This window comes from Hyla sarda, chromosome 1, assembly GCF_029499605.1.
Source record: "Hyla sarda isolate aHylSar1 chromosome 1, aHylSar1.hap1, whole genome shotgun sequence".
NCBI classification, from domain to species: Eukaryota; Metazoa; Chordata; class Amphibia; order Anura; family Hylidae; genus Hyla; species Hyla sarda.
The window spans coordinates 601,674,870-601,746,958 of record NC_079189.1 but is presented as its reverse complement, the minus strand read 5'-3'; the positions used below and the strand labels follow the sequence as shown (position 1 = coordinate 601,746,958).

General features: G+C 44.2%; 2 protein-coding genes across 3 annotated transcripts in view; both read left to right on the top strand.

Annotated features, from left to right (window-relative positions):
* The window catches only part of LOC130296426 (zinc finger protein 665-like), a 29,613-nt gene extending 29,501 nt beyond the window's left edge, over positions 1–112 (top strand). For both annotated transcript variants that reach the window (XM_056547929.1, XM_056547936.1), the window contains exon 7: positions 1–112. This exon is cut by the window's left edge and continues 2,216 nt beyond it. The gene's annotated coding sequence lies outside the window, so the exon portion shown is untranslated.
* A 29,472-nt stretch (positions 113–29,584) lies between these two features.
* LOC130294092 (zinc finger protein 84-like) lies at positions 29,585–71,393 on the top strand (the record flags this gene model as incomplete). The annotated part of the gene is made up of 5 exons (XM_056543559.1): positions 29,585–30,274; positions 56,524–56,689; positions 56,773–56,840; positions 60,727–61,141; positions 70,111–71,393. Coding segments are annotated over 5 exons (2,355 nt in total), but the record flags the coding sequence as incomplete, so codon positions are not given.
* Positions 71,394–72,089: the final 696 nt, after the last annotated feature.

Genomic DNA, 72,089 nt, shown 5'->3' with positions numbered 1-72,089 from the left:
AAGGTTTACAGATTATGGGCACCCTACAACACTATTAACCCCTTAAAGACCACAGGTTTTTCCGTTTTTGCACTTTCATTTTTTCCTCCTCACCTTTTAAAAATCATAACTCTTTCAATTTTGCACCTTAAAATCCATATGATGGCTTAATGTTTTGCGCCACCAATTCTACTTTGCAGTGACATTAGTCATTTTACCCAAAAGTCTACAGCAAAACGGAAAAAAAAAATCATTGTGCGACAAAATTGAAGAAAAAACGCCATTTTGTAACTTTTGGGGGCTTCCGTTTCTACACAGTAAATTTTTCGGTAAAAATGACACCTTCTCTTTATTCTGTAGGTCCATATGGTTAAAATGATTCCCTACTTATATAGGTTTGATTTTGTCGTGCTTCTGGAAAAAATCATAACTTGCAGAAAAATGTATGTTTAAAATTGTCATCTTCTGACCCCTATAACTTTTTTTAATTTTACCACGTATGGGGCGGTATGAGGACTCTAGAGGACTTTAGCGGTACCATTTTTGTATTGATCGGACTTTTTGATCGCTTTTTATAAATTTTTTCATGATATAAATTGACCAAAAATACGTTATTTTGGACTTTGGAATTTTTTTGCGTGTACGTCATTGACCGTGCGGTTTAATTAATTATATATTTTTAGAGTTCAGACATTTACGCACGCGGCGATACCACATATGTATATTTTTATTTACATGTTTTTTTTGTTTTTATCCGAAAAGGGGGGTGATTTGAACTTTTATTAGGGAAAGGGTTAAATCACATTTATTAACTTTTTTTTTTACACTTATTTTTTTGCAATGTTATAGTTCCCATAGGGACCTGTAATACTGCACACACTGATCTTATACCCTGTTCACTGTAAAAGCCATAGCTTTGCATTGATCAGTGTTATCGGCCGTCGATTGCTCAAGCCTGTATCTCAGGCCTGGAGCAATCAGTCACCGAAGGGACACACCGGAGGCAGGTAAGAGGACATCCGCTCGTGTCCCAGCTGATTGGACACCGCATTTTCACTGCGGTGGTCTCGATCAGCCCCACTGAGCAGCCGGGCAGCTTTGACTTTAGTTTTAGATGCGGCCTTCAACTTTGAACACCCCGTCTAAAGGGTTAATAGCACGCGGCACCGCTATTAGCCCCGGGTACCGGCTTCAGTTACATGCCGGGACCGACCCGATATGACACGGGGTCACCGCATGATCCCACGTTATATCGCGGGAGCCGGCCAAGGACTTAAATATACGTGCTTGGTCGTTAACCTCTTAAGGACTCAGGACGTACCTGTACGCCCTGAGCCCGGTCCCTGTGTTTAAAACATCACTCCGGGTCGGTCCAGCCTGCTATTCATAGCCGGGACCCTGGGCTAACAGCGTGCGGCACCGATCGTTGTGCCGCGCGCTATTAACCCTTCAGACGCGGCGATCAAAGTTGACTGCCGCGTGTGCAAGTAAACGCTTCCCGGCAGCTCAGTCGGGCTGATCGGGACATAGCAATAAAAAAATCGCGATATCCCGATCAGCTAGGACGCAAGCGGAAGTCTCCTTACCTGTCTCCGCGGCGTCCAATCTGGGTTTGATTGCTCCAAGCCTGAGCTACAGGCTTGAGCAATCGAGCCCCTATCTCGCTGATCCATGCAAAGCTATGGCTTTACAGGGATCAGGGTAAAAGATCAGTGTGTGCAGTGTTATAGGTCCCGTATTTTTGGTCACTTTTTATATCATGAAAAAATACATAAAAAGCGATCAAAGAGTCAGATCAATACAAAAATGGTACCGATAAAAATTTCAGAACACGGCGCAAAAAATTCGCTCTCATACCGCCCGTACATGGAAAAATAAAGTTATAGGGGTCAGAAGATGACATTTTTAACATATAAATTTTCCTGCATGTAGTTATGATTTTTTTCTGAAGTACGACAATATCCAACCTATATAAGTAGGGTAACATTTTAACCGTATGGACCTACAGAATAATGATAAGGTGTTATTTTTACCGAAAAATGCACTTCGTAGAAACGGAAGCCCCCAAAACTTACAAAATTACATTTTTTTTCTTCAATTTTGTCGCACAATGATTTTTTTTTTCCGTTTCGCTGTAGAATTTTGGGTAAAATGACTGATGTCACTGCAAAGTAGAATTGGTGGCACAAAAAATAAGCCATGATATGGAATTTTATGTGGAAAATTGAAAGCGTTAGGATTTTTAGAAGGTGATGAAGAAAAAATTAAAGTGGAAAAAACGCTGCGTCCTTAACCCCTTAACGACGAAGGATGTAAATGTACGTCCTGGTGAGGTGGTACTTAACGCACCAGGATGTACATTTACCTCCTAAGCATAACCGCGAGCATCGGAGCGATGCCCGGATCATGGGCGGCAGGTCCCGGCTGTTGATCGCAGCCAGGGACCTGTCGGTAACGGCGGACACCCGCGATCCCGCGGATGTCTGCCATTAACCCCTCAGATGCCGTTATCAATACAGATCACGGCATCTGCAGCATTGCGGTCACTTAAATGGATGATCGGATCGCCCACAGCGCTGCCGTGGCGATCCCATCATCCAGAACAGCAGACGGAGGTCCCCTCACCTGTCTCCACTGCCTTCCCGGCGTCTTCTGCTCTGATCTGCCTTCCCGCAGACCAGAGCAGATGATGACCGATAACCCTGATCAGTGCTATGTCCTATGCATAGCACTGAACAGTATTAGCAATCGAGTGATTGCTATAAATAGTCCCCTATGGGGACTATTAAAGTGTAAAAATAAAGTAAAAAAAATGTGAAGAACCCCCTCCCCCAATAAAAACGTAAATTTTCCCTATTTCACCCCCAAAAAGTGTTAAAAATATTTTACATATATATTTGGTATCGCCGCGTGCGTAAATATCTAAACTATCAAAATAAAATGTTAATGATACCGTACGGTGAACGGCGTGAACGTAAAAAAAATAAGTCAAATAGCTGCTTTTTTATAACATTCCAAAAAATAAATTATAAAAAATGTTAAAAGTTTTATATAAGCAAATATGGTATCAATAAAAAGTACAGATCACGGTGCAAAAAATGAGCCCTCATACCGCCGCTTATACGGAAAAATGAAAAAGTTATAGGTCTTCAAAATAGGGGGATCTTGAACGTACTAATTTGGTTAAAAAGTTTGCGTTTTGTTTTTAAGCGCAACAGTAATAGAAAAGTAGGTTATCATGGATATCATTTTAATCGTATTGACCCAAAGAATAAAGAACACACGTCATTTTTACCATAAATTGTACAGTGTGAAATCGAAACCTTCCAAAATTAGCAAAATTACTGTTTTCTTTTTAATTTCCCCACACAAATAGTATTTTTTTGTTGCGCCATACATTTTATGGTAAAGTGAGTGATGGGATTACAACGGACAACTGGTCGCGCAAAAACCAAGTCCTCATACTAGTCTGTGGCTGAAAATATAAAAGAGTCATGATATTTTGAATGCGAGGAGGAAAAAACTTAAAAACAAAATTGTCTGCTTCCTTAAGGCCCAAATGGACTGCATCCTTAAGGGGTTAAAGGGGTACTCTGGTGGAATTATTTTTTTTTTTGTCCATATGTTTATTTATCGGATTTTAAGAAGAACATCACAATAATGATAACAAGAACAAGGAACAACAAAAGGTGGGGGAGGGGGGGAAGCAAAAGGAAATAATATGGAGAAAAACAATAGGTTATAAGGTACACCACTATACACAATACCATAGTGCACAGCATAGAATGGTGGAAGGTAACAAGCATGCACCACAAGTTAAGAAGGGCATCTAGTGGAACACGGAGGAAAATCATAATGATGATCTACGCAGATGATCTACACCGCCCTAAGATGCCACTATACCATTAGATTCTTGGGAGTTCCTCCAATAGTCCCAGCTTAAAAGGAACTGTAGTTCACAACCTGTACGGTTGGCTATGAGGTTCTCCATAGAGCAAGAGTATTTCACTCTCGCCTTCACAACAGGGAAATCCGGAACCTCCCGGGATTTCCAGAGAGCTGCTATGGAAGTCCATGCAGCAGAGAAAATATGAAAAAGAATAGTTTGAGAGTCTGCAGGTAAGTCCTTCAAGTTGAGTGCGAGTAATGCCATGCCTGGATCTTTCACGGGAGGGTGGGGTAAGATTTTGGAGATAAGTGCGTATACTGAGTCCCAGAAAGGAGCAATCAAAGTACAGGTCCACCATACATGTAGGAACGAGCCTACCTGAGCACCATACCTCCAACATGTAGGATTAACAGTGCTGTGGATATGAGACAATCGTTCGGGGGTATAATACCACCTGTATAGCATCTTACGGGCAGACTCTAAGTGAGTGCTACATTTAGAGAGTTTTAATGGTACAATATAAACATTGTGCCACTGCTCTACACTAATAGAGAGACCCAGATCCCACTCCCAGGCAGATTGGAATGGGAACGACTCCGGCGCCAAAGAGGACTGTAAGGCTTTGTATGAGATCGAAATTCCACCCTTGGCGCCAGAGTGTTGGAGGAAAAAGGCATTATACGGTCTGAGAGCTAACTCAGACGGCCACTTATCATAGGAAATAAAGTGACGCAGCTGCAGGAATTTAAAAAAGTCCCCAGCTGGTATGTTGTACCTGGACCTAATGAACTCAAACGTGCCCAGGGAACCCTAGTCCGAGATATAACCCAGAAATGTAACCCCACTATCGATCCAATTTGAAAAGGAAATATGCGGGAGGAGAAGAGAGAGAACGGAGTAGACTGGAAGGAGATAAGGGAGAGCATCTTAGAGGGCAGAATGAAGAGCCACATATGCAGAGAAGCAGAGACTGTGGGGCTGAGAGTTGCCACAGTAGTGTTGGTATTCGCCACTGACCACAAGAGACACCGAAGAGAAGACACTCCCACAATCTCCTTTTCCATAGACATCCAGCGGGCATCCGAATCTCCCCTCCACCACTGTTGTAAACTGCTCTGTAATAGTTAAGTAGATCTGGACAACCTAAGCCCCCCATATGTGTAGGTAGAAACAGAAATCTAGCTGAAACTCTCGCCCTAGATCCCTGCCAAATAAACCTCATCAGTTGGGATTTGAGTCTCCTGATAGAGGAGAGGGGAAATTTGACAGGCAAGGTGCGAAACAGGTAGAGGACAGAAGGCAGTAGGAACATTTTGGCCACAGCAATGCGGCCACACCATGAAAGAGGAAAGAGAGAATAAGTTTTGGTGTCTTGAGCTAATTGGGTGGAAAGGGAGGAGAGGTTAGAAGAAACCAAATCAGAGGGGGAGGGAGTGAGAAAGATACCCAGATAGGTTATACCGGTAGAGGCCCAATGAAAAGAGAACCTTTGGGAGAGGGACCAAATAGATGATTTACTCAGCTGAAGAGGTAGAACAGTCGATTTCGAGACATTAAGTCTGTACATGCTAGCTGCACTGAAGTCAGCTATTAGAGACAGTACATGGGGTAAAGAGCTGAGAGGGTGAGTCAGTGCGATCAGGACGTCATCAGCGAAGAGACTTATTTTGTGAACACACGTGGCCTTCAGTTCCGGACAAATTTTCTCTTCAAAATCCCAATGGCATTCCTTCTCTTCTGAGCATTGTAGTTCGCCCGCAGAGCACTTTACATCCACTTATGGGGTATTTTCTTAATGGGGTTACAAATTTTGGGGGGCTTTTTTCCTATTTTTCCCTTGTGAAAATGAAAAATGTAGGGTAACACAAGCATTTTAGTGAAAAAATTTTTTTCTTTATTTTCCCATCCAAATTTAATGAAAATTCGTCAAACACCAGTGGGGTGTTAAGGCTCACTATACCACTTGTCACGTTCCGTGAGGGGTGTAGTTTCCAAAATGGGGTCACATGTCGGAATTTATTTTTTTGTGTTTATGTCAGAACCGCTGTAAAATCAGCCACCCCTGTGCAAATCTCCAATTTAGGCCTCAAATGTACATGGTGCGCTCTCACTCCTGAGCCTTCTTGTGCGCCCGCAGAGCATTTTACACCCACATATGGGGTATTTCCGTACTCAGGAGAAATTGTGTTACAAATTTTGGGGTCTTTTTTTCCTTTTAGCACTTGTGAAAATAAAAAGTATGGAGCAACACCAGCATGTTAGTGTAAAAATGTTTATTTTGTTTACACTAACAGGCTGGTGTAGCCCCCAACTTTTCCTTTTCATAAGGGGTAAAAGGAGAAAAAGACCCCAAAATTTGTAGTGCAATTTCTCCTGAGTACGGAAATACTCCATATGTGTCCCTAAACTGTTTCCCTGAAATACGACAGGGCTCCGAAATGAGAGTGCGCCATGCATATTTGGGGACTAAATTAGGGATTGCATAGGGGTGGACATAGGGGTATTCTACGCCAGTGATTCCCAAACAGGGTGCCTCCAGCTGTTGCTAAACTCCCAGCATGCCTGGACAGTCAGTGGCTGTCCAGAAATGCTGGGAGTTGTTGTTTTGCAACAGCTGGAGGCTCCATTTTGGAAACACTGCTGTACAATGTTTTTAATTTTTATCTTACTGTAAACCTGCCCGTGTGAATGTACCCTGTACGTCCTCATAGGGGCAAACCTCCAGCTGTTTCAAAACTACAACTCCCAGTATGTACTGACAGACCGTGCATGCTGGGAGTTGTACTTTTGCAACAGCTGGAGGCACACTGGTTGGAAAACCTTCAGTTAGGTTCTATTACCTAACTCAGTATTTTCCAACCAGTGTGTCTCCAGCTGTTGCAAAACTACAACTCCCAGCATGTACTGATTGCCGAAAAGCATGCTGGGAGAAGTAGTTATGCAACAGATGGAGGTACGCAATTACAACTCCCAGCATGATCAGACAGCTGTTTGGGCATGCTGGGATTTGCAGTTTTGCAACTTCTGGAGGGCTACAGTTTATAGACCACTGCACAGTGAACTCCAAACTGTGACCCTCCAGATGTTGCAAAACTACAAATCCCAGCATGCCCAGACAGCAAACAGCTGTTTGGGCATGCTAGGAGTTGTAGTTTTGCAAGATCTGGAGGGATACAGTTTAGAGACAACTGTATAGTGGTCTAAAACTGCAGCCCTCCAGCTGTTGCAAAATTACATATTCCAGCATGCCCAAACAGCTGTCTGGGCATGCTAGGAGTTGTAGTTTTGCAACATCTGGAGGGCTACAGGTTAGAGACCACTGTATAGTGGTCTCAGACTGTAGCCCTCCAGATGTTGCTAGGCAACTTACCGACTTCTGTAGGATCAAGGGAGCCGTCCTCTTCTTCCGCATGACATCGCCGCCAACCGATCTCCGTCGCCCGCAGTCTCCGGATCGGTAAATGGATCTTCGTCCCCGGTCCTCTGTCATTTCCCTGTCCTGCCCGGCCTATTGTGGGTGGGCAGTACGGGGAAAACGAAAGTTAACCCCACCGCCCCCGATCTGCTATTTGTTGTCGCTTCTGACGACCAATAGCAGGGATAGGAGGGGTGGCAACCCTGCCTCCTCACTCCTATCCCTTCAGGGGGATAGTAGGTGTCTTAGACAACCGCGATCCCCACTTATATTCCGGGTCACCATAGACCCGTAATGACCCGTAATCAGCGCAAATTGCAAGTGTGAATTCAATTGCGATTCGGGCCGACAGCCGACATTGGGGGGGGGGGGGGGGGGGGGACACCCCCCTGGGCATTTGCGTGGGGTGCCTGCTGATCAATATCAGCTGTCACCCCGTTCTGGTCCTGGACCGAAATTCCCACGGGCGTATGCATACGCCCTTCGTCCCCAACAGGTTAAATCTGCAAACCATGTTGCTGAATACTGACCTGTAGGTGGCGCACTTGCATAAGCAGATTAGATTCATACTAGTGTGACCAATGTTGGTTTCCAACATGTGTGATTGTTGGCTTCTTGTTCACCCTCAGTATAACCGCCATGATGCCTTACAGCAGTGTTTCCCAACCATGGTGTCTCCAGCTGTTGCAAAACTACAACTCCCAGCATGCCCAGACAGCTGAAGGCTGTCCGGGCATGCTGGGAATTGTAGTTTTGCAACAGCTGTAGGCACCCTGGTTGGGAAACACAGTCTTACATTATCCTCACCACACCTACCACCAGTAGTGCTCTGCTCGGCCACTGCATCCACCTCCACCATCTCAGCAACACAATCCAAAGGCTGACATGACACAAGTCCTTCTCTGGCTAATGTTATTCTTCTACTTAGCTCTAAGGGGGGAGCAAAGAGCGAGAACCAGGGATCACACACTGAAACAAACCTCCTCCTCATGTAATCTCCTTACTACTGGGATCACACACTGATAACACACTGTAACAAACCTCCTCATGTAATCTCCTTACTACTGGGATCACACACTGATAACACTGTAACAAACCTCCTCCTCATGTAATCTCCTTACTACTGGGATCACACATTGATAATACACTGTAACAAACCTCCTCCTCATGTAATCTCCTTACTACTGGGATCACACACTGTAACAAACCTCCTCCTCATGTAATATCCTTACTACTGGGATCACACACTGATAACACACTGTAACAAACCTCCTCCTCATGTAATCTCCTTACTACTGGGGTCACACACTGATAACACTGTAACAAACCTCCTCCTCATGTAATCTCCTTACTACTGGGATCACACACTGATAACACACTGTAACAAACCTCCTCCTCATGTAATCTCCTTACTACTGGGGTCACACACTGTAACAAACCTCCTCCTCATGTAATCTCTTTACTACTGGGATCACACACTGATAACACACTGTAACAAACCTCCTCCTCATGTAATCTCCTTACTACTGGGATCACACACTGATAACACACTGTAACAAACCTCCTCCTCATGTAATCTCCTTACTACTGGGATCACACACTGATAACACACTGTAACAAACCTCCTCCTCATGTAATCTCCTTACTACTGGGATCACACAATGATAACACACTGTAACAAGCCTCCTCCTCATGTAATCTCCTTACTACTGGGATCACACACTGATAACACACTGTAACAAACCTCCTCCTCATGTAATCTCCTTACTACTGGGATCACACAATGATAACACACTGTAACAAACCTTCTCCTCATGTAATCTCCTTACTACTGGGATCACACACTGATAACACTGTAACAAACCTCCTCCTCATGTAATCTCCTTACTACTGGGGTCACACACTGTAACAAACCTCCTCCTCATGTAATCTCTTTACTACTGGGATCACACACTGATAACACACTGTAACAAACCTCCTCCTCATGTAATCTCCTTACTACTGGGATCACACACTGATAACACACTGTAACAAACCTTCTCCTCATGTAATCTCCTTACTACTGGGGTCACACAATGATAACACACTGTAACAAGCCTCCTCCTCATGTAATCTCCTTACTACTGGGATCACACACTGATAACACACTGTAACAAACCTTCTCCTCATGTAATCTCCTTACTACTGGGATCACACACTGATAACACTGTAACAAACCTCCTCCTCATGTAATCTCCTTACTACTGGGGTCACACACTGATAACACACTGTAACAAACCTCCTCCTCATGTAATCTCCTTACTACTGGGATCACACACTGATAACACTGTAACAAACCTCCTCCTCATGTAATCTCCTTACTACTGGGGTCACACACTGTAACAAACCTCCTCCTCATGTAATCTCTTTACTACTGGGATCACACACTGATAACACACTGTAACAAACCTCCTCCTCATGTAATCTCCTTACTACTGGGATCACACACTGATAACACACTGTAACAAACCTCCTCCTCATGTAATCTCCTTACTACTGGGATCACACACTGATAACACACTGTAACAAACCTTCTCCTCATGTAATCTCCTTACTACTGGGATCACACACTGATAACACACTGTAACAAACCTTCTCCTCATGTAATCTCCTTACTACTGGGATCACACACTGATAACACTGTAACAAACCTCCTCCTCATGTAATCTCCTTACTACTGGGATCACACACTGATAACACACTGTAACAAACCTTCTCCTCATGTAATCTCCTTACTACTGGGATCACACACTGATCACACACTGCAACAAACCTCCTCCTCATGTAATCTCCTTACTACTGGGATCACACACTGATAACACACTGTAACAAACCTCCTCCTCATGTAATCTCCTTACTACTGGGATCACACACTGATAACACACTGTAACAAACCTCCTCCTCATGTAATCTCCTTACTACTGGGATCACACACTGATAACACACTGTAACAAACCTCCTCCTCATGTAATCTCCTTACTACTGGGATCACACACTGATAACACACTGTAACAAACCTCCTCCTCATGTAATCTCCTTACTACTGGGATCACACACTGATAACACACTGTAACAAACCTCCTCCTCATGTAATCTCCTTACTACTGGGATCACACACTGATAACACACTGTAACAAACCTCCTCCTCATGTAATCTCCTTACTACTGGGATCACACACTGATAACACACTGTAACAAACCTCCTCCTCATGTAATCTCCTTACTACTGGGGTCACACACTGATAACACACTGTAACAAACCTCCTCCTCATGTAATCTCCTTACTACTGGGATCACACACTGATAACACACTGTAACAAACCTCCTCCTCATGTAATCTCCTTACTACTGGGATCACACACTGATAACACACTGTAACAAACCTCCTCCTCGTGTAATCTCCTTACTACTGGGATCACACACTGATAACACACTGTAACAAACCTCCTCCCCATGTAATCTCCTTACTACTGGGATCACACACTGATAACACACTGTAACAAACCTCCTCCTCATGTAATCTCCTTACTACTGGGATCACACACTGATAACACACTGTAACAAACCTCCTCCTCATGTAATCTCCTTACTACTGGGATCACACACTGAGGAGCAGAGATCTCCACACACAACACAACAGCAGTGACTGCCCGACCAGGACCTGCTCTGTATCTGCTACATCCTGGAGGTGTAGGACCTGTGATGATGTCACAATCATGTGTTCAGTACATTGGGGGCGGAGCTGAGCAGGATAGAAGAGATTGAGGAAGAAGGACCTGTGAAGATGTCACAATCATGTGACCAGTACATTGGGGGCGGAGCTCAGTAGGATAGACTGGATTGTGGTTGAAGGACCTGAGATAGTGATCATGTGACAGGAGTAGGCGGAGCTCAGCAGTTTATCCTGGAGGTCACGTGTTTCCTGTGTAGATTTCAGCTCATGGCTCCTGCACTGTTCTGCCGGTAGAGGTTTGTGTATTATATATAGCTGTATGTGTGAATATATATATAGTAAATTTCAGTAGCCATATTAGTCCAGTGATGCAAATCAAAAATGTTTGCAGTATCTTGTAATACTTTTTTTTTATTGGACTAACTTTAGTCTCTGTTCCTATAACAGGACAATTTATGGCCCATCTTAGTGTGAATTCTCCACATCTATTGTCTTAACCCCTGAATATCTGTGAGATGTAACCTGTGTCTTCTGCTTGGGAGCTCAGATTTTGCTTTGGACTTGATAAAGGAAGAAATCCCGAAAGCTTCTCTACAAAATCCTGTTAGTCCATTAAAAAAGGTACAAGATACTGCAACATTTTATGATATGCATATGTATATATATATTTGTGTATGTATATATCGTATGTATGTATGTATGTGTGACTGTATATATTTGTGTGTGTGTGTGTGTGTATATATATATATATATATATATATATATATATATACTTTATTTATCGGCATATAACACGCACTTTTAAAACTTAAATTCAAGGCAAAAAGTCTGCCTGCGTGTTATACGCCGATAAATCTTTTTGTCACTGACTTAAATTGGCCGCAGCAGCGGCTGGGCTGCTTGTTAAGGATTAGCAGCCTGGCCGTACCCACTTTAAATCAGTGACCTGCGCGCGGCTCCTGCTTTGTTTTTTTTTTTAATTTTCCTCCCTTTCCCCCCTGCTTTTTATTGTATTGTTTTTTTTTTTTTTTATCTTCCTTACCTAGCCGCGCTCGGCAGGCCAGGTCCGGTGTCGGGTCTTGCGGGCTGCGGTCAGTGAAGCAGAATGAGTGACGTCCTCTGCTAGCTCCGCTGCACAGCATCAGGGACGTCACTCATTCATTGCTGCTGCCGCTGTGACTATTCTAAGGTGGCTGCGGTTGGGCTGCTGAAGTTAAACAAGCAGCCGGCGCTGCGACCACAGTGACCAGCGGCGGCTGCAGCGAATGATCAGTGACGTGTCTGATGCTGTGCAGCCGGCAGAGGACGTCACTCATCCTTCTTCTCTGCCCGCAAGACCCGACACCGGACCGGACCTGGCCTATATATATATATATATATATATATACACATACACATATACATATAACGGGGGGGGGAAAGGGGATGCTAGGGGGGGGTCATGATGAGAGGGGGGCATGATGAGACAGGGGTGGGGAATGATGAGAGGGTAAGGGGGGGGGGGGATGGGTGTAAATGTGGCACAGGGGCTGATAAAAGGGGAGGAATGATGTGGCACTGGTAGGGGGGACCAAACTGAAGTTTAGGCAAAATCAAAGTTAGAGGGATGATATGGCATTTAGTCTGTCATTTATCTGATATGTATTGTATTTATATTTTTTTTTACTTAAATTTCCCTATTAAAATGGGGGTGCGTGTTATACGCCTAAAAATACGGTATGTATAGTATATGTCTGTGGATATAGATATACAGTGACCCCCCCCCCCCCCGGACCTACGATGGCCCCGACATACAATAACTTCAGCATACGATGATCTCTCAGAGGTCATATTGAAGGCAGCATCAACATATGAGGCTTTTTTATGTCGGGGCCATCACATAAACGGCTATTAGGCAGCGCACACTGCTTCAGCTGCCACCGGATAGCTGTTTAAGGCGTCCTCTTTGGGCTCCGCTGCATGGCCGTCGCTCTCCTTTGTCGTCATCACGTCGCCACGCACGCTGTCCCGTCATCCATGCGTAGCGGCGTGATGACGGCGATGGTCCGGAGCGGCAGGGACACCCCGGGGACATGATGGCGGCGATGGAGAGTGACGATCCAGGGCAGCAGTGACGGTCTGGAGCGGCAGCGACACCCCGGGGACGTGATGACTGCAATGGAGTGCGACGGTCCGGAGCGACGGGGACTTCATGACGGCGATGGAGAGCAATGGTCCGGAGCGGCGGGGACACGTGAGTATAACTTTCTATATATTGCACGGATCCCTCATCACACATGATGGATTCAAGTCATCATTAAATTCCTCATACAGATCAATGGAGTTCACTGATCTGTGTGCTCTGCGATCATTTGGTTGAGGCTCAGGCAGGCTCAATCAAATGAAGAGCCACGGACCCCAGAGATGCAGAGGTAAGCCCACTGGCTACCTCCACAGTGGATCGAACCCTTCTCTCCCCCCGGACCACCAGGGAGCATTTACATGTTCCTTTAGACGCCACTTTCAGTTTTGACAGCAGCGATCTAAAGGGTTAACAGCCGGCTGCCTGTCCGCTGTTAACGGCGCCCTCCTGCTACATGAATCAGCAGGGGACCATGGGGTATGGCACGGGCTCGAGTCAGGAGCCCGCGCCATACACTGTGGCAACCAGTTAAATGACGGACATGTATGTTATGGGTCGGAAAAAGGTTAAGCCACGCCCCCGAAATTATCGGCAGAAAAATTCACTCAGCCAAAAATGGCGAAAGGTACACTTTCAGCCGATAATTTTTGGTGGCCAAAATTTTGGTGCATCTCTAAAAAAAATATATATATGTGTGTGTGTGTGTGTGTGTGTGTGTGTGTATATATGTATATTCTGTTGTTTTTTGCTATTTTTATCAGTCCTTAGGATGGTAAGAGAAGGTAGGTGACCTAGGACAGTGACCTCCGACCATGACAGGTCACATTTACTGGATGCTTAGATGGTGACTGTACAGGACTTACTGTTATGTGACCCCAGATTTATCAAACTACGTGACAGAAAATAGAGAGATTTTCCCGCATGAACCAATCACAGCTCAGCTTTCACTTTACCTCAGCTGTTACATGAGCTGTGATTGGTTGTTGGGGGAAAATCACTCAATTTTTTTCTCACACAGTTTGATAAATCTGGGTCAGTGATCCTATGGGCATCGCCCCTGTGCCCACACGATCAATGGCGGTAAGAGCCTCATATGATGTGCATGTGACCAAAACGTGATCAGGTGATGTTTTATGTACAATAACTATGGAGGAGGCCTTAGCATGAAGTCATTTAGGGAGTCCTTCCAGCCTTTGTCCTGTTACCTCAAAGATGGAGGAATAGACAAGATAGAGAGAAAACATGAATGATATTTTATCTCCTGATACATTTTTTTTTTCAAATTGTCTCCAATAATTGTGTCATTTACATTCTCATCGTTCAGGATACAGAGGTGATGATTTTCCTGACTAATTCATCAAGAATGGAGATAGACCGAGACAAGATGGCCGACAGGATAATAGACCTCACCCTACAGATACTCTTCCGGCTTACTGGAGAGGTGAGGGATTCTGGGAGTGATGTCACATGACCTCATTCTTATCTATGTAATAACAGATGGATATGACTGGAGAGGTGAGGGATTCTGGGAGTGATGTCACATGACCTCATTCTTATCTATGTAATAACAGATGGATATGACTGGAGAGGTGAGGGATTCTGGGAGTGATGTCACATGACCTCATTCTTATCTATGTAATAGATGGATATGACTGGAGAGGTGAGGGATTCTGGGAATGTATGTAGTGATATTAATGTGTCTCTCCATACACAGGATTACACAGTAGTGAAGAAGTCCTCTAGTGGGCGCTGTCGGGCCCCTGTGTGTGAAGGATGGGGAAGAACCCTGAGCCCAATCCCGGGGCCCCCACCTCACCCCCTGATACATGAGGAAATGGATGAACAGAAGATCCTAGAACTGATCAACAAGATGATGGAGCTGCTGACTGGAGAGGTGACCCTGCTGGGAATGCTGGGACATTATACAGTAATGGAGGGGTCTGGTGATGACTGGAGAGGTGACACTGCTGGGAATGCTGGGACATTATACAGTAATGGAGGGGTCTGGTGATGACTGGAGAGGTGACACTGCTGGGAATGCTGGGACATTATACAGTAATGGAGGGGTCTGGTGATGACTGGAGAGGTGACACTGCTGGGACATTATACAGTAATGGAGGGGTCTGGTGATGACTGGAGAGGTGACACTGCTAGGAATGCTGGGACATTATACAGTAATGGAGGGGTCTGGTGATGACTGGAGAGGTGACACTGCTGGGACATTATACAGTAATGGAGGGGTCTGGTGATGACTGGAGAGGTGACACTGCTGGGAATGCTGGGACATTATACAGTAATGGAGGGGTCTGGTGATGACTGGAGAGGTGACACTGCTGGGAATGCTGGGACATTATACAGTAATGGAGGGGTCTGGTGATGACTGGAGAGGTGACACTGCTAGGAATGCTGGGACATTATACAGTAATGGAGGGGTCTGGTGATGACTGGAGAGGTGACACTGCTGGGAATGCTGGGACATTATACAGTAATGGAGGGGTCTGGTGATGACTGGAGAGGTGACACTGCTGGGAATGCTGGGACATTATACAGTAATGGAGGGGTCTGGTGATGACTGGAGAGGTGACACTGCTGGGAATGCTGGGACATTATACAGTTATGGAGGGGTCTGGTGATGACTGGAGAGGTGACACTGCTGGGACATTATACAGTAATGGAGGGGTCTGGTGATGACTGGAGAGGTGACACTGCTGGGAATGCTGGGACATTATACAGTAATGGAGGGGTCTGGTGATGACTGGAGAGGTGACACTGCTGGGAATGCTGGGACATTATACAGTAATGGAGGGGTCTGGTGATGACTGGAGAGGTGACACTGCTGGGAATGCTGGGACATTATACAGTAATGGAGGGGTCTGGTGATGACTGGAGAGGTGACACTGCTGGGAATGCTGGGACATTATACAGTAACACCACTGGAGGGGTCGGGGTGATGACTGTATCATTGTGTGTCAGGTTCCTATAAGGTGTCAGGATGTGGCGGTCTATTTCTCCATGGAGGAGTGGGAGTATGTAGAAGGACACAAGGATCAGTACAAGGATCAGGTGATGATGGAGGATCAGCAGCCCCTCACATCAGCAGGTAATAGACATGACTATATACACACGTCCTCTCATTATTTGTATGTAAAGAATGAATTCAGTCTCTGTATGTGTTCCCTACAGTCAGATCCAGTAAGAGAACAGCAGCAGAGAGGTGTCCCCGTCCTCTTCTTCCACAGGATCAGGATCAGGTAGATGGAGATATTCCCTATGATCTGTAGAAGGGCTGTGAAGCTCTTGTGTTCAGTCTTGTTTTATCCTACAGTATTATATGCTTTATACTTGTGGAATGAGAAAGGTGGAGATGACAGGATAAAGCCGACCATAGACATTACATGTTGTCTGGATCTTCTCACAGTTTTCTGGCTATGGAGACTGCTGGTTGGAATAAGGAACCAACAGGTTGGATTTATACCCATCTGATCCTTTATTTCCCCCGAGACAAACCCCAGAGGTGTCTGGCAGGAGCTGATCTCCTCCACTGACACAACCTGAAGCCTGTCTAGCCATGGGGGATATACATGAGTATGAGGGTCCTGAGGTTATTGATCCATTATCTAATATCAATGTTCAGCTTCTAGGAGACCTGCAACTATGTGGCTCAGATTACTCCTCCTGTCATGTCATGTTTTGTCCTTATCATGATTAATGGTCATTCCAAACTGTAAATGTAACTTTACCTACTGTCTAATACTTTTTATAATATTCATGAATCAGGGTGAAGATCTGAACAATATTAATGGTATAAACATAACAGTAAAAGAAGAGACAGATGAAAGCAGATATGAGCAGTATAAAGAGGACATTCCTACAGAAAAAGACGTGATCTATATAAATGCTACAGACATAAAGAAAGAAGAGACATATGTGAGCGGTGATGAGCAGTATAAGGAGGACATTCCTACAGGAAAAGATCTGATCTATATTAATGCTACAGACATAAAGGAAGAAGTAGAAGAGACAGATGTGAGTGGTCGGGAGCAGTATAAGGAGGACATTCCTACAGGGAAAGATATGAACTATATTAATACTACAGATATAAAGGAAGAGACAGATGTGAGCAGTGATGAGCAGTATAAGGCGGACATTCCTACAGGGAAAGATCTGATCTATAGTAATGCTACAGACATAAAGGAAGAAGAAGAAGAGACAGATGTGAGCGGTGATGAGCAGTATATGGAGAACATTTCTACTGGTATCCGCCCAGGTGAGTAGTAACCACTAAATGTAGGATAGAGTCATACATTCTACTAAATTACCGGCTGACACAATTGTGTGTGGAATTTTTCCTCTGTCAGTTATTATGCCATAGATGTGACCCCATTAGTAATGTCAAAGTGACAGAAACTTATACGTTCCTGCCCCTGGAATTGTGAGGATATGAACTTAGAAAGTCTCCCCCACCGGCCTCCTAAGTAGTCCCCTGGGCAGGAAGCTATACTTGCCTAGTCCCACTACTCTTGCTGTAATGACGTCCCCTCAATGTGATTGACAGCCTGGGGAAGCCCACATCATCGCTCTGCTCCGTCTGCTTAGGGATCAGAGTGTTAACATGGTCTGTTAGTCACGCTGATGGGCTGTGATTGCAGCAGGACTAGAGGAGTCCATGGGACTGCTTACATGGGAGACTTCATTTTCTTCATCATCCCTGGGGCAGGAACGTCTACTGTGGATTGTAAGGAAGAAGCTTTTACCATCTATGACACGTTTCCATGCATTATATATAGTAAAATCTCATGAAAGGTTCACTTTAAATGCTGCTGTCCAAACTGACAGCAGCATTAAAACAGTTATATGTCACATCACTTGTGGTATAGTTAGACGGATCAGCATCCTGCGTCACAATCGCGGTAATCCGCGATATTGGTCCGTGCTGTGACAGATCTACTTCTATAGGCAGCCTGTACTTGTAGACCTAAGAAAAATCGAACAGGCAATAAAATTATAGCTTATAGACCCTGAGGTGTTAGAAAATTTTTTTTTTTTTTTTATCGGCTTCCGTTTCTACGCGATGCTATTTTTGGTAAAAATGACACTTATCTTTATTCTGTAGGTCCATACGGTTACAAGGATACCCAATGTATATAGGTTTTATTTTATTACTTTACTACTTTACTAAAAAAAAAAATTATAACAATATGCACCAAAATTTGTATATCTAAAATTGTCCTTTTCTGACCCCCATAACTTTTTTGTTTTTCCACATACAGGGCGGTATGAGGGCTAATTTTTTTTGCACCGTGGTCAGTAGTTTTTATCGTTACCATTTTTGTTATGATGGGACTTCTTGATCTCTTTTTTATTTTAATTTTTTTAATCCTTTTTTTAGGGTATACCAAATGACTAAAAATACGCACTGTTGAACTTTGGAATTTTTAAAAAAAAGTATACACCATTAAATGTGCAGTTTAATTAACTTCACATATTTATAGTTTGGACATTTACGCACGCAGCGATACCACATATGTTATTTTATTTTTCATATGGGAAAAGGAGGGGATTCACACTTTTATTAGGGAAGGGGTTAATTCACATTTGTTAACTTTTTTATTTATTTAACTTTTCTGCACCATTTTTTTGTCCCCATTGGGGACTATAACATGCAATCCTTAGATTGCATACACTGTTCAATGCTATGCCATAGCATATCATTGATCAGTGTTATATGTGCTCGATTGCTTCAGGCTGCCTGGAGCATTGCAGAAGAGATCGGATGATGATAATGAGGAGGCAGGTAAGGTCCCTCCGTCCTCTCAGCTGATCGGGACACCGTGGATTTTTACTGCGATGGTCCCGATCAGCTCCACTGAGCTGCTTGGAGTGGTTTTTTTTTATCTTTTTTTATTTTATTTTAGACGCAGCAATCAACTTATATCGTCATGTCTAAGGGGTTAATGCCGGGCATCACCGCAATCAGTGCTGTGCAGCATTAGACATGGGTTCTGATGGCTGGTAGCCTCCTGGACCACCCCGCTATGATGCGGGGTCAGCTCGTGAGCAGGGGGTGCAGGGCGTACAGGTACCTCCTGCTTTCTTAAGAGGTTAAGACATATCTGGGGTTCAGAAAATGATTAAATCAGATGGTGAGAATGTTCTATGATTGAGATTGTGGTATATTTCTGCACTAACTATACATGTGGCTAACTGTACATTTATGCACAATTTGTACGGTTTTAGAACTGATAAATAACAAACTGTCTTATCCTTGGCAGATTCTTGTACCGGGAGATCAGAGGAGAATCTTATATCTTCATATTATAAAGCAGATGATGATATCACACAAGATACATATGAAGAACATTCCATTATCCCAGATACACCCTCAGCCCTTCACAGCCAAGATCTGTCATCTCATCCTGTTATACCCGTCCTGTCTTCTGATCCATCAGAAACTATTAAACAGCAAAAAAGTCACAGAAGGAAAGAGAAACCTCAAATAAGTCGCACAGGGGAGAAGCCATTTTCATGCCCAGAATGTGAAGAACGTTTTACTTTGATATCATGTCTTGTAAAACATCAGGAAATTCACACAGATATGAAGCCATATTCATGTGCACAATGTGGGAAGTGCTTTACTTGGAAATCAAAACTTGTTAAACATGAAAGAGCACACACAGGAGAGAAGCCATTTTCATGCTCAGAATGTGGGAAATGTTTTACTATTAAATCACATTTTGTTAAACATCAGAGAATTCACACAGGAGAGAAGCCGCTTTCATGTTCAGAGTGTGGGAAATGTTATACTCGGAAATCAAGTTTTGTTAAACATCAGAAAATTCACACAAAATAGAAGCCATATTCATGCCTAGAATGTGGGAAATGTTTTACTCTGAAATCAGATCTTGTACATCAGAAAATTCACACAGTGGAAAGGTCATTTTCATGCTCAGAATGTGGAAAATGTTATATTTATAAAATGGATCTCGTTAAACATTAAAGAATCCACACAGGAGAGAAGCCATTTTCTGAATGTGGGAAATGTTTTACTCCTAATATCAATTCTTGTTGGACATCAAAGAATTCACACAGGGGAGAAGCCATTTTCTTGTTCAGTATTTGGAAAATGTTTTACTCGGAAATTTCATTTTTTTTTGAACATCAGAGAATTCATACAGGAGAGAAGCCATTTTTTATGTTCAATGTGTGGAAAATGTTTTACTCGGAAATCACATCTTCTTTACCATCAAAAACTCATACGGGAGAAACTATTTTCATGCTCAGAATGTGGGAAAGGTTTTACTAATAAATCAATGCTTGTTGAACATCAGAGCATTCACACATTAGTGAAGCCATTCTCATGTTTAGAATGTGGGAAATTCTAAAAGGTTTTAGTCAGAAAGCTGCTTTTTTTTGAACATCAGAGAATTCATACAGGATAGAAGCCATTTTCTTGTTCAGAATGTGGAAAATGTTTACTAGTAAATCACATCTTCTTTACCATCAACCTTCTCACACAGGGGAAAAGCCATTTTCATGCTCAGAATGTGGGAAATGTTTTACTCGGAACTCGCATCTTTTTGAACATCAAGCAACTCACACAGATGAGAAGCGATTTTCTTGTTCAGAATGTGGGAAAAGTTTCACCAAGAAAGCAAATTTTTTGAACCATCGAAAAAGTCACACAGAAGAGCCATTTTCATGAACTGTACATGCAAAGTCATTTTAACAAAGAATAAATTCCACACAAAAGAACTCACACAGGAAAAATATTTTCATGACCATGAATGTGGTACTTCTTTATACCGTATAAAAATTCTATAAATTTCCTGGATCTGGAAATCTCACATGAAAATGAGAAGTCACTGCAACCCACTTCAAACCCCGGACCTAAAATGGTGTACTAGTATTCCATTTACCCGTATCTAGATGCACTGCACCAACGATAAGTCATTCCAGACCCAAGCAGATGGATTTTACAAAAAAGGTTTACAGATAAGGGGCACCCCTACAACACTATTAAAGGGTTACTCCGGTGGAAAAAATTATTATTTTTTTAAATCACCTGTGCCAGAAAGGTAAACAGATTTGTAAATGGCTTCTATTAAAAAATCTTTGCCCTTACAGTACTTTTTAGCAGCTGTATGCTACAGAGGAAATTCTTTTCTTTTTGAATTTCTTTTTTTTTTTTCTTGTCCACAGTGCTCTCTGCTGACACCTCTGTCCATATCAAGAACTGTCCAGAGCAGGAGAGGTTTGCTATGGGGATTTTCTCCTGCTCTGGACAGTTCCTGATACGGGCATCAGGTGTCAGCAGTGAGCACTGTGTCTGTTTCACATCAAATTACACTTCCTCTGGCCTCCGAGATAGGCAAAGTAGGCAATGTCCGTTTCGCGTGATAGGCAAGGTAGGCAATGTTTATTTCACGTCAAATGACGCTTCTTCTGAAATCCAAGATAGGCAATGTCAGTTTTGTGTCAAATGGCCTCAAAGATAGGCAAGGTAGGCAATGTCCATTTCACGTGAACCTTTTTTGTAATAAACTTTTGCTTGGGAATGGAATGTCTTATCGCTGGCTGTTCAACCGGATACGTTTGTACGGGCAAATGGAATATTGGTACAGCACTGAAAAAGGATGAATAAATATTCGAATCTGTGAATTTGAGGTGGGTTGTGGTGACTATCTTCTCATTTTCTGTTTCAATGTTTTTATTAAGGTTTTCAGTAAAGAATAAAGTATACAATACATGTAACATAGTTAAGGCACTTTATGCCAACAGAGAAGGAATGTAAACTCCCATATGTAAGTTATCAATACAGTAAACATAAGTCCGATAAACTCGGATCGCCAAGTCACAAGCCAGTTGTGGCTTCCGAATAGGGATACTTTATAAAGGTTCCTCCGATTGAACAATAGTCACAAGATGAGCTATTTGGAGGAGACCCGACTATCTAAATCAATCAATATATGTCAAGACCGATTAGCCCGGTAACACCGGGTTGTGACCAATACAAAGACAGACACACAGGGAAAGACAACACGTATAGTGAAACAAGGGTGAGAAGATAGGTCCGGAAGGAGAAAGAGAAGAGAGAGAAAGAGAGGAAAAGGGCAGAAAGGCAGAAACTTCACGAAGGGTTACCCAGATAGTCCACCCAAGGTTGCCAGGTAGCATCAAAAGACTGTTGGGAATCATTTAGGAGGCTCGTCAGTTTGTCATTAGCCGTTATCCAGTTTAGCTTGGGGTGTATCAGCTGAAATTGCACAGAACCTGATTTCCAATTAGTCGCTATAGCTATCTTGGCGGCTAGAAAGATGTAGGAAATAAGTTTGCGAAGTCCCTTTGAGACATTCAGGATTGGGGCATTTAATAGAGCTTGCTCCGGGGATTTCACATGGTTCACACCTGTGATCGACAGGATAAAATAGTAGACCCGTATCCAAAAGCGTTTTACTCGTGGGCAAGTCCACCAAATGTGGAACATAGTTCCCTGCTGCTGGCAATTACGGAAGCATAATGGAGAGGCTGTGGGGTACATTTTAGCTATTCTAGTAGGGACCAAGTTCCATTGAAGTAGCACCTTCCAGCCCGCTTCCTGCAAGGATGTGTTAATGGAGAGTTAGGAGGTAATAGAGGTGCTAAGTGTCCAAACTTTCAGGTCAATTTCCTTCCCCAGGTCCTTCTCCCAGGCAATCATATACGGTAATTTGGTGGGGGTAGAAAATAGGGTGTTATAGATAGAAGAGATAGTGCCCCTACTGTCAAAAGCTCTCAGACACATTGATTCATAAGAGGTGCGGGAAGTAATGTCCGTCCCCGTCTTCTTAAGACCCGACAAAAAGTGAGAAATTTGACTGTAGCGGATTAATTCTGAGTCGGGTAGCTTATAGAAGGCGCGGAAGTATGCTATTGGTTTAATACTCAGTCTATCAATAAAGTCACCTTTGCGAAATAATCCCTTATTTGTCCACCATGAGAAAGCCAGCGAGACCATGCCAGGGGGAAATTTAGGATTACGTAGAAGTGGTGCTACCGGGGTGTGGGCTGATTGTAAGGGGAATCTATTACGAAGACTATCCCACAATTGTAACGATTGTGATAAAATAGGAGAGAGGATTGAGGGTCTTTCTTTAGCTAGGAGCCACTGTAAGAGGGATAGAGGTATGGGTAGGTGCAGCTAACTGTTCGATGGAGACCCATTGGGGGCTAGAGTGGAGTATGTGAAATTGGGTAAGCTGTCCTATTCTCGCTGCTTGGTAATATTTTTTAAGATTTGGGACCCCCAATCCCCCTTGAGAACGGAGAGCAAACAGTGTCCTGCGACCCACTCTGCTACCCCTGTAGCTCCAAATAAAAGTAAGAAAGTCCGATTGCAAGCGGTCTAAAGCTTGAGAGGGAACGGAGATTGGCAGGGCACGGAATGCATAAAGCACTCTAGGTAAGAGATTCATTTTGATCGAGGCAATTCTACCAAACCATGATAAGGGGAAGTTAGTCCAAGTACGTAAGTCACTCCTAATGTCTCGGAATGAGGGGGGAAAGTTGGCTGAGTACAAGGAGGAAACCGAGGGGGTCAAATTAATACCTAAGTAAGGAAGACTATGCGTGTTCCCTTGGAAATCAAAGTTCAGTTTCAGCAGTTTAACCGTCCTGTCTGGAAAATTTATATTCAGAGCTATTGATTTGGAAGAGTTTAGTTCCAAACCCGATATCTCCGCGAATTTAGATAATACGTGAAACAGATTAGGGAGGGAGGTCAAGGGGGAGGACAAAGTCAGCAGGAGGTCGTCTGCAAAGAGGGCCACTTTATGTTCCCCTATCCCCGCCCTGATGCCTAAAATAGAGGGAGAGTTGCGAATAACCGCTGCCAGTGGTTCCATAGCTAAGGCAAACAGGGGAGAGGGGACAACCTTGCCTCGTTCCTCTCCTGACCCGGAAGGCCTCCGAGGCATAACCTCGAACATTAACCGTAACCCAAGGATCCGCATATAATGTGCGTAGGAGTCTGATAAATTCCGGGCCAAAGCCCCTGCGTTCCAGAGCTAAAAACATATATTCCCAATGTAAAGAGTCGAAAGCCTTCCGTAGGTCTAGAGAGAGCAGAAACCCCATTTGGCAACTAGTATTGCCATCCCAAGGGGAATGTAAAAGAGTGATCAGATCAATTATTCTTCCGAGTCTGGTCCGGGGCCTGTCTACTTGGGATGAAGCCCACCTGGTCCATGTGGGACTATCTTCTCATTTTAATGTGAGATTTCCAGATCTCAGAAATCTATCTTTTCAGTTCAGACATTATAGGTTAAGATGATCCTCATTTATTGTCGGTGTGAAACAAAATCTGAAAAAGTTTAGTTGGCCCTTGTATCGTTTACAGCAGTGTTTCCCAACCAGGGTGCCTCTAGCTGTTGCAAAACTACAACTCCCAGCATGCTCGGGCAGCCGAAGGCTGTCCGGGCATGGTGGAAGTTGTAGTTTTGCAACAGCTGGAGGCACCCTGGTTGGGAAACACTGGTTTATACAGTCATGGCCGTAAATGTTGGCACCCCTGACATTTTTCAAGAAAAGGAAGTATTTATCTCAGAAAAGGATTGCAGTAACACCTGTTTTGCTATACACATGTTTATTCCCTTGTGTGTATTGGAACTAAACCAAAAAAAGGGAGAAAAAAAAGCAAATTGGACATAATGTCACCAAACTCCAAAAATGGGCTGGACAAAATTATTGGCACCCTTTCAAAATTGTGGATAAATAAGATTGTTTCATGCATGTGATGCTCCTTTAAAACTCCCCTGGGGAGTTTATGTTAAGGGTGCCAATAATTTTGTCCAGCCCGTTTTTGGTGTTTGGTGTGACATTATGTCTAGAGATGAGCAAGAATCGTCACGAACTTCTCCGCTCCGCGTTTGCTGACCTTAGCCTGCATAAATGAGTTCAGCTTTCAGGTGCTCCGGTGGGCTGAAAAAGGTGGATACAGTCCTAGTAGACTCTCTTCTAGGACTGTATCCACCTTTTCCAGCCCAACCGGGGCACCTGAAGGCTGAACTAATTTATGCAGGATAAAGTCAGTAGTCGCCAAGCCGAGAAGTTCGTGACAAATCGAATTACTGGAAGTTCGCTCATCTCTGATTATGTCCAATTTGCTTTTTTTCCTTACTTTTTTGGTTTAGTTCCAATATACACAAAGGGAATAAACATGTGTATAGCAAAACAGGTGTTACTGCAATCCTTTTCTGTGAGAAATACTTCATTTTATTGAAAAATTTCAGGGGTGCCAACATTTACGGCCATGAGTGTAGATACCAGTTATTCTCAAAACAGCCCATCACGAGGTAAGCATAGGACAGCGCCACCCTTGTACCCATTGCTGTTCCTCTCGTTTGAGTTCACAAGCTCATAAACACCTGCAGTCCTATTTTCATTATAAACACCTGCAGTCCTAGTTCAAAGATTTGTCGCTATTATCCCAGAATGACTGTCTTCCTTCCTGAACAAAAACCAGAACAGGCAAAGAATGAAGAGCGCTTCTCCAAATCAACATTTGTTACCACTTATAACAGTGAGCATCAACAGATTACGTCCTTCAGTCTGACCCTATATTGGGACCAGGTCTAACACAAGGGCAAAATGTTACATACAAAAGGGCCCTCACATCGAAGAACATTCTGGCCCCTAGCCTGCAACAGAGACACAATCCTAATAAGGATAATAGGAGTACCACTTTAGTTACGGGGGTTTACAAATATAGTAACTCCATATGCCTTTTCTGTCAACAATTATCAATAGTTTGGAAACTTATAAATATTCAGACACGTGAAGAGTTTGAAATAAAAACTTGTTGCCATTCGGATTCCGTGGTCTATGTTATAGAATGCATTTGCAAAATACAATACGTAGGCCGAACTACCGAGGAGTTGCACACAAGACTCAACAACCACTGGGCAAACGTCAGAAACAGCACGGTCTCGCTAAAAAACATTTTAGTGACGAGCACCTGCGAGTGCAGGATCCCATCAAGATCTATCTGATAGAATGAGGTTCCAGTACATACCCCAAATAGTTAAGATCAAACAACAAGGAAATGCACTGGCTATACAGGCTCGAGATGCTGCAGTTTGCCGCAAACTGGCAGTGAAAGGGTTAAGTCGGAAATAGGAGGAGTCGGCACTCGTGTCTCAGATGGTGCACGCAGACCAGAGATTAAATCAAACAATAAGAGCAAAGTCTCGGCACTCACAGGTATTCTTGCAAAATCTTGAAGTGTTTATTCACACAAATAGTATACAGGTGTACAGGACGCGTTTCGGCTTCATGCTGCTTTGTGGTTGATAACGACCTGAAGCCGAAACGCGTCCTGTACACCTGTATACTATTTGTGTGAATAAACACTTCAAGATTTTTCAAGATTACCCGTGAGTGCCGAGACTTCGTTCTTATTGTTTGAAAGGGTTAAGTCACGCTGCTCAGCAACACACCTTTACTCCTTTGTCCCAGTAAACCAGCAAATCCGCTGGTTTACCGTAACATGTTGCTGGTATGGGCAATATTCCCCAGCACACCAAAGAAGGATTTAAATAACACTGCTGAGCAGTGCTAGTCGAGATGCTGCAACCTAGTTAGCTGCAAACTGGCAGTGAAAGGGTTAAGTGGTGCTGCTCAGCAACACGCCTATACTCCTTTGTCCCAGTAAACCGGCAAATCCGCTAGTTTATTGTAACATGTTGCTGTTGTGAGTGCTATGCCCCAGCATAGGAAGGAAGGAGTTAAATAACACTGCTGAGCAGTGCTAGTTTACTGGGAGAAAGTTGGGTGTATACGTTATATAGCCATCTTTCATATAGACAGTGATACTTTTTGCTGGTTCAGCCCTCTTCTTGTGTAGCCCCACCTCTAGTGATGACTTTCTTCCATTTGGCCAGTGATTTGGTTGATTTTGCAAAAAAAATTTCCATTGTTTCAATTTTTCCCACTTCCACTTTTCCAGTGAACAACATTAGGCCCCTTTCACACTACAGGTATCATCCTGCTTTTTTACTGCTGTTATTTTACAAGAAGGGATGAAAAAAAAAAAACTGATGCAACAACTGGTAATAACGGATGATAACTGATGACCATCCTCCGTTATTTTTTATGTTTATTTTTTTCTTAAAAAACTTGATGTTGTTGATCAGTTATCATCCAGGATCCGTTATTACCAGTTACATCCGTTTTTTTTTTCCAGGTTTTTAACCCTTTTTTTTTGTAAAGCTGTACTGAGCATGCTCAGTACAAAAAACTGATGTTAAAAAACCTGACAATAACTGATAACGGATGTTTATTTTTTTTTGTTTTTTTTTGAACATCCGGTTCCCATAGACTTCAATGTTAAATTTTAACGTCCGGTTTTTCACCATTTTTTTTTTGCCGGACCAAAAATTAGTTCATGCGCCGGCAAAAATAACTGAAATTAGTAAAAAACGGACATGCCTGATGTAAAAGGATGTTCAAAAAATCCCATTTGACATGAATGAGATTTTTTGACGGACGTTGTCAGGACTTTTTGCCGGGAGTAATAACGGAGGTTTTTTTTTTTACAGGATGATACCTGTAGTGTGAAAGGGGCCTTAGCGATGTGCTCCCAACATAATAAACTAAGTCAGTAAGCTAGTTATGTAATAGCGCCATCTAGGTCATTCTGATGAATTACATCGGTATTAGGGAAAATAGAATACAGTGAGCCCTCAACTTACAATGGCCTCAATGTACAATAGTTTCAACATACAATGGTCTTTTCTGGACCATTGTAAGTTGAAACCAGACTCAACATACAATGTACAGACAGTCCAGGTCTGCAAAACATGTGTGTTAAACTTTTTTTAACCTTTTTTTTTTTGTACACTTTTAGTCCCCTTAGGGGACTTTTAGGAGGAATCATTAGATTCCTCATACAGATCACTATGGCTGTATAGAACCATAGTGATCTGTGTGCTCTGCGCTCGATTGATAAAGCCTGGTCCTGCCAGACTGTATCATTCAGAGAGCCGGAGCCGCCGCAGCAGGAGAGGTAAGCCCTCAGGCTACCTCAGTAGTGGATCGCTCCCCCGCGATCGCGCTGCGGGGGGGGGGGGCGATCCACCCCACTGGACCACCAGGGACTTAATACAGGCACCTTTAGACGCCGCTGTCAACTTTGACAGCGGCGATCTAAAGGGTTAATAGCTGTCGGCTATTAACGCCGGCCCCCAGCTACAAGAATCAGCTGGGGGCCGGGCGGTATGACGCGGGCTCTAGTCAGGAGCCCGCGTCATACCCGGTTAAGGGCCATTGGACGTGTATACACGTCCATGGTCCTTAAGAGGTTAAAGGGGTACTCCGGTAGAAAACTTTTTTTTTTAAGTCAACTGGTGTCAGAAAGTTAAACAGATTTGTAAATTACTTCTATTAAAAAATCTTAATCCTTCCAGTACTTATTAGCTGCTGAATACTACAGAGGAAATTCTTTTCCGTTTGAAACACAGAGCTCTCTGCTGACATCACGAGCACAGTGCTCTCTGCTGACATCTCTGTCCATTTTCGGAACTGTCCAGAGCAGCATATGTTTGCTATGGGGATTTTCTCCTACTCTGGACAGTTCTTAAAATGGACAGAGATGCCAGCAGAGAGCACTGTGCTCGTGATGTCAGCAGAGAGCTCTGTGTTCCAAAAAGAAAATATTTTCCTCTGTAGTACTCAGCAGCTAATAGGTACTGGAAGGATAAAGATTTTTTAAGAGAAGTAATTTACAAATCTGATAAATAAAATGTATGACACCTATAAACCAAGGTGTTAAATAAATGAACTGATAAATAAAATGTATGTTGGGGCTCAGGGTTTCGGACAAATAGGAAAGTGTATGGTATATAGAAATATATTTATTGAGGTGCTAAAAATGTAGATAATATAGTAGGATAATACCACTATCCTACTATACTATCTACATTTTTAGTACCGGGTTATTTTGGTGGTTTGATTGACAAGAGCCTCTCCAACTCTTTTTCTAATTTACAAATCTGTTTAACTTTCTGTCACCAGTTGATTTAAAAAAACAAAAAAAAATTAAAAAGTTTTCCACCAGAGTACCCCTTTAACCCCTTAAGGACCAGGCACGTATGAGTACGTCCCTGCGCCCTGGGTCTTAAGGACCAGGCATGTACTCATACGACCTGGCGAATTTCGCATCCCGCCGCGCGTTGCGAAACCGGACGCCTGCTGAAATCGTTCAGCAGGCGTCCGAGGCAAACGCCGAGGGGGGTCCCGGGACCCCCACATGTCGGCGATCGCGCGGGCGATCTGCGGTGATTCCGGTCATTCGGGTCAGTGGTGACCCGATGACCCGGAACTAGATGGTGATCGGCGGTGTACGATACACTAACAATCACCTGCCGTTGCTGGGGAGAGGTGACAATACTGTCACCTCCCCAGCAATGCTGCTATTGGCTGGCGAAGAAGCCATTTTCATGTTCAGAATGTGGAAAATGCTTTACAGTCAAATCAAGGCTGGTTGGTCATCTGAGAATTCACACAGGGGAGAGGCCATTTTCTTGTTCAGAATGCGTGAAATGTTTTAGTCATAAATCAATCCTTGTTAAACACAAAAGAATTCACACCAGGGAGAGGCCATTTTCTTGTTCAGAATGCGGGAAATCTTTTATTCAGAAATCAGTTCTTGTTGAACATCAAAGAATTCACACAGGGGAGAAGCCGTTTTCATGTTTAGAATGTGGAAAGTGTTTCACTATAAAATCAAGTCTTCTTGAACATCAAAAAACTCACACAGGGGAGAAGCCATTTTCTTGTTCAGAATGTGGGAAACTTTATAGCAGTAGATCAGCTATTCTTAGACATCAAAAAACTCACACAGGGGAAAAGCCATTTTCATGCCTAGAATGTGGGAAATGTTATATTTTCAAATCACAGCTTGATAGCCATGTGAGAACTCACACAGGAGAGAAGCCATTTTCTTGTTTAGAATGTGGGAAATCTTTCACTCAGAAATCAGTTCTTGTTGAACATCAAAGAATCCACACAGGGGAGAAGCCATTTTCCTGTTCAGAATGTGGAAAGTGTTTCACTATAAAATCAGGTCTTCTTGAAAATCAAAGAATCCACACAGGTGAGAAGCCATTTTCATGCACAGAATGTGGGAAATGTTTTATTCAGAGAATTCACACTGGGGAGAAGCCAATTTCGTGTCAAGAATGTGGGAAATATTTTACTTTTAAATCATATCTTGCTCACTATCAGAAAACTCACTCTTGAGTCATTGTCATCGTTCTCCTTTGCAGATTTGACAATATGCTCTCCCTGTTATGAATTCTACTATGTGCAAATTTAGTCCCTATTCAAGGACGAGAAGGACTGTTCAATATATAGCGAATAAGTAAAACCAATCCTTATACATTGACCTGTTTTCTGAAAATGTGAAAATAAAAAAATGATAAAAAAAAAAAAATCCTTATAGCACGTATCACACTCCGGACGTACTCCGCAGTCTCTAAGCTTTACTGGACATACCTACCTGAGAAAGGTACATTATTACTATGTATTACTTGTTTTGGGACTGCCCAAGGAACGGGGTTTTTGGTAGGGGTCTAGTCCTAGTTAAAAAAAAAAAGGTGTGGGAACTCACCTCAAGGGCTGGTCCTGTAGTACTCCTGCTAATGGGAACGGTGTTCCTGCTAGGGAAAAAGTGCAGGAACTCTGTTCCCATGCATTTCTGCAGGATTTCAGTCCTGATTTTGGGGACAAAGTTAGTTTACTTGTGGGAGAAGTCTCCCCTTACCCCGTATTTCTGCCTTCTAAATATCCATCCTCTCAATCTAAGTAACAGTGGTGGACATAGACGAGAGGGGGCCCAATATTAACCTCTTAAGGACCCATGACGTATGTGTACGTCATGAGTCCCGGTCCTGCGATATCACACGGTGACCCCGCATCATATCGCGGCGGGCCCGGCGTCAAAGTGAATAAAAAGTGATCAAAAAGTCTGATCAGAACAAAAATGGTACCGCTAAAAACTTCAGATGACGGCGCAAAAAATGAGTCCTCAAAGCGCCCTGAACACAGAAAAATAAAAAAGTTATAGGGGTCAAAAAATTACCATTTTAAACGTATAAATTTTCCTGCATGTATTCATGATTTTTTTCGGAAGTGATACAAATTCAAACCTATATAAGTAGGGTATCATTTTAACCGTATGGACCTACAGAATAAAGATAAGGTGTCATTTTTGACAAAAAATTTACTGCGTAAAAACAGAAGCCCCCAAAACTTACAAAATAGTGTTTTTTCACAAATTTTGTCGCACATTGATTTTTTTTCCCGTTTCACCGTAGATTTTTGGGTAAAATGACTAATGTCATTACAAAGTAGAATTAGTGACGCAAAAATTAAGCCATTATATATAATTTTAGGTGAAAATTTTTAAGAGTTATGATTTTTTAAAGTTAAGGAGGAAAAATTGAAAATGAAAAAACGGAAAAAGCCCGGGTCCTTAAGGGGTTAATAAAGGGGTACTCCACCCAGAGACATATTCTCCCATATTCAAAGGATAAGGGATAAGATGTCTGATTGCTGGGGTCCTGCCACTGAGAACCCCCGGGATCTCTACGCCACACATCCTCGTGACGTCACACAATGCCCCCTCCATTCATGTCTATAGGAGGGGGCATGTCTGTAGAATGTTGTGTCACGCGATACCCACTCCATTCATGTCTATAGGAGGGGGCATGTCTGTAGAATGTGGTGTCACGCGATACCCACTCCATTCATGTCTATAGGATGTGACTTCACATCTCTGCTCATGGAAACTACTATTTAGAATGTCGGGTGCGGCACGGTTGCTGCATGGAGATGGCGGGCTACCCCGCCTATGGGTTTTCTACAGGGTGGGCCATTTATATGGATACACTTTAGTAAAATGGGAATGGTTGGTGATATTAACTTCCTGTTTGTGGCACATTAGTATATGTGAGGGGGGAAACTTTTCAAGATGGGTGGTGACCATGGCGGCCATTTTGAAGTCGGCCATTTTGAATCCAACTTTTGTTTTTTCAATAGGAAGAGGGTCATGTGACACATCAAACTTATTGGGAGTTTCACAAGAAAAGCAATGATGTGCTTGGTTTTAATGTAACTTTATTCTTTCATGAGTTATTTACAAGTTTTTGACCACTTATAAAATGTGTTCAATGTGCTGCCCATTGTGTTGGATTGTCAATGCAACCCTCTTCTCCCACTCTTCACACACTGATAGCAACACCGCAGGAGAAATGCTAGCACAGGCTTCCAGTATCCGTATACACTGCTATATACTACTATATACACCGCAGGAGAAATGCTAGCACAGGCTTCCAGTATCCGTATACACTGCTATATACTACTATATACACCGCAGGAGAAATGCTAGCACAGGCTTCCAGTATCCGTATACACTGCTATATACTACTATATACACCGCAGGAGAAATGCTAGCACAGGCTTCCAGTATCCGTATACACTGCTATATACTACTATATACACCGCAGGAGAAATGCTAGCACAGGCTTCCAGTATCCGTATACACTGCTATATACTACTATATACACCGCAGGAGAAATGCTAGCACAGGCTTCCAGTATCCGTATACACTGCTATATACTACTATATACACCGCAGGAGAAATGCTAGCACAGGCTTCCAGTATCCATAGTTTCAGGTGCTTCACATCTCGTATCTACACAGCATAGACAATTGCCTTCAGATGACCCCAAAGATAAAAGTCTAAGGGGGTCAGATCGGGAGACCTTGGGGGCCATTCAACTGGCCCACGATGACCAATCCACTTTCCAGGAAACTGTTCATCTAGGAATGCTCGGACCTGACACCCATAATGTGGTGGTGCACCATCCGAGGTCCGAGCATTCCTAGATGAACAGTTTCCCGGAAAGTGGATCGGTAGTCGTGGGCCAGTTGAATGGCCCCCAAGGTCTCCCGATCTGACCCCCTTAGACTTTTATCTTTGGGGTCATCTGAAGGCAATTGTCTATGCTGTGAAGATACGAGATGTGCAGCACCTGAAACTACGGATACTGGAAGCCTGTGCTAGCATTTCTCCTGCGGTGTATATAGTAGTATATAGCAGTGTATACGGATACTGGAAGCCTGTGCTAGCATTTCTCCTGCGGTGTATATAGTAGTATATAGCAGTGTATACGGATACTGGAAGCCTGTGCTAGCATTTCTCCTGCGGTGTATATAGTAGTATATAGCAGTGTATACGGATACTGGAAGCCTGTGTTAGCATTTCTCCTGCGGTGTATATAGTAGTATATAGCAGTATATAGAGAAGAGGGTTGCATTGACAATCCAACACAATGGGCAGCACATTGAACACATTTTATAAGTGGTCAGAAACTTGTAAATAACTCATGAAAGAATAAAGTTACGTTTTAACCAAGCACATCATTGCTTTTCTTGTGAAATTCCCAATAAGTTTGATGCGCCACATGACCCTCTACCTATTGAAAAAACAAAAGTTGGATTAAAAATGTCCGACTTCAAAATGGCCGCCATGGTCACCACCTATCTTGAAAAGTCCCCCCCCCCCCCCACATATACTAATGTGCCACAAACAGGAAGTTAATATCACCAACCATTCCCATTTTATTAAGGTGTATCCATATAAATGGCCCACCCTGTATTATGGCATCTGATCCCCCCCCCCCCCCCCCAGGACAGAACAGTCGGGTGTTCCTCTTTGCTTTTTACCACCCATCGGTCAGAATCCCCCACTATGAATTTGCTGACAATGCAGTTCCCTGGAGAGAGGAGTTCTGCACAGTTTTTTACCAATAGCAATAAGGAATGGGACAAACAAGGATGGGACCCTCTTTAAGGGATTACACTTCTCCTGCATATTCTGGTTTAATACTTTTAGTTTTTTTTCAACTGTAAATTTTTATTTAGTTTTACATAAGAACAATATAAACAGGTGTGTCCAAGTGAAGATCAAAGCCCAGAGCAAAAGGAAAAACAAAGCAATAAAAATACTCGAGAACTAATACACAGTCAGATCAAGATCATGGCAAAATGAAAACACATAGAAAATCATATTAGTTCCAAAGAAGAGCAACATAGTGAGGGTATGGGGAGGGAGGAAGAGGGGGCATAGACAATCAACACCGGGGAAAGGCCACAAACCAAAGACACTACAGGAGGGAGAAATAAAAGAGAGAAAGAAAAGGAAGAAGGTCCAGAAAAAGTATGAGTCAGGGAGGTCGCCTATCCGAGAACTTGTCCCACAGCTCCGATATTGAAAGAAATTGCGGAATGGAGTTATTCAGGGAAGCGGTAATGGACTCTAAGGAGCGAATTTCCCTTATCCTAGATATGAGCTCATCCTCAGATGGGGGGGGGGGGGGAGGTATGTTTCCAGTGCGTAGCAATCAGGGTCTTGGCTGCTAAAACAACTTGCAAGAACAACTTGAACGGACGTTTGGCCAAGGGCCGGTACGACAGGTGTAGCAGATAGACCAGGGGATCCAAGGTCACTCCAACCCCCAGAATCTCTTGAATCGCACCATTCCCCAAAACTGTATAATCAATGGGCATGACCAAAATATATGATATGTATCACCTAACCCCACCCAGCATCTCCAACATTGAGGCGGAATATCAGGGTTTAATCTATTGAGCAAGACCGGAGTGTGATACCAGCCCATGAGCATCTTGTTCTGTTTCTCTTTGTAAGCCGTGCAAATGGAGGCCTTAGAGGCCCTATCCTATATCACCTGCCACTGGGGCAATGAAATGGTAGTGTGAAGGACTTCCTCCCAACGCCCCATATAGCGATGAGAAGGGGAGGCACCTTCCAGGGGAGAGAGCAAAAGGGAATAAATGCTCGAGAGGAGTCCCTTCCTCTGGGGCCCACTCCTACACAACCGCTCGAAGCTCGTGGGGAGCGACACAATCAGAGTACCCCATTGCGAAGACAGGTAGTGCCTCAGTTGTATATAGTGGGTCAATTCAGAAGCAGGGAGATCCGAGCGAGATTTCAAATCTTCAAAAGGTAGGAGGGTGCGGGTGACAAAATAGACCCAAAATAGACCCCTCGAACCCCATTCCCTCACCATACGAGAAGTGCTACCAGGGAGAAAGGCCGCGTGGTACAGGAAGGATTGCATCGGAGAGAAGCTTAAAGCGTTTAGCGCAATAAGTCCAAACATACCGGGTAAAGGACATAGGGCCCAAAAGAGGATGAGTAGGAGGGAGAAGAGGGAAAGACCATAAGAATGTATTAGGGTGTACCAGTGCCAGACAGAGTTTTTCAAGCTCCATCCACTTACTATATGCCCAGTGAGTAGACCAGTTGGCGCAGGTGGGCCGCCCAATAATAATTCAGGACGTCTGGCACCCCGAGACCCCCCATAGACCGACTAGCCATCATCACAGACCTAGGGAGTCTGTGCCTTCTAGCATCCCAAATAAACCGAAAAATAGCAGATTGCAAGGATCGCAGCGTCGCCAAGGGCACCCGCACCGGTAACGTTTAAAAAAAATAGAGCAGTTAAGGGAGTATAGTCATCTTGACCGCAGCAATTCGCCCGAAAAAGGAGATATATTGGGACCTCCAATTTTCCATTAGGGACTGTAGCTCTCGGAACAATGAGGGAAAATTGACAGAGTAAAGAGAAGGATAACTTGGAGAGAGACAGACCCCCAAATATTTCAGAGCAGAAGGAGACCAGCGAAAAGAGTAGCTAGAGCGCAGTTGCGATACCAGAGCGGGTGGAAGGTTGATAGGCATAGCCTCTGACTTGGAGAGGTTAACTTTGTAGCCCGAAACCCGCCCATAGTCATGTAAAAGTTTGTATAAGTTAGGCAAGGACAGAAGAGGGTTAGTGAGCGTAAGCAAGACATCATCTGCAAAAAGACATATTTTAAAGGACTTCTCATGGAGGGTAACTCCCGAGATGTCCGCGCTCCCCCGGATCAAGGCAGCCAGTGGCTCAATACACAAGGCAAAGATCAAGGGAGAGAGCGGACAACCCTGTCTAGTGCTGTTATAGAGAGTGAAGGATGAGGAAGAGGCAGACGGGAGCTTAAGAGAAGCACTAGGAGAGGAGTAGAGACCTCTCAGCGCAGTGAAAAAGTTACCTGTGATTCCAAACCTCTGTAAGGTAGCAAACATAAAGGGCCAGCTCAACTAATCAAAAGCCTTTTCGGCATCTAAACTAAGAATCAAGGCCTGGCCAGATCTCTTGTTGATTAGATCAATGAGATCGACTACTAGTCTTGTGTTATCACCCCCCTGATAACATGGGATAAAACCAACCTGGTCCTTGTGAATAAGGGTGGGGAGAAAACTACAGAGTCGGACTGCTAAAACCTTTGAGAACAATTTCAGGTCCGAGTTTAGCAGGGCCATAGGCCTGAAGCGAGAACAGTCATGAGGATCCGTATTAGGTTTGGCAATCAAGGTAATTAAGGAGTGGAGAAAAGATTGCGGAATCCCCTCCCCGTTCAGGAAGCTGTTAAACAAAGGGACTAGTTTAGGAAGAAGAAGTGCGGAGTAGGTTGTATAATATAAATAAGTAAACCTGTCAGGACCTGTCGGAAGGGACTTAAGGACCTCAGAAATCTCCTCAAGTGTGATGGGCGCATTCAGGGACTCCCTGTCAGCGGCAGAGAGGACCGGAAGGCTACACTGGGAAAGAAAGGAGTCTAAAGCAGCAGTTCGCTCACCCGGGTCCGAGGGGAGTTGCAAGGGAAGAGAGTAAAGTTTAGAGTAGTAGTTGTGAAGAAGGCGAGAGATAGAGTCTGGATGATACAAGAGAGTACCAGTGGAGTCCCTCAAAGCAGAAGGTGCCTGAGCTGCCGCACGGTCCCTCAAGCACCTAGCCAGCATCGTGTGTGCCTTATTGCCTTTTTCATAAAACCGCTGCTTAGCATAAAGCAACTGACGTTCCACTTTTTGAAGTGCCAAGTCCCCCAATTGTGACCATGCAGCAACCAGGCGTCTCAAAACCGTGAGGGAGGGGGTAGTGAGTAGGAGAGCTTCCAAAGCAGCAATTTGCGCTTTAAGTTCCCGGGAGCGAAGCAGGGCATTATGTTTTAGTCTAGAGCCCAAGGCAATACAATGACCTCTGACCACAGCTTTGGGAGCCTCCCACAGGATAGCCGGGGAGGATACAGAGCCCTCGTTGTCAGCAAAGTACTCATTAATGCTGTTCAGAATCGAGTCCCGGGAAGAAGGGGTTTTGAGCAAGGTATCATTAAGCCGCCAGTGACAGCAACGAGGGGAGGAGGAAGACAGAGAGAAGGAAACAAGGACAGGGCTATGATCGGACCAAGAGATAGGTTCCATAGAAGCAGCAGAGAGCATACGCACCAAGGGGAGGTTCCCAAAAAAATAATTAATTGGCGTATGGAGCTGGTGGGGGTGAGAATAAAAGGAAAATGAGCGATCGGACCGGTGGTTGATACGCCACAGGTCGTATAGCGCAGCCGATCGGACCAACTGCCGAAAAAGGGTAGAGAGCCGTATCTGGGAGGGGGAGGTTGAGAGCCCCTCAGGGAGTGTCGGTCGGCCGACGGAGAAAAAACTAAATTAAAGTCCCCTCCCAGCAGCCAGGCTGAGGGCGGGTAGGCATGTAAGCGTTGTAGTACCCAACAAAGGAAGGGGATCTGCGCAGAGTTAGGGGCGTAGACGTTACAGAGAAGTAAAGGGCTGCCCCCGAGGGAACCATGTATAATGAGAAACCTCCCTGTCTGGTCAGTATAAGAGGAGGAGACTTGCAGGGAACAGTGTCGGGATACTAATATAGCCACCCCAGCTACTTTCCTATCAGTGGAAGCTAGAAATGTCTGCGGATAGAGATGATTTAAGAACTGGAAGGTACCCAACCTGTCAGTGCGTCTCCTGAAGAAAGACTATATCAGCCTTGAGGGCCAGCAGCTCCCTCTGTAGCAGATGCCGCTTAGTAGGGGAGTTAAGACCCTTCACATTCAGAGACGCACTTAGCCATGTGGGAACTGGAAAATGTGGACAAGACTCAGACCATAAGGAGGGAAACAGCGGGGCCCACCAGATTCCATATAGCTCCACAATGTAGGACCGGACCTAAGAAAAAAGAGAGAAAGAAGAGAAGGAGACAAATAGTCCAGGAGACACACTGAACACGGAACAAGAGAAACACATGAAGGGGAGACAGACAGGCACACAGGGATAAAACACGTAAGGAAAACATAAGCACAATAAATGAAAATAACGAATGAACCACTGGCTCTAGAGCCAGAGATGAGACCTTAGAGAAACCAAACAGTAGCATCATGAAACAACACAATAACGCTTCATGGTTTGTCATGGCCTCGAAGGGGTTAATGGAAGAACACATCAGAGGGAATGCCAAGAAGAGACTAGGAATCCCACCCAGAGGCCAGGCCAAACCACTGCTCCACAAGTGTACCCACAAGAGGCACCACAGAATCAGAAAACATAAGGAGCGACCCTTAAGGGCAAAATCAAAGACAATTAGTCAACTCTAAAAGCAGCGGAGTCCTCAGCAAAGTAGACGAAGCTCAATGCCAGAAACTCCAGAGAAAATGCATAAGGCAAAATCAGGGAGGTCGGGACCGGGAGCCAGCAGCAACCGGGGTGCGCCGACCCCGGCCATCTCCAGGACGCCCCCCTCCAACAGGTTGCCAGAGCACAGGCAGGGGAGGAGGGGGAGTCAGGGCCCAATCCGGAAGCTTCGGAACCTGAAGATCCAATGAGGCACAGAATTCAGGGATGTCCGCATGAGAATGTAGTACAGCAGAGCGTCCATCTCGACATGCTTGTAAAGCAAATGGGAATGACCATCGATATGGTATTTGCGCAGAACGCAAGGCAGACAGGAGGGGTTGTAGCATCTTCCTCTTCCGGAGAGTAATCCAGGACAAGTCCTGGAACAGCTGGATAGGGGCCCTATGGAAATCAAAATTCCGGAGAGAGCGGGACTTCGACATGATCCGCTCCTTTAGTTGAAAATCAGTAACGCAGCAGATGACGTCACGGGGAGGACCATTGGTGGGTCTAGGGCAGAGCGCCCGATGGGCACAGTCCAATTTGATCCTATGAGAGGGTGGCTCACCCAAGATCATGTTAAAGATGGCTTCCAGAGTGGCGTAGAGATCCTCATCTCGGGTTGCCTCTGGGAGGCCCCTGACTCTAATGTTATTACGCCTGCCCCTTTTGTCCAAGTCCTCCACATGTGAGTGCAAGTCCCCCAGAAAGTCAGATTGAGCAGATACTGTGGCGTGCAGTTCCGCTATGTAGGATCTGGTAGAGTCATGCGCACTTTCCAGGTCATCAACCCTATCCGAGACATGTTGAAGGTCCTTACGCATGTCCGCTATCTCCGCTCTGCAGGCATCTCTCACCTCCGCAACAAGAGCTTTAAAGTCCTCCTTTGTGGGCATTTGAGAGAATAAAGAGAGGTCAGGTGTGGCTGGTATGGGAGCCGGGGCCCCTGAGCACATAAGGGCCGAATCCAAACCCACTTCCCATGGCGAGAGGGCAGGCGGAGAGGGTGCCACCACAGGCCTGAGGGTGGATGAAGGGACCGGAGGGGTCACCCCCCTGGGACTGTCTGCTGTGTTCTTGGAAGCAGCCATATTGCTTTGAGGGTTAGGTAGAGCCCCGCAGGGAGAAAAGGCACAGGAGGCAGCAGGGGCAACAGAGAGAAGCTGAGCAGGGCCCCCAGGTGGAGAGGAGACAGGTGTGGACTCCTGGGAGGGCAGTGGTGGGACCACAGGGGGGAGAGCGTCAGGGGAGCCCGCAGGATACAATGTGGGTGTGGCCCCAGTGGAAGTATCTGTCCCTGAGGGCACTTGAAAGTCCAGGGGAGGAGGGGGTTAATGGAGCCGCAGAGGGCACAATGGAGTCCCAGGAGGGCGATGTAGGCACCGCTGGGGAGCAGGTCACAGGGCAGGGGAGACACTTACTGCCTTAGGAGCGCTGAGGTCTGCTGGCGAGGACTCTGACATGGCAGCACACTGAGCAGCCTCCAGCACGGCAGCCACACAGGAACCAGAAGAGGGCAGGTGCACCCGTTGCGCCGGGATCCAGTGTGAAGCAGCTCCGGCGTGCAGCGCACGGCCTGGGGTTGCAGAGGTCTCCTTGGAGAAGCTGCAGTCTTTGATGCAGGTCCCACGGAGCGGGAATGGAGCGCGTGCTCCGGGCCCGGCGAGGCTGGCGGGGTGGATGGAGGTGAGGCTGGAGCTGACGAGGGCAACAGGAAGCGGGTGATGGCTCCCGGAGGCAGGTGAGAGCCAGTACAGGTGGAGGAGGATCTCTTGCGGCGGCGGGTGCCCCTCGGCATGGGGTAACAGAGTTGTGGCAGCTTATGTAGCAGATTAATGGCCTCTGGGTACGGGAGCTCTCCTCTCAGGTGGCCATCTCAGTCTGCGGCAAGCCACGCCCCCCTTGTTTAATACTTTTGTAATAGAAAATAGGATAACAAATATACAACATATAAATTTAGATGATATCATCTAAGTTTCATGATCATCTTGTGGACAGGCAGTAAACCATTTCACTGCTTTGGGCTCCACACAGGGGTCGTTTCCACAGGGCTTGTTTCCTGTTTGAACTGCAGGGAGGGGGGTGTGTTGCTCTCAAGCCAATTAGTGTCACTCAAACATGACACATCACTGAAGCTTTCAGTTCTCTGAGCTGAGGAGAAGGGAGTGTGAAGTGTTGTCTACAGTAGATTCTAGTCATCAGTGTGATAAGATCTCCTGGACTTCCTACCTGGGGAGAAAAATGGTACGCACTCAGCAAAGATTACAATTCACATTGGAAAGTTCAATAACCTTTATCGTCATATTTTCTTACTAATGACAGTAACGCTTTAAAAGGGGTACTCCCCTGGAAAACCATTTTTTCTAAATCAACTGGTGCCAGAAAGTTAAACAGATTTGTAAAGTACTTTTATTTAAAAATCTTAATCCTTGCAGTACTTATCAGCTGCTGTATGTTCCACATGAAGTTCTTTTCTTTTTGAATGTCTTTTCTGTCTGACCACAGTTCTCTCTTTGCTGAGTAGGAGCAAATTCCCATAGAAAACCTATCCTGCTCTGGACAGTTCCTGAAATGGACAGAGGTGTCAGCAGAGAGCAATGTGGTCAGACAGAAAGGAAATTCAAAAACAAAAGAACTTCCTGTGGATCATACAGCAGCTAATAAATAATGGAAGGATTAATATTTTTAAATAGAGTAATAGTAATGTACAAATCTGTTTAACTTTCTGGCACCAGTTGATTTAGAAAAAAAAAATGTTTTCCAGTGGAATTCTGCTGAATACTGACCTGTAGGTGGCGCACTTGCATAAGCTGATTAGATTCATACTAGTGTGACCAATGTTGGTTTCCAACATGTGTGATCATGGGCTTCTTGTTCACCCTCAGTATATGCCTTATCACAGTGTTTCCCAACCCGGGTGTCTCAAGCTGTTGCGAAACTACAACTCCCAGGATGCCCAGACAGCTGAAGGCTGTCCGGGCATGCTGGGAATTGTAGTTTTGCAACAGCTGGAGGCACCCTGGTTGGGAAACACAGCCTTACAGTATCCCCACCACACCTACCTAACACGGTACACTACTCACATAGCTAGAAGTCCCGGAGCAGCAGTGTGCACCGAACAAAACTCTGCACAATAGTAAAATCATAAATCTTTATAAAGTACACAAAGGGGGAGATTCCCAAAGAATTTTGCACAAAGAGATTTGTGCCGCAGTTTACACTGTTCACGTCAGTTTTGTAAAAGTGGGCGTGTCCATGTATATTGTCTGCTTTACATGATATTTTGAAAGGGGTGAGAGTCCAGTTTACATCAAAAATTTCACACCACCTTTTTGATAATGTAGAAATCACAGAAATGGTTGTAGTTTTATTGTTTTTTGTTTTCTTCTCATTTTAGATACGTGAATGCGGAGGACTACGTCAGATTCGGCGGTTTGTGATGATGAACAGCGTTATTTTAAATGTCACTAAAAGGGTTAACGAGGGCTGTGGGGGAGTGTTTTTTTTTTTTTTTATAATTTTTTTTCAATGTGTCGTGTTTTTATAATTGAATTTTCAGGCTTAGTAGTGGAAGGTGTCTTGTACTGTAGACAAAATCCATTACTAAGCCAGGGCTCAGTGTTAGCCACAAAATCAGCTAACGCTAACCCAAAATTATTGCTCCCCGGTACCCACCGCCACAGGGGTGCCGGGAAGAGCCGGTACCAACTGGACCAGAGCGTCAAAAATGGCGCTCCTGGGCCTAGGTGGTAACAGGCTGGTGTTATTTAGGCTGGGGAGAGCTAGTAACAATGGTCCTCGCCCACCCTTGTAATGTTAGGCTGTTGCTGCTTGGTTGGTATCTGGCTAATAATGAAAAAATGGGGAACCACACACGTTTTATTTTTTTAAATAATAATAAAATAAAAAAAAAAATCAACCAGATACCAACCAAGCAGCAACAACCTGAGGTTACAAGGGTGGGCGAGGACCATTTTTACTGGCTCTCCCAAGCCTAAATAATGCCAGCCTGTTACTGCCTAGGCCCAGGAGCGCCATTTTTGATGCTCCAGGCCTGTTGGTACCGGCTCTTCCAGGCACCCCTGTGGCGGTGGGTACCGGGGTAATAATAGAAGGTTAGCGTTAGCTGATTTTGGGGCTAACGCTAAGCCCTGGCATAGTAATTTATTTAATTGAATCTATAAAACTGCTTCCACTACATTGAAAAAAAATTTTTATTAAAAAACAAAACAAAACAAACACTCCCCCACAGCCCTCATTAACCCTTTTATTGAAATAAAAAAAAAAACGCTGGTCATCGTTGCAATCCACCGAATCTGGTGTAGTCCTCTGCATTCACGTATCTAAAATGAGAAGAAAATAAAATAAAGGTTAGTATATTTTTGGCGCTCTCCCTTGCTAAACTACAACTCCCATCATGGGGGGCTGTAGTTAAACAACAGTTGGAGTCTCCCTGTATGGGAACACACTGGCAGAAAGGCTCTATTCTCATTATGCAAAACGCATAATGAGAACATAGTCAGGTCTGGACTGTGTAGCTCTGTCCCCTAATGACGTCATCACTAGGGGGCGGAGCAGTAAAGGTCGCAAGAGTGAGCCCCCCTTTCGATCTGCCCCTCAACCCCTGGACTATAACTCCTATAATGGGCAGAGTATGCCCCATGATGGGAGTAGTAGTCCAAGAGCAGAGGGACAGATAGAAAGGGGTTCTCACTCCTGAGACCCCCTGCGACCTTTGCTGCTCAGCCTCCTAGTGTTGATGTCATCAGGGGGCGGAGCTACACAGTCCAGGCCTGACTCTGTTCTCACTATGCGTTTTGCATAATGGATCACAGCAGGTCCTTCTCTGCTGGGATCCGCATTTATTAACTTTACAAGCCGGCGGCACATGCGGCTCCACTGCACTGCCCGACGGCTCCAGGCTAATGTATACATTTTTTATCGGCGTATAAAACGCACCCTCATTTTTACAGAAAAATTTGAGGAAAAATAATTTCTGTAAAATAAATTACTTGGAAGCTCTGAACTATATGCCTCATCATCCCCCCAATTTTGATTCTCCCTGCTCCTCAGTTTCCCCCCCCCCTCTTCCCCGTGCCACATCATTCCTCCCCTTTCATCAGCAAGTGCCATCCCTCATCACTGCGGGACTACAACTACTCCCATCATGGACAAACTCTGCCCATGATGGGGGTTATAGTCCAGGGGCTGAGGTGCAGATCGCACTGGGTCATTCTCCAGAGATCCGCTGTGATCCGCATTTACTAACTGTAAAAGCCGGCGGCACATGCAGCTCCACTGCGCTGCCGCCGGCTACTGTATAAAGCTTTCACATTTCATTATCGCCGCTGCCGGGAGACAGGAGCTCTGAATGGTGAATTGCTTTTCACCAATCAGAGCTCCAGTCTCCCGGGCGGGGATGATGAAATGTGATACAGTATACAGGAGCTGGTGGGCAGTGCAGTGTAGCCGCATGTGCCACCGGCTTTTACAGTTAGTAAATGCGGATCACAGCGGGTCTCTGGAGAATGACCTGCTGCGATCTGCACCTCAGCCCCTGGACTATAACTCCCATCATGGGCAGAGTCTGTCCATGATGGGAGTAGTAGTCCTAACTGTCCAAAAATAGTTAATAAAATTCTCGAATGCTTTAGAACACTCTGGTACGTGTCCTCCGAGGTGATGTATATTTGCGCAAGAAAAGTGCATTTGCGCATTTTTATGTGTTTATAAAAAATAGCAGTTAATAAATTTGATTCTACAGTATGGTGTGTGGCGGTTTTATATACAGAGGGTACGGTGTTGCTGTTTTATATACAGAGGGTACAGTGTGTGGCGGTTTTATACACAGAGGATACGGTGTGTGGCGGTTTTATATTCAGAGGTTACGGTGTGTGGCGGTTTTATATACTGAGGGTATGGTGTGTGGCGGTTTTATATACAGAGGGTACGGTGTGTGGCGGTTTTATATACAGAGGGTACGGTGTGTGGCGGTTTTATACACAGAGGGTACGGTGTGTGGCGGTTTTATATATAGAGGGTATGGTGTGTTGCGGTTTTATATACAGAGGGTACGGTGTGTGGCGGTTTTATACACAGAGGATACGGTGTGTGGCGGTTTTATATTCAGAGGTAACGGTGTGTGGCGGTTTTATAAACAGAGGGTACGGTGTGTGGCGGTTTTATATACAGAGGGTACAGTGTGTGGCGGTTTTATATACAGAGGGTACGGTGTGTGGCGGTTTTATATACAGAGGATACAGTGTGTGGCGGTTTTATACACAGAGGATACGGTGTGTGGCGGTTTTATATTCAGAGGTTACGGTGTGTGGCGGTTTTATATACAGAGGATACGGTGGGTTTTATATGCAGAGGTTACCGTGTATAGCGGTTTTTTATACAGAGGGTATGGTGTGTGGCGGTTTTATATACAGAGGGTACGGTGTGTGGCGGTTTTATATACAGAGGGTATGGTGTGTGGCAGTTTTATATACAGAGGGTACGGTGTGTGGCGGTATTATATTCAGAGGGTACAGTGTGTAGTAGTATCATATTCAGAGGGTACGGTGTGTGCCAGTATTATATTCAAAGGGTACAGTGTTTGGCAGTATTATAATAATTATTGTTTTCATATAGAGGATTAGAATCCGCTGACATAGTGAGGAACTATCTGGGCATCAAGTTCTGCTGAGTGAACATTTAGCTGGAACAAGTCCTGGTGGTATGTACCATCTGAAAAGACTATAGAGAAGACGTCACCTGTAGTCACTGATATCATTGTGTATTCTCCTCACTATAGAGAAGACGTCACCTGTAATCACTGATATCATTGTGTATTCTCCTCACTATAGAGAAGACGTCACCTGTAATCACTGATATCATTGTGTATTCTCCTCACTATAGAGAAGACGTCACCTGTAATCACTGATATCATTGTGTATTCTCCTCATTATAGAGGAGACGTCACCTGTAGTCACTGATATCATTGTGTATTCTCCTCACTATAGAGGAGACGTCACCTGTAGTCACTGATATCATTGTGTATTCTCCTCACTATAGAGAAGACGTCATCTGTAGTCACTGATATCATTGTACATTCTCCTCACTATAGAGAAGACTTCACCTGTAATCACTGATATCATTGTGTATTCTCCTCACTATAGAGAAGACGTCACCTGTAGTCACTGATATCATTGTGTATTCTCCTCACTATAGAGAAGACGTCACCTGTAGTCACTGATATCATTGTATATTCTCCTCACTATAGAGAAGACGTCACCTGTAGTCACTGATATCATTGTGTATTCTCCTCACTATAGAGAAGACGTCACCTGTAGTCACTGATATCATTGTGTATTCTCCTCACTATAGAGAAGACGTCACCTGTAGTCAGTGATATCATTGTGTATTCTCCTCACTATAGAGAAGACGTCACCTGTAATCACTGATATCATTGTGTATTCTCCTCACTATAGAGAAGACGTCACCTGTAGTCAGTGATATCATTGTGTATTCTCCTCACTATAGAGAAGACGTCACCTGTAGTCACTGATATCTGTTACGCCTAGCGCTCCGGGTCCCCGCTCCTCCCCGGAGCGCTCACGGCGTCTTTCTCCCTGCAGCGCCCCGGTCAGTCCCGCTGACCGGGAGCGCTGCACTGTCATGGCCGTCGGGGATGCGATTCGCACAGCGGGACGCGCCCGCTCGCGAATCGCATCCCAGGTCACTTACCCGTCCCGGTCCCCTGCTGTCATGTGCTGGCGCGCGCGGCTCCGCTCTCTAGGGCGCGCGCGCGCCAGCTCTCTGAGACTTAAAGGGCCAGTGCACCAATGATTGGTGCCTGGCCCAATTAGCTTAATTGGCTTCCACCTGCTCCCTGGCTATATCTGATCTCCTCCCTTGCACTCCCTTGCCGGATCTTGTTGCCTTGTGCCAGTGAAAGCGTTTAGTGTGTCCAAAGCCTGTGTTACCTGAACTTCTGCTATCCATCCTGACTACGAACCTTGTCGCCTGCCCCCGACCTTCTGCTACGTCTGACCTTGCCTCTGCCTAGTCCTTCTGTCCCACGCCTTCTCAGCAGTCAGCGAGGTTGAGCCGTTGCTAGTGGATACGACCTGGTTGCTACTGCCGCAGCAAGACCATCCCGCTTTGCGGCGGGCTCTGGTGAAAACCAGTAGCCTCTTAGAACCGGTCCACTAGCACGGTCCACGCCAATCCCTCGCTGACACAGCGGATCCACAACCCGTAGCCGAATCGTGACAATATCATTGTGTATTCTCCTTACTATAGAGAGGACGTCACCTGTAATCACTGATATTATTGTGTATTCTCCTCACTATAGAGAAGATGTCACCTGTAATCACTGATATTATTGTGTATTCTACTCATTTTGTTCTATCAGAGCTAAAGTCATTTGTAAGTCGTACAGTTATGATGAGTGAAACTACAACTCCCAGGATAACCTTACCACTGCTTAAAGGGGTACTCTGCTGGCAAAATTTTTTTTAAATCAACTGGTGCCAGAAAGTTAAACAGATTTGTAAATTACCGGTACTTCTATTTAAAAATCCTTTCAGTACTTATCAGCTACTGTATGCTCCACAAGAAGTTCTTTTCTTTTTTAATTTCCTTTCTGTCTGACCCCAGTGCTCTTTACTGACACCTCTGTCCATTTTAGGAACTGTCCAGAGTAGGAGCAAATCCCCATAGCAAACCTCTTCTGCTCTGGACAGTTCCTGACATGGACAGAGGTGTCAGCAGAGAGCACTGTGGTCAGACAGAAGGGAAATTCAAAAAGAAAAGAACTTCCTGAGGAGCATATAGCAGCTGATAAGTACTGGAAGGATTAAGATTTTTAAATAGAAGTAATTTACAAATCTGTACCAGTTTATTTGAAAGAAAATGTTTTCCACCGGAGTACCCCTTTAAGTCATTCTGGGAGCTGTAGTTTTAAATGGTGAAAACTTCTATAGCGCTTTCCCATTTTATGGCAATTGGTATATTTGATTATTATACTGGATTTTTTCACAATGCGCTACACTAGTGGCGTCTGTCACAACTGGCCAAAAAATTACTTTGGGGGGGGGGGGTAGGTACGTAGTGACACCAACCCTAGCAATACCACTGGCTGTATTATGTATTATATGGGTGACATTATATTTATATATATATTAATAAACAAATTAATATAGATGTGTGTGTGTGTATATATATATATATATATATATATATATATATATATATATATATATACTGTATTTATCGGCGTATAACACACGCCCCCATTTTAACAGGGAAATTTAAGTATTAAAAATAAAATGTAAAATAAATTACTTGGACTAAATGCCACATCATCCGCCCAACTTCGTTTTCTTCTGCACCTCAGTTTGGTCCTGTCCCCTCCAGTGCCAAATCATTCCTTCCCTTTTATCAGTCCCTGTGCCACATTAACCCCTCTCATCGCCGCCCCCCATGTCTCATCATCCCCCCATGTCTCATAATTTCCCCGTCATAGACCACCACTAGCCATACAGACATTAAGCATTTAGTGCCTCCCCCACCATCATTTCCCCGTCTCATCATCCCCCACCCTGTCTCATCATGTCCCCCCATCAATCAATCATTCTCCCTCATCATTTCCCCCACCCTGTCTCCTCATCCCCCCACCGTCTCCTCATCCCCCCCACCCTGTCTCATCATGTCCCCCCATGATTCCCCCCTCATCATCCCCCACCCTGTCTCATCAACCCCCACCCAGTCTCATCATGTCCCCCATCATCCCCCACCCTGTCTCACCCTGTCTCAGCTACATGTACATTACACATATACAGCTCTAATGTGTACACATACAGCTCAGCTACATGTACATTACACATATACAGCTCTACTGTGTACACATACAGCTCAGCTACATGTACATTACACATATACAGCTCTACTGTGTACACATACAGCTTAGCTACATGTACATTACACATATACAGCTCTACTGTGTACACATACAGCTCAGCTACATGCACATTACACATATACAGCTCTATTGTGTACACATACAGCTCAGCTACATGTACATTACACATATACAGCTCTACTGTGTACACATACAGCTCAGCTACATGCACATTACACATATACAGCTCTACTGTGTACACATACAGCTCAGCTACATGTACATTACACATATACAGCACTACTGTGTACACATACAGCTCAGCTACATGTACATTACACATATACAGCACTACTGTGTACACATACAGCTCAGCTACATGCACATTACACATATACAGCTCTACTGTGTACACATACAGCTCAGCTACATGTACATTACACATATACAGCTCTACTGTGTACACATACAGCTCAGCTACATGTAAATTACACATATACAGCACTACTGTGTACACATACAGCTCAGCTACATGTACATTACACACATACAGCTCAGCTACATGCACATTACACATATACAGCTCTACTGTGTACACATACAGCTCAGCTACATGCACATTACACATATACAGCTCTACTGTGTACACATACAGCTCAGCTACATGTACATTACACATATACAGCTCTACTGTGTACACATACAGCTCAGCTACATGCACATTACACATATACAGCTCTACTGTGTACACATACAGCTCAGCTACATGTACATTACACATGTACAGCTCTACTGTGTACACATACAGCTCAGCTACATGCACATTACACATATACAGCTCTACTGTGTACACATACAGCTCAGCTACATGCACATTACACATATACAGCTCTACCGTGTACACATACAGCTCAGCTACATGCACATTACACACAGCTCTACCGTGTACACATACAGCTCAGCTACATGTACATTACACATATACAGCTCTACTGTGTACACATACAGCTCAGCTACATGCACATTACACATATACAGCTCTACTGTGTACACATACAGCTCAGCTACATGCACATTACGCATATACAGCACTACTGTGTACACATACAGCTCAGCTACATGTACATTACACATATACAGCTCTACTGTGTACACATACAGCTCAGCTACATGCACATTACACACAGCTCTACTGTGTACACATACAGCTCAGCTACATGTACATTACATATACACAGCACTACTGTGTACACATACAGCTCAGCTACATGCACATTACACATATACAGCTCTACTGTGTACACATACAGCTCAGCTACATGTACATTACACATATACAGCTCTACTGTGTACACATACAGCTCAGCTACATGTACATTTCACATATACAGCTCTACTGTGTACACATACAGCTCAGCTACATGTACATTACACATATACAGCTCTACTGTGTACACATACAGCTCAGCTACATGTACATTACACACAGCTCTACTGTGTACACATACAGCTCAGCTACATGCACATTACACATATACAGCTCTACTGTGTACACATACAGCTCAGCTACATGCACATTACACATATACAGCTCTACTGTGTACACATACAGCTCAGCTACATGTACATTACACATATACAGCTCTACTGTGTACACATACAGATCAGCTACATGTACATTACACATGTACAGCTCTACTGTGTACACATACAGCTCAGCTACATGTACATTACACATATACAGCTCTACTGTGTACACACACAGCTCAGCTACATGTACATTACACATATACAGCTCTACTGTGTACACATACAGCTCAGCTACATGCACATTACACATATACAGCTCTACTGTGTACACATACAGCTCAGCTACATGCACATTACACATATACAGCACTACTGTGTACACATACAGCTCAGCTACATGCACATTACACATATACAGCTCTACTGTGTACACATACAGCTCAGCTACATGCACATTACACATATACAGCTCTACTGTGTACACATACAGCTCAGCTACATGTACATTACACATATACAGCTCTACTGTGTACACATACAGCTCAGCTACATGTACATTACACATATACAGCTCTACTGTGTACACATACAGCTCAGCTACATGTACATTACACATATCCAGCTCTACTGTGTACACATACAGCTCAGCTACATGCACATTACACATATACAGCTCTACTGTGTACACATACAGCTCAGCTACATGTATATTACACATATACAGCTCTACTGTGTACACATACAGCTCAGCTACATGCACATTACACATATACAGCTCTACTGTGTACACATACAGCTCAGCTACATGTACATTACACATATACAGCTCTACTGTGTACACATACAGATCAGCTACATGTACATTACACATGTACAGCTCTACTGTGTACACATACAGCTCAGCTACATGCACATTACACATATACAGCTCTACTGTGTACACATACAGCTCAGCTACATGCACATTACACATATACAGCTCTACTGTGTACACATACAGCTCAGCTACATGCACATTACACATATACAGCTCTACTGTGTACACATACAGCTCAGCTACATGTACATTACACATATACAGCTCTACTGTGTACACATACAGCTCAGCTACATGTACATTACACATGTACAGCTCTACTGTGTACACATACAGCTCAGCTACATGTACATTACACATATACAGCTCTACTGTGTACACACACAGCTCAGCTACATGTACATTACACATATACAGCTCTACTGTGTACACACACAGCTCAGCTACATGTACATTACACATATACAGCTCTACTGTGTACACATACAGCTCAGCTACATGCACATTACACATATACAGCTCTCCTGTGTACACATACAGCTCAGCTACATGTACATTACACATATACAGCTCTACTGTGTACACATACAGCTCAGCTACATGTACATTTCACATATACAGCTCTACTGTGTACACATACAGCTCAGCTACATGTACATTACACATATACAGCTCTACTGTGTACACATACAGCTCAGCTACATGTACATTACACACAGCTCTACTGTGTACACATACAGCTCAGCTACATGCACATTACACATATACAGCTCTACTGTGTACACATACAGCTCAGCTACATGCACATTACACATATACAGCTCTACTGTGTACACATACAGCTCAGCTACATGTACATTACACATATACAGCTCTACTGTGTACACATACAGATCAGCTACATGTACATTACACATGTACAGCTCTACTGTGTACACATACAGCTCAGCTACATGTACATTACACATATACAGCTCTACTGTGTACACACACAGCTCAGCTACATGTACATTACACATATACAGCTCTACTGTGTACACATACAGCTCAGCTACATGTACATTACACATATACAGCTCTACTGTGTACACATACAGCTCAGCTACATGCACATTACACATATACAGCACTACTGTGTACACATACAGCTCAGCTACATGCACATTACACATATACAGCTCTACTGTGTACACATACAGCTCAGCTACATGCACATTACACATATACAGCTCTACTGTGTACACATACAGCTCAGCTACATGTACATTACACATATACAGCTCTACTGTGTACACATACAGCTCAGCTACATGTACATTACACATATCCAGCTCTACTGTGTACACATACAGCTCAGCTACATGTACATTACACATATCCAGCTCTACTGTGTACACATACAGCTCAGCTACATGCACATTACACATATACAGCTCTACTGTGTACACATACAGCTCAGCTACATGTATATTACACATATACAGCTCTACTGTGTACACATACAGCTCAGCTACATGCACATTACACATATACAGCTCTACTGTGTACACATACAGCTCAGCTACATGTACATTACACATATACAGCTCTACTGTGTACACATACAGATCAGCTACATGTACATTACACATGTACAGCTCTACTGTGTACACATACAGCTCAGCTACATGCACATTACACATATACAGCTCTACTGTGTACACATACAGCTCAGCTACATGCACATTACACATATACAGCTCTACTGTGTACACATACAGCTCAGCTACATGCACATTACACATATACAGCTCTACTGTGTACACATACAGCTCAGCTACATGTACATTACACATATACAGCTCTACTGTGTACACATACAGCTCAGCTACATGTACATTACACATGTACAGCTCTACTGTGTACACATACAGCTCAGCTACATGTACATTACACATATACAGCTCTACTGTGTACACACACAGCTCAGCTACATGTACATTACACATATACAGCTCTACTGTGTACACACACAGCTCAGCTACATGTACATTACACATATACAGCTCTACTGTGTACACATACAGCTCAGCTACATGCACATTACACATATACAGCACTACTGTGTACACATACAGCTCAGCTACATGCACATTACACATATACAGCTCTACTGTGTACACATACAGCTCAGCTACATGCACATTACACATATACAGCTCTCCTGTGTACACATACAGCTCAGCTACATGCACATTACACATATACAGCTCTCCTGTGTACACATACAGCTCAGCTACATGCACATTACACATATACAGCTCTACTGTGTACACATACAGCTCAGCTACATGCACATTACACATATACAGCTCTACTGTGTACACATACAGCTCAGCTACATGTACATTACACATATACAGCTCTACTGTGTACACATACAGCTCAGCTACATGTACATTACACATATACAGCTCTACTGTGTACACATACAGCACAGCTACATGTACATTACACATATACAGCTCTACTGTGTACACATACAGCTCAGCTACATGCACATTACACACAGCTCTGCTGCAGACATATATAACACACACATACACAGCTCTGCACCACGCACATCACACACACACAGCTCTGCTGCATACACATAACTTCAGCTCATCCAGCAGCGATCACAACCAGCACAGCAGAGTCCTGCATACACTGAGCAGATGAGCCTAGAGCAGCAGCCCCTGATCATGTGACTCCTCCTCCTCTTTCTCCATGTGACTGATCACATGACTGTGACATCATGGCAGGTGGTGTAAGCACAGGGTAAGTACACGGCTCTGTACAGGCTGCGGTGGAGGTATGTAGTGTATATATATATATATGAGGATTGTGATGTCATCAGGAGGAGTCGCAGTTCTCAGTGACGTCATTAGACTAAGACACTGGAGGAGGCAGGAATTTATGGAGGGGGATTTATCAAGGGATTTAGAGCTCTTTTTTGCTTACAAATGTCGCACAAAAAGTCGCATAACCTAGCAAAAGCTACAAAGAGCCTACAAAAGAGAATTTTATTTTTATTTTAAAAGAGAATTTTATTTTGCAGTGGTCAGGGATTTATCAAGTGCGAAAGTCGCACAAAAAGTCGCAACCACCTCCAAAACAGCGTAAATATAAGCAAGTCTGGACCTGGCTTACAAAACTTGCTTTGGAGAGCGGTATTTCATATTTCCGGGAACCGAGATCACGGCTCCAGCGGGAAATATGAAATCACAGCTGCATAAAGGAGTACGGGCTCCGTCTTATAAACCAACATTGGGGTGGGAGATGAGCAGCAGCGGCGGGGGTGGGGGAGAGCGGCGGTGGCGTTGGTGGGGGTAAAAGAGCAACGGCGTTGGGGGCGGGAAATGTGCGGTGGCATTGGGGGGGGAGATGAGCGGCGGTGGGGTGAGGGAGATCAGCATTGGCAACGTTGGGGTGGATCGGCAGCGGGGGGGGGGGGGAGATGAGTGGCAGCAGGGGGGAGATGAGCAGTGGCCGCATTGTGGGGGGGAGATGAGCAGCGACATTGTGGGGGAAATGAGCGGCAGCGGCGAGGGGGGAGATAAGCGGCGTTGGCGTTGGGGGGAGAGATGAGCGGTGGTGGCATTGGGGGGCGGGAAATGAGCGGCGGCAGCATGCGGGGGGGAGATGAGTGGCGGCGTTTGGGTGGGGGGGGGGGGGAGATGAGCGCCGGTGGGGTGGGGTGTTGGTCAATCACGGCAATGCCTGGGGAAATATGAAATTACAGTGTAGTTTCATATTTCTGGAAGCCGTTCGGCTCCGCTGCCCTGGCCACTGGCCTGTATCAACCACCCGCCCAAGAGGTTGCAACTACAACTCCCAGCATGTCCTCACTGTAAGGGCTTGCTGGGAGTTGTAGTCTTGCAACAGCTAGCGGGCTAGTGGTAGATGCGGCTGTCATTTTAACACCAGGGTGCCTCCAGATTTTTCTAAACTATAACTCCTATCATGGACGTTGTAGTTTAGAAACGGGGTGCCTCCAGCTGTTGCTAAACTACAACTCCCATCATGGGAGTTGTAGTTTAGCAACTGTTAGAGTCTCGCTGTTCCTAAACTACAACTCCTATCATGGTAGGAGTTGTAGTTTAGGAACAGCGAGACTCCAGATATTGATAAACTGGAGGCTCACTGTTGCTTAATTAAAACACCCATCATTCCCAGCCAGCCAAAGGCTGTCTGGAAATAATGGGGGTTGTAGTTTAGCAACAGCTGGAGGCTCCCTGTTGGAAACACTGCTTTATGGGCATTCTCCCCAGGGGAGAGCCCTATAAAAGTACTAACATATTTTTGTGTTTTTTTTAATTATTATTCCAGATCCATTTATGCAGAGGACTACTTCGGATTCAGAGGACTACAACGATGACCCACTTTTTCTTCATTTTAATATTAATAAAATGGTTAATGAGGGCTTGTGGGAATAAAAGTTTTTTAAATGTGCTGTGTTTTTTTTTTAATTTACATTACAGGCTTAGTAGTGGAAGCTGTCTCATATACGGAATCCATTACTTAGCGTTAGCACCAGAAACAGCTAGTGCTAACCCCCAATTATTACCCCGGTACCCACTGCCACAGGGGTGTCAGGAAGAGCCAGTACTAACATGCCCGGAGCATCAAATATGGCGCTCCTGGGCCTAGGCGGTAACAGGCTGCCGTTATTTAGGCTGGGGAGGGCCAGTAACAATGTTCCTCGCCCACCCTGGTAACATCAGGCTGTTGCTGCTTGGTTGGTATCTGGCTGAGAATGAAAATAGGGGGAACCACACACGTTTTTTAAATTATTTAATTATTTCCAAAAAACTTGTGTGGTTCCCCCTATTTTCAGTATCAGCCAGATACAAACAGCCTGATGTTACCAGGGTGGGCGAGGACCATTATTACTGGCCCTCCCCAGCCTAAATAATGCCAGCCTGTTACCGCCTAGGCCCAGGAGTGCCATTTTTGAAGCTCTGGGCCTGTTGGTACCGGCTCTTCCCTGCACCCCTGTGGCGGTGGGTACAGGGGTAATAATTGGGGGTTAGCGCTAGCTGTTTTTGAGGCTAACACTAAGCACTGGCTTAGTAATGGATTCCGTCTATAAGACGGCTTCCACTACTAAGAAAGTAAAGTAAATTTAAATAAAAAAAACATGTTGAGAAAAAAAATTATTCCAAAAAAAACACTCCCCGTACAAGCCCTCTTTAAGCATTTTATTAATTGAGAAAATAAAACACTAGTCATCTACGTAATCCAATGAAGACAAAGAAGTCCTCTGCATACATACTGATCTGAAATGAGAAAAAAAAATAATAAAACGTAATAATAAAAAAGTAGTAAAAACTTTTAATAAACACAGAGGAGAAGGAGGTGGTGTTTCCCAGTAGTGTTCTGAAGTTATTTATTGGTTTTTGCTTATGTGAGCCAAATTTATAAACCTCCTGGTATATAGTATGATAAATACATCATACATAAGCAAAACCAAAGCAAGAAAAAAACATGACCACAGAACTCGCTTACCAAAGAACGATGATAAATGTCCCCGATGGAGTTTATACACCGGATCGTCTGTGACCGGGAATTTCTGAATTTTATTATTTTGTGTTATGATAAAAATTAGAAATGATATATTGTCTCTGCTTTCTATAAGGTGTCAGGACGTGGCGGTGTATTTCTCCATGGAGGAGTGGGAGTATGTAGAAGGACACAAGGATCAGTACAAGGATCAGGTGATGATGGAGGATCAGCAGCCCCTCACATCAGCAGGTAATAGACATGACTATATACACACGTCCTCTCATTATTTGTATGTAAAGAATGAATTCAGTCTCTGTATGTGTTCCCTACAGTCAGATCCAGTAAGAGAACAGCAGCAGAGAGGTGTCCCCGTCCTCTTCTTCCACAGGATCAGGATCAGGTAGATGGAGATATTCCCTATGATCTGTAGAAGGGCTGTGAAGCTCTTGTGTTCAGTCTTGTTTTATCCTACAGTATTATATGCTTTATCCAGAAAAAAGACGATGCGGGGGCACTCACGTTTAGGTGATCAGGTACAGGCTTCTTTATTTTCACAGTGCAGGTAAAATCAATGCATATCGGGGCGTCAGAGGACGTTGAGGCCATAACTCTATGGAAAGCTGGTAATTGGTTCTGAAGCCCCAAAATGTCACCCAAAAATTGGAAAAAGTGAGGATTAAAGAAAAATAAGTAGATAACTAATATAGATAAAGCAAGTCCTTACAGATAAAAGTAATAAAGATCTGCTGGGAGCTGTAATCACTGTCTATGTAGAGGACAGGAGCTTCTTCAGGGTCCTGTACAGGACACAGTGTCCTAAAAAAAAGTAACATGGAGTCGCCCTCACCTGGTGTCCAAAGGAGCAGCTAACCCTGGTACAGGTAAAGAGTACAGAACATGTAATACCTCCCTGTACTGTAGGGGGCGCTACCAGACACCAGTCAGTGCATACACTCCAGTAATACAGGTAAAGAGTAGTACAGAACATGTAATACCTCCCTGTACTGTAGGGGGCTCTACCAGGCACCAGTCAGTGCATACACTTCAGTAATACAGGTAAAGAGTACAGAACATGTAATACCTCCCTGTACTGTAGGGGGCGCTACCAGACACCAGTCAGTGCATACACTCCAGTAATACAGGTAAAGAGTAGTACAGAACATGTAATACCTCCCTGTACTGTAGGGGGCTCTACCAGGCACCAGTCAGTGCATACACTTCAGTAATACAGGTAAAGAGTACAGAACATGTAATACCTCCCTGTACTGTAGGGGGCGCTACCAGACACCAGTCAGTGCATACACTTCAGTAATACAGGTAAAGAGTAGTACAGAACATGTAATACCTCCCTGTACTGTAGGGGGCGCTACCAGACACCAGTCAGTGCATACACTTCAGTAATACAGGTAAAGAGTAATACAGAACATGTAATACCTCCCTGTATTGTAGGGGGCGCTACCAGCCAGTCAGTGCATACACTTCAGTAATACAGGCAAAGAGTAGTACAGAACATGTAGTACCACCCTGTACTGTAGGGGGCGCTACCAGACACCAGTCAGTGCATACACTTCAGTAATACAGGTAAAGAGTAGTACAGAACATGTAGTACCACCCTGTACTGTAGGGGGCGCTACCAGACACCAGTCAGTGCATACACTTCAGTAATACAGGTAAAGAGTAGTACAGAACATGTAATACCTCCCTGTACTGTAGGGGGCGCTACCAGACACCAGTCAGTGCATGCTCTTCAGTAATATAGGTAAAGAGTACAGAACATGTAATACCTCCCTGTACTGTAGAGGGCGCTACCAGACACCAGTCAGTGCATACACTTCAGTAATACAGGTAAAGAGTAGTACAGAACATGTAATACCTCCCTGTACTGTAGGGGGCGCTACCAGACACCAGTCACTTCATACACTTCAGTAATACAGGTAAAGAGTAGTACAGAACATGTAATACCTCCCTGTACTGTAGGGGGTGCTACCAGACACCAGTCACTTCATACACTTCAGTAATACAGGTTAATAGTACAGAACATGTAATACCTCCCTGCACTGTAGGGGGCGCTACCAGACACCATTTCGATAGGGGATAAGATGTGTTAGGGCCGGAGTACCCCTTTAACTTGACTTCCTTACCTGGCTTTTAGCCTACTATTTTGACTGTTGCCAGTCCGTCATCTGCCTTATTCCCAGTACCTTATATTCGGCCACCCGGCCTACTTTACAAGCAGCTTCCCACACTAGGACCTCTCTCGAAAGTGCCCTCTCCAACTTCAGCATCCTGGAGTGGGATAAAGGGTATAAACTTAAAGTTTTAATAAAAGTGTAAAAGACATTGTTTTTTAGACAGAATCGGGATATATCGCGATGTATCATCACCTAGACGGTATCGGGATATATCGGGATATATCGAATCGCCCGAATAGCCACACTGGTATCGCGATTCGAAACGTATCGCCAAATTCTTGGTGATTCACACCCCTAGTACCCAGACTCCACTTCTGTAGTGGAGTCTTAACCCCTTAAGGACCAAGCCCATTTTAACCTTAAGGACCAGGCCAATTTTATTTTTGCGTTATCGTTTTTTCACCCTTGTCTTCTAAAACCCATAACTCTTTTATATTTCCATCTACAGACACATATAAGGGCTTGTTTTTTGCATGACCAATGGTACCTTGTAATGAAACCTCTCATTTTACCATAGAATGTACGGCAAACCCCCCAAAAAAATTTAGGGGGAGGAAATTTAAATGAAAACCACAATTTAGCACATTTTGGAGGGTTTTGTTTTCACGCTGTACACTTAACGGTAAAAATGAAATGTGTTCTTTATTCTGCGGGTCAATATGATTAAAATGATACCCATGGCTAGATACTTTTATATTTTTGTACCGCTTAAAAAAAATCTAAAACTTTTTGTACAAAATCAGTAATCTAGAATCGCCCTATTTTGACCACCTATAACTTTTAAATTTTTCCGTATATAGGGCGGTATGAGGGCTCATTTTTTGCGCCTTCATCTGTAATTTTTATCGAAACCACATTTACATATATAAAACTTTTAGATTATTTTTTATTAATTTTTGGATTATAATTTTTTTTTACGTTTACGCCGTTCACCGTAAGGGATCATTAACATTATATTTTGATAGTTCGGACATTTACGCATGTGGTGATACCAAATATGTTTATATAAAAAAAAAAAAAGTGTACGCTTTTTGGGGGTAAAATGGCAAAAAAGGGATTTTTAACTTTTTTACTTTTTATCTTTACATTTTTCAACTTTTTTCTTACACTTTTTATGTCCGCATAGGGAACTATCTATAGCAATCATTTGATTGCTAACACTGTTCAGTACTATGCATAGGACATAGCACTGATCAGTATTATTGGCTATCTTCTGCTCTGGTCTGCTCAATCTCAGACCAGAGCAGAAGACGCCGGGAGACGACAGAAGCAGGCGAGGGGACCTCAGTCCGCCATTACAGATGATCGGATCCCCGCGGCATCTATTTTAACATGCGCATTGCCGCAAATACCGTGATCTGTACTGATCACAGCATCTGAGGGGTTAATGGCAGACATCTGCACGATCACGGATGTCGGCCATTACCGGCGTGTCTCCGGCTGCTGATAGCAGCCGAAACCTGCTGTGTATGACGCGAGCACCGCTCCGAGGCTCGCTCGCGGTCATACACAGGACGTAAATTTACATCCTGGTGTGTGAAGTACCGCAAAACCAGGACGTACATTAACGTCCATGGTCATTAAAGGGTTAAAGGGGTGCTCTGGCTATAAAAAAAAAATAATAATAATAATAATAATGCCCAGGCTGTTGACATTAAAAAACTAACTGAAAAAAATAACAAAACAAACCCTCTACTTACCTCTTTCAAATCCCTGATGCCTCAGGTATCGCTGTCCTGTCTTGTGTTGTTTACTGAGTGGCAGATGGACATATTGAGCCCCAGCACTGGTCTAGTTACTGGTGCGGAGGCCCAGTATGTCACAGTACCGCTCAGCAAATAACCACAGCACCAGGGTACCCCGTTGAGTACAAAATTTAAGTAGCACAGCAGGTCCAGATGCATTAAATTTACCCTCAAGACTTGATTCAAAGCTTACACTGCTCACTACTACCAAAAACTTTGCTGCTCCTTTTGCACATACACATGCAAGCTTTTATATAAAGACAGCTGCACTTTAATGATCTTTATTGTTCTAAAACATTTCATGTGACTTCCCCCACTGTCTCATGACGTTTACAATATTTTTTTGCAGCTTATGAATCAGGATGAAGATCTGAACATTATTAATAGTATAAACATAATAGTAAAAGAAGAGACAGCTGTGAGCGGTGATGAGCAGTATAAGGAGGACATTCCTACAGGCAAAGATCTGAATTTTATTAATTCTCCAGATATAACAGTAAAAGAAGAAAAAAAGACTGATATGAGCGGTGATGAGCAGTATATGGAGAACATCCCTTCAGGGAAAGATCTGAACTATTTTAATGCTACAGACATAAAGGAAGAAGAAGAGACAGATGTGAGCGGTGATGAGCAGTATAAGGAGGACATTCCTACAGGGAAAGATCTGATCTATATTGAGGCTACAGACATAAAGGAAGAAGTAGATACAGATGAAAGCAATGATGAGCAGTATAAGGAGGACATTTCTACAAGTAACCACCCACGTGAGTAGTAACCACTAAATGCAGAAAAGAGTCACAGATTTTATTCAGTCAATTTCACAGGGAATCAACAGAAATACGATAAAATCAGTACACGGCTGTTCTGTCACTTTTTCTACTATAAATTCCCCATTCACCCTAAATATAAATGAAATATGGATAAAAATGTAACACTGTTATAGGCGATAACACATGCTGGTATATGGGCATGAAATATACCTTTATACCTTCATCTTCTGCTGTCCCTACTGATGAGGGGAAAAGTATTTTCACAATTTTGTGACCGAGGAGCTAGTAGCTCCTTTTATATGTAGAAGATAAAAAGATTTGTTGAAATATAAGCAACAGCTGCAGACTTGGAGGAAGTTTATTGAAGTCAGCAGGTGGCGCTGTGTTAACTGTTTGAGGAGTAGTCCAGGATTGAATGCACCCCCGAGTAACCTTCGGCCAATCCCCTGGTGCCTCCAGCATCCTGTCTTTGGTCCTCTGTGGGGATCCTTTTCCTGCTTCTTATCGTCTGCTCGTCACACTGCAGATCAGCTAATTGCTGGCTGCAGCAATGTCCCCCCTCGGAGGGGGGACATTGCTGCAGCCAGCAATTAGCTGATCTGCAGTGTGACCACATGACCAGAAGAAGCAGGAAGAGGATCCCAGTGGAGGACCTGAGCAGGATACCTGGTATTTGGTATTGCTGTGTGCGGAAAGCCCCATGTACTCCAAAATGGTACTATAACTAAAAAAACTATAGATCACAATGTAAAAATTGAGCCCTCATACAACCCTGTAGACTAAAAAATAAAAAAGATGGGCAATTGTTGGTTAGATTTGGTTAATTTAAAGGGGTACTCTGCTGAAAACATCTTATCCCCTTTCTTTGCGGGGGTCCCTTTGCGGGGCTGGCAGCGGCGGCATCCGGAACACAGAAGCTTGTAGCTTCTGTGTTTGTGACGTCACGCCCCCTTCATTAATGTCTATGGGAGGGGGAGTGACGGCTACTTCATAGCCAGAGGTCAAGTCCCAGGAAAAAAAAAAAAAGTGTGGGAACTCACCCAAGATTTCCTGGTACTGCCAAGGGGAATGGTGTTCCTGCTGTGGAAAAAGTGTAAGAACTCTTTTCCCATGTGTTCCTGCAGGACTTGAGCCCTGGTCTCCTCCCATAGACATGAATGGACGGGGCGTGGTGTCTGGCATTCAGTGATCGGGCACGGAGTATGCACCGCATGCCGAATGGTAGGGAAATAAGATGTTTTCAGTGGAGTACCCCTTTTAAGCAGATTTATTTATTTATTTATTTTTTTTTACCCGTTTTCACCTTAAGGCTAATTTCCTTTTTGCACTTTAGTTTATTCCTCCTCATCTTCTAAAAATCATAACGCGTTCAATGTTGCACCTACAGACCCATATGAGGGCTTGTTTTTTGTGTCACCAATTGTACCATATATACTCGAGTATAAGCCGAGTTTTTCAGCACCATTTTTTTCGTGCTGAAAACGCCCCCCTTGGCTTATACTCGAGTGAACTCTCCGCCTGTCAATCCCTTCTCAGTGATCTTCAACCTGCGGACCTCCAGATGATGCAAAACTACAACTCCCAGCATGCCCGGGTATGCTGGGTGTTGTAGTTTTGAAACCTCTGGAGGTCTGCAGGTTGAAGACCACTGCGGCCTTCGTCATCATCCAGCCCCCTCCTTTTGTTTTGTACTCACCTCCCCTCGGTGGGAAGGAAGGGTGAGCTGGTTCGGGCCATCTATGCTGCAGGGACCGTCCAGTGGGGAGGGTTAGTCGTTGCGGGCTGTCCATTTTCACCAGGGGGCCCTCTTTTCCGCGCTTCGTGTCCGGTCCCGGACTAGTGACGTTGCCTTGACGACTACGCACAGGGATGTTCATGCACAATGTCCCTGTGCATTGTCGTCAGGGCAACGTCACTAGGACCAGCTCACCCTAACTTCCTGCCGAGGGGAGGTGAGTACAAAACAAAAAGGTGGGGGGGGGGGCTGTATGATGACGAAGGCCACAGTTGTCTTCTACCTGCGGACCTCCAGAGGTTTCAAAACTACAACTCCCAGCATGCCTGGACAGCCGATGGCTGTCCGGGCATGCTGGGAGTTGTAGTTTTGCAACATCTGGAGGTCCGCCGGTTGAAGACCACTGATGAAGGGATTGACAGGCGGTGATGATGAAGGGGGGGGATGATGACAGGCGGTGATGATGAAGGGGGGATGATGACAGGGTGATGATGACGGGGGTCTGGAAGATGACATGAGGGGATGATGTATTTCCCACCCTAGGCTTACAGTCGAGTCAATAACTTTTCCTGGGTTTTTGGGGTGAAATTAGGGGCCTCGGCTTATATTCGGGTCAGCTTATACTCGAGTATATACGGTACTTTGTAATTACTTTATTTTATAACATAATCTGCAGCGGAAAAAAAAAACTTATTTGTGAGGTGAAATAAAAATAAAAAACACATTTTTGCTAATTTTTAGGGCTTCCGTTTCTACGCCGTGCACTTTTCGGTAAAAATGACACCTTATCTTAATTCTGTAGGTCCATACGGTTACAAGGATACCCAGTTTATGAAGGTTTTATTTTATTTTACTACTTAAAAAAATTATAACTACATGCACCAAAATTTGTATGTCTATAATTATCTTCTGACCCCTATAACTTTTTTATTTTTCCGCATACGGGGCTATATGAGGGTAATTTTTTGCACGTGGTCTTTAGTTTTTTTTTTTTTTAAGTATTTATTTGAAACTTTTTCAATCAACAACAATAGACAAATACAGTACCACACCAGTACAGAGCTCCTTTGAGTATTGCGACCAGTAAAGAGATGCTGGAAAAAATGTAGAACAAGCATATATGATAATGGTCAATCATGAAGCCCAGCACTAGGCAGCACAGTAACACAACATACAGGCACCCACACATACCCCACTCACACACCCAGAGAAGCACCCCCCATCCAGCCCCTTATCTCAAGGAGAAAGTGTTTTACTGGGGAGAACTACCGTATTTATCAGCGTATAACATGCACTTTTTAGGCTAAATTTTTTAGCCTAAAGTCTATGTTATACGCCGATACACCCCCAGGAAAGGCAGGGGGAGAGAGGCCGTCGCTGCCTGCTTCTCTCCCCCTGCCTTTCCTGGGGTCTAGAGCGCTGCTGCCGGCCCTTCTCTCCCCCTGGCTATCGGCGCCGCTGCCCGTTCTGTCCCCCTGACTATCGGTGCCGGCGCCCCATTGACGTCAGTGCGCCGCGCTGTGCAGTGCATAGCAACGACGCAGGGGATGCACACCGGAGGCCTGAAGCAGCGCGGACCTGACCCCGGCAACAGGTAATTATACAACCGGGGATGGGGGGAGGCAACGGGGCAGCGGCGCCGGCAATGGGTGCCGCTGCCCCTTCTCTCCCTCTGGCTGTCGGCATCGCTTCTCTCACCCTGGCTATCGGTGCCGGCGCCGGCACCGATAGTCAGGGGGACAGAACGGGCAGTGGCGCCGATAGCCAGGGAGAGAGAAGGGCCAGCAGCAGCGCTCTAGACCCCAGGAAAGGCAGGGGGAGAGAAGCGGGCAGCGACGGCCTCTCTCCCCCTGCCTTTCCTGGGGGTGTATCGGGGTATACACGCACACACACGCACCCTCATTTTACCATGGATATTTAGGTAAAACTTTTTTTACCCAAATATCCTTGGTAAAATGAAGGTGCGTGTTATAGGCCGGTGCGTGGTATACCCCGATAAATACGGTAACTTGCTCCTGAGGGACCACTGACTCACCCAAAATCAGCCACGGCATCCACACTTTATTAAATTTCTTCGGGCATCTGCGACTAATCTATAACGTTCTGTACAAGGGTATATATTTGTTGACCAGGTTAAACCACCGAGAGATAGGGGCGATGCTAGTGTCCTTCCACACCATTATCACAACCCTACGCGCACAAACAATAGGAAACGAATCAGCAGGCATCTATGTGAACCCGATTCCAGGTCATTAAAGGGCTACTCTGCTGCTCAGCGTTTGGAACAAACTGTTCCGAACGCTGGAGCCGGCACCGGGAGCTCATGACGTCACGCCCCGCTCCCTCAATGAAATTCAATGGGAGATCTGCAAAGCAGCTGATCTTAACCTCCCCAGGACCCACCTTTATCCCCTCATAAACTGGGCATTGTAGGAAATATTGTGCTAATGGTTCTAAAGCTAGATTAAAGAGGAGGGGTCAAAGTGGACACCCCTGCCTCATTCCTTTTTTTTTTAGGGAAAAGGGATCTGATAAATGACCTGGTAAATGTATGCGTGACATAGGCTTGGCATATAGTGCAGTCAGAAATGTACGGAAGCGTCCCAGAACACCAGCCCTTGTCAACACCATCTCCAGCCAGCCCCAGTTGACCTTATCAAAACCTTTTTCGGCATCTGATGTTAATAATGCTGGGACCTGGCTGTAGTAAGGCCTAGAAGACACCTCACCCTGGACCACCAAGACTCTTTAAATTAAAAACCACCGCCCTGCCATTGATAAAAAAAAAAAAACACTTGGGTAAGGGCCTAGGAGCGATGGCAAAAGATTTGCTAGCCTATCCGCCAGTATCTTGGAAATCGGTTTAATGCCTACGTTGAATAACGACATAGGGTGGTAGGCTCCCGGGAGAGTAGAATCTTTTCCTTCCTTATGGAGGACTTTTATATGCTCCATAGTGCCAGAGGGGGTAAAGTACCCGTAGATACAATGTTGTCATAGACAGTGAGTAAGACAGGACTACATTTATCCTTTGGTATTTCGAAAAACTCCCTGGTATACCTGTCCGGGCCCGGTGCCTTGTGATTTTTAAGTGCGAAATTGCCTGAGAAATTTCCTCCACTGTGATGACACCCATCAAGAGCAAATCTATCCTCTGCAGACAACGATGGAAAAGTGAATTGGTCTAGAAACTGGTTACCTGCGACTTCTGCAGGCTTTCCGGCAGCCTTCCGTGTCAGGTAGGAGAGAAATATTGGCAGACATCAATAGCGAGAAAGGGGATAAGAGGCGATCGGGCCGGAGCTCCGTCTTCTAGCTCCTTACATTTGCGCGCCGGAATCGCAAGTGGATGACCACCTCGTTGTTTTGATGCCTGGAGCAGCGCCTGACCCAGTCTTGGAGGTTTATCTTGCCAATAGAAGGATCTCAGAACACCCAGCTTCACAAAAAAACGCTTAGGGGGAATCAAAGGGGACAAATGGAAGACATACAGAAACTTAGGTAGATAGATCATTTTGAAAATATTAATTCCACCCGCCAATGACAGAGGCAAGGAGTTCCACGATTGCAATCTGTTAGCCGTAGAGACCAGCACAGGGTCCAGGTTTAGTGCCATTTAATCCCCCCAGACATGCAGTCACCTCCACTCCTCTAACAACGGCCGGGACCCGTGGCTAATAGCGCACGGCATTGATTGCGGTGCCGCACGCTATTAACCCTTTAGACGCGGCATTCAAAGCTAAACGCCGCGTCTATAGTGAAAGTATGCCGGTTAGCTCAGTGGGCTGTTCGGGATAGCCGCGGCGAAATTGCGGCATCCCGAACAGCTTACAGGACAGCCGGAGGGTCTCTACCTGCCTCCTCAGTACCTGAGATCCAGGCATGAGCAGTCAAGCGGCAGAATCATCGATCACTGGTTTCCTATGAGAAACCAGTGATCAATGTAAAAGATCAGTGTGTGCAGTGTTATAGGTCCCTATGGGATAACAAAGATCAGTGTGTGCAGTGTTATAGGGACCTATGGGAGCTATAACATTGCAAAAAAAAAAGTGAAAAAAAAAAGTGAATAAACATCATTTAACTCCTCCCCTATTAAAAGTTTGAATCACCCCCCTTTTCCCATAAAAAAAAAACACAGTGTAAATAAAAATAAACATATATGGTATCACCGCGTGCGGAAATGTCCGAATTATAAAAATATATTGTTAATTAAACCGCACGGTCAATGGCGTGCGCGCAAAAAAATTCCAAAGTCCAAAATAGTGCATTTTTGGTCACTTTTTATATCATGAAAAATGAATAAAAAGCAATCAATAAGTCCCATCAATGCAAAAATGATACCGTTAAAAACTTCACGGTGCAAAAAATGAGTCCTCATACCACCTCTAACGCGGAAAAATAAAAAAGTTATAGGTGTCAGAAATTACAATTTTAAACGTATACATTTTCCTGCATGTAGTTATGATTTTTTTCAAGAAGTCCGACAAAATCAAACCTATATAAGTAGGGGATCATTTTAATCGGATGAACCTACAGAATAAAGATAAGGTGTCATTTTTACCAAAAAATGTACTATGTAGAAACGGAAGCCCCCAAAAGTTACAAAATTACGTTTTTTTTTTTTTTCAATTCTGTCTCACAATGATTTTTTTTTTCGTTTCACCGTAGATTTTTGGGCAAAATGACTGACGCCATTACAAAGTAGAATTGGTGGCGCAAAGAATAAGACCTCATATGGATTTTTAGGTGCAAAATTGAAAGAGTTATGATTTTTTTTTAAAGGCAAGGAGCAAAAAACGAAAATGCAAAAACGGAAAAAAAAAAACCAGGTCCTTAAGGGGTTAAGGAGGGAAATCGGCCGGTAGGAATCTGGTAGAGTCAGATCCTTTCCTGGCTTGGGGAAAACTATAATAAGGGCTTCCCGCATGGAGTCCAGAAGCCTCCCAGTCTCCGCAGCAACACTAAAAAGATTCTGCAAGATAGGGATCAGCCGCTCCTCATTCACCCTGTACCAGTCTCCAATCATACCATCCAAACCCAGAGTTTTTCCCATCTGTAACAAAGCAATAGCCTGAGAGACCTCCTCAGAAGAAAAAGGGCATCTGAAGCAGATGCCTGTGCCTCAGTTAAGGCTTTAAGAGGGAGTCCCTTCAAAAACGAGATTAGGCCCTCTGGAACATCTGATAAAAGGCCTGGAAGACACCATTAATAACTAAAGGGTCCGTCTCCAACAACCCAATTTCTACCTTAATACAAGGAATAGATATTACCGACCTACTCTCTCTAGCTAAATATGCCAACACTTTACCATTTTTATCTCTAAATTCCGCCTCCCTATCCACCATTCTCTTTTGGATTCTCTCCTTTTAACTAATCAGTAAAGCCCTTTGTGCTTTAGCCCACTTCCTCTCTACCTCAGGGGAGGGGTCTCTCACCATACCTGCCCCCAAAGCCCCAATCTCCACCTGCAATGCCCCTAGCAGAATAAGCAATCCTCTGCCCTGTAACAACTGCCATGAAAGTACCCCTAACATACGCCTTATAAGCATCCCACTGCACTAATTTGTCAGGGTGAGACCTATTGTGTTCCCAAAAACAATTATGGGCTTCAAGCAAAGATGTCGCTACCACATCCTCTTATAACCAGCCAGGGTGCATGAGCCAACGTTTAGAGGAACGACTAGGGCCCAAACATAGGGTAAGTATAAGAGCTGAGTGGTCTGAGATCCCCCTAGTGGTGGTGTAGTGGTGAGCAGCACTCGCTGTTCAGCCTGGGGAAGCCACAAGCATGAGACCCCCGGTGTTCAGGTGGGGGGACTTCAGCAGACAGCAGTGTCCTCCAGCCAGGCAGGCAGGCAGACTAGGGCAGCAGGCTTTCACTCCAATAGCACCCCTAGATGGTCTCAGTCAGTGCGGGGATCTGCAGGCAAGATAGGGTATGTGAGAGCTGTTATCACTGTCCCCTGTAGCAGCTGCAGGAGCCAGCACACCCGAGCACAAGCTCGCTCCCGCCACACAATCCAGTCGCGGGATCGGTAATGCCCAGCCTCACGATCGGTAATGCCCAGCATTAACCCTGGGTCCTGGCGCTGCTGATAGGAATAGGGACCCACTGAGTTTGAAGCATTCTCTGCTCGTGAGAACGCTTTAAATGCCGGTAACGGGACTCAGGGCGTACATGTACGCCCTGCGTCCCCAAGTGGTTAAATAGTGATAATATAAAACAAAAGCTCTACCAGTGGGATATCACTCTAATCGTACATACACTTCGACTAAAGATAACACGTCTAAAGCATCCCCCCCCAAAAAAAATGTTTTTTCAATTTATTTCAGTTTCGCAGTATATTTTATGGTAAGATGAAAGGTGTCATTACAAAGTACAAATGGTTCTGAAAAAAAACAAGCCCCCGTATTGATCTGTGGATGGTAAAATGAATGTAAATCTGTGTTTCTGTCATTTGCTGAAACATTTCACATGTCACAGAGATATTTCAAAAGTTTTGATCGATCATTAGAAAAAGCCAGGAGAAGCGCTACGCTCTGCGCTTCACTCCCCGGCTCACTGCAATCTCGGGGCAGGAGACTTGCTCCATAGACTTACAATAGATCTTGTCTCCTGCAGTGAGCAGGAGAGTGAAGTGCACAGTGCAAGCTACAAGGATAGAGGGAAAGGGATACTCCGTTGCTACACATTTTATCCTCGTAGGATAGGGGGTAAGATGTCTGACACCCGGCGTGCTGTACGTTATTTTGAGAACTCCGACCAGGTCCTCCAGAACCCGGTGTTCTCAAAATTATGTACAGAACGTCGGGTGTCTGCAATGAGATCCCGGCGGTCCCAGCAGTGGGACCCCTCCGATGAGACATCTTATCCCCTATTCTATGGATAAGGGATCATAATGTCTAGCAGTGGAGTACCCCTTTAAGTAGAATGGAAACAAGATGACTTGTTACACTGTAGAGAAAAACATAATAGATTCTTAAAGGCCTTACATCCAATAAGAGACAGAAAATAGTGGATTTCTACAGTGTTTTAGATATGCTGGATATTGTAGTGTCACTGGTGTTTTTGGACATATCTGTGGTTTAAAAAAAGGTGAGATCAGATGGCGAAAATGTTCTATGATGTCAAGTCGTGGAGTAATTCGGCACTAACTATACATGTGACTAACTGTACATGTGACTGTACATATTATTGAAAAATTAAAAACTGTTTTATCCTTGGCAGATGACTGTACCAGGAGATCAGAGGAGAATCTTATATCTTCATATTATAAAGCAGATGATGACATCACACAAGATACATATGAAGAACCTTCCATTATCCCAGATACACCCTCAGCCCTTCACAGACAAGATCTGTCATCTCATCCGGTTATACAAGTTCTTTCATCTGACTTATCGCAAACTGTTAAGCAAAAAGTTAAAAGTAACCAAAGGGGCATTCAACATAAAAGAAGTCACAAAGAAAATAATTCATTTCCATGTTCAGAATGTGGGAAATCTTTTACTATGAAATCAAATCTTGTTGAACATCAAAGAATTCACACGGGAGAGAAGCCATTTTCGTGTCGTGAATGTGGGAAATGTTTTACTCGAAGATCAACTCTTGTTGACCATAAAAGAATTCACACTGGAGAGAAGCCATTTTCATGCCCAGATTGTGGGAAAGGTTTTATTCAGAAATCGAATTTTATTCGCCATAAAGAAATTCACACAGGGGAGAAGCCATTTCCATGTTCAGAATGCGGGAAAAGTTTCACTATAAAATCAAAGCTTGTTGCGCATCTGAGAATTCACACAGGGGAGAAGTCCTTTACTTGCCAAGAATGTGGGAAATGTTTTCCTGTTAAATCGGCCCTTGTTGAACATCAAAGAATTCACACGGGGGAGAAGCCGTTTTCATGCCAAGAATGTGGGAAATGTTTTACTGTGAAATCAACTCTTGTTCTCCATCAACGAACTCACACAGGGGAGAAGCCTTTTTTGTGTCAAGAATGTGGAAAATGTTTTTCTGTAAAATCAAGTCTTGTTCAACATCAGAGAACTCACACAGGGGAGAAGCCATTTTCATGCCCAGAATGTGGGAAATGTTTTACCGTGAAATCAAGCCTTGTGGAACATCAAGGAACGCACACAAGGGCGGAACCATTTTCTTGTTTAGAATGTGGGAAAAGTTTTAGAAGTAACTCAGATCTTCTTTACCATCAAGCAAGTCACTCGGGGGAGAAGCCATTTCCATGAACCGTACATGCAAAGTCTTTTTATATAAAATTTTAATCCAATTGCACATAAAAAGTCACACAGGAAAAACATTATGTCCAGAATGTGGGAAATGTTTTAGCTATAAATAACATATTTTTTAAGTACTCACGTAGGGAAGTATCCTTTTTCTTTTTATGTTACTTGTTTAATTGTCAAATAATATGGTTAAAAAAAACACATCTGTCAAAGTGAAGTCACCAGAGGAAAAGAAAGCGATTTAAAGCAATAAATTATAATTGAAAAGTCCGCAGTTGCCAAGAAATTTTTTAGTTATACAAAAAGCAAATAAAATCCCGAAAAAAATACCTATAGTTCAACAGTGTGCTTAGAATATTTCACATTAAAGGAGTACTATAGTGTAGGACAATTTATCCAGTATCCAAGGGATAGGGGATAAGTGTCTGATCGCGGGGGTCCGACCAGCAGTCGGACCCCCGCTTTCAGACATTTATCCACTATCCAAAGGATATATTGTCCTACATGATAGTACTTCTTTAAGATATATACAGACACCATGTGAGACACCAATTCATTCCCTCCCATCCTTGTGATGCTCAATCTTCATCTTTACTTACGGAGTGAACATCACTACGTGATGGATGGCGGGCGACAACACCCATCAGGCACCCTCCATTAAAGGGGTACTCCAGTGGAAAACTTTTTTTTTTTTTAAATCAACTGGTGCCATAAAGTTAAACAGATTTGTAAATTAGAAGAAAAAGTGGTATGCGCAGCTCACAGCAAACAGATTGCGAGTAGAGATGAGCGAACTTACAGTAAATTCGATTCGTCACGAACTTCTCGGCTCGGCAGTTGATGCCTTATCCTGCATAAATTAGTTCAGCTTTCAGGTGCTCCCGTGGGCTGGAAAAGGTGGATACAGTCCTAGGAGACTCTTTCCTAGGACTGTATCCACCTTTTCCGGAGCACCTGAAGGCTGAA